Genomic DNA, 55854 nt, shown 5'->3' on the forward strand with positions numbered 1-55854 from the left:
AAGTTCATGACTAATGGTCGGACTCTTTCCAGCCACATACACCGATGAGCAAAAGCATCTTCCACTAAGATTCGAGCGGGAGAATCACATATCTACGCCTGCATTAGGGTATGTGCAAAGAGTAACCAATCCAACAGGGGCCATGTGGTATGAACCTCCACAATAGTTGGAGCATTGGTATCACTCGCCAAAATAGGTATGACATGAAAGGTCTTTTTTATCTTTTGCATTGCTTTATAACATTTCACTTTGTCTACAAGCCAATAATGGATAGGTCAGAAAGTGAAATACATAAAAGCTATTAAAGAAATAAAAATAGGTGATTCCACATGCTACTTGCCAAAAAAGATATGAATAACATAGTTTGAGTCGAGATCTACCAGCAAGTGTGTCTCTATGTACCGCTTCCTTTGCTTCTTCACCTCACATCAGAAGGGACCACGCCATCTATGTAACCAATACCCTCTAGGAAAGTACAAATTATAATTCCAGGTAAATCATTTCTTGAGATATATTGTCTATTTTATAAACATAAGATCTGGAATTCGCCAAGAAATGGCTTTGAAACCAGAACTTCTCTGAACATTGGTATGGTGACTCAGACTCTATGGTACATATGTTGGTATGAGTCACCTCATTGAGGGGAGTAACCTAAAATTATCGATCTTTGAAGTTTTCACACTCTTTAAGTATACCTTATACATCTTTGTACACTACATGTGAGATATTAGACCTTGACCCATGTCGAATCACCAGAGCTATGTTGGGCCTTAAATAGATGTAAAAAGAGAGGCGTGGTTGGCACACCTTTCTTGTATTCGCACCAATATTGAATGACCTTGATGTAGGCCTAACTCACGGGATGTAGTTGTAAATGGGCGATTATTAAATGATTAAAAACATCGACCTCAAAATTATTGAAAAGAAGTTAAAATCTTATCAAAAGAAATAAGCATTCATGAAGGGGAATTGACACACCTGTCGTATTTGTTGCAAAACCTCTTATATTTTTTCTTGGACATCAAAGTTTCTATGCTCTATAGAGTTTTGATTTTATTGTTTGTCCCATTTATTATCATTTATCATTTATATCTTTTGTAATTGGGTCTCCTCCAATTTAGATATTTGAGCATATCTTAGAGTTGGTTGCAATGTGTTGAATCGTGTTTTTGCATGCATAAATGAAACCCTTAGTTAAAAGTCAACACAATATGGTTCAAGTTAACTTAGTTAATTATTTTGTTCAATAAATGCATGAATGAATGGTTATTATCATACTAAATTTGTACTCAATATTACATTTCAATTTACATTAAAAATCAGTTTTTAGAAGTGTGATTCGAATCAAGGTTGGGCATGATTCAAATCAAACATGAATGTGAAAATTTAGATTTTGAATATGCCAGCTTGATTCAAATCACAAAATATGTAATTTGAGTAATGGCATTGTTGACTAGAATCACATAAAGCTTGACTCGAATCATGACATTGCTAACTCGAATCACAAGAAGCTTGACTCGAATCATGACATTGTTGACTCGAATCACAGAAAGCTTGACTCGAATCAAATGTGCAGAATTTGATTTTTAATTTCTTGATTCAAATAATTTCTCTCATTTGACTCAAATCATACCAAATGATTCAGCGTTAGATACTATGTACAAGCCAAAAAGGATTCGGATCGAAGACATTTATTTTGAGCATTATTCAAACAGTGATTGTACTAAATAACTTTGTGTATTTTGTCAAAATCATATTGAAAGAACAAACCAATTTCAAATGGGCAAGATTAATTGCAAAGCGAGAATGAATTCGCTGAACTAGTATAAAAACAGAGTTTGATGTATCTTGGTCCTCCCTCACCGATGAGTTATCCCTTGTGACCTTCGAAACTTCAGATTGAATGTCTTCCATTATAAGGAATCATGTTAACACACGAAAGAAGTGAAAACAACTAGCGAATTCAAAGCCAAGCCTATAGTGTTCCTGCTAAAATGTACATAAAATAAGCCACTAAATAGTAAATACAACAACAATCTCCTCTGTCAAGCCTCGTAACCTTCTTCCACACAAAACCTAATAAAGAAAGTAAGATTGAAAGAAAGGGAAATTAGGTGTTACATTAAAAGAAATAAATTTCAAAGATTCACGCAATTAAAGAAAGGGCGCAGAATAGTCAGGGATGGAAACTTGTACGAGAAAGCTAGCAGCAATGAAAGAAAACACAAATGAAGAAAAAGAAGAGTGTTCTCAAACCCAGAAACAACGAAAAAAGAGAATATTAGAAGTCCAAGAACTTCTTATATAATTTTTAACAACGAGGAACCATGTGATCTACCACATTGGGAAGTGCAATCGCACTTCCAACAGTCAATATCTCGTCAAGAACCACTCATAGTACTTGAGTATCCTAGGACAGAAAGACCTCTGTATGGTCAAACATAGGGACACGCATCAGGACTTCCATGCGAAACATTGTTGATAAAAAGATATACATTTAATGCATATGTTCCATGCTAATGATATCCCATCAAGACTTTTCACCTACTTATGCTAAACATTCGAACTAAAGTTTTACATTACAAAGCCTTTACTTTACATGGTAAGCATAAGAGCTAGGGGCAACTGTCTTGGGGTATCCGCAAGGCCTATAGCAAAAGTCTCAATAGATAACCTCCACCAGAAAAGCACACAAAATAGGTAGATCTTCGCTCAGACAATATCACACTTCAGCGCGTGAATCACCGTTCAATTCAATCATACGACTATACACACAATGCGTCGCACCTCATGTGAATAGTTTCAACTGCTCCTAGTATATAAGTTTAAAGCATGTCATTTCAAGTATTAAAATCCGTTCTCACTCTCACATTACTTCTCATTCTCTCATTCATTTGGATGTTGGAGTGTTAACCTTGCAGGTCAACTCCCTCTCAGCCACGCCAGAAACTTACTCCACCGATCCAATATCTCATTTCACTATTTCATCGAACATTTTAATTCTCTAAGAAAACAGATTCTAAGTGCAATATCAGTTTTATGATTGGCTAAATAAACATTTTGTTGTCTCAGTTATATTATATAAGTTTAATAATACTTGTGTTAAGTTGTATTTTGGTTAAAGTACCCTTTCTATCCCCCTTAATAATATATTTTCTTATAAAATAAATATAAATTATATATTATATGGGAGAATTTTGTGGATAAAATTTGTGTGTTTTTTCATGAATATATTATAAATTATTTTTTCAGTAATAAAATATTTTTGGATTCAATTGTTCTCTTGATTTTGTTTGGGAGTTTAGCAAAGAGGCACTACAAGAAAAACCTTATTTAGCCAGGGGTATTTTCCAGGGGATAAACTCCTCACTGAATTTATTACGTTGTCAGGCGATTAACCCCTCGCAACGCACAAAATAAAAAAATAAAAATTTAATAGTACATTGGCGTGGGGACTCCTGTAACAACCCGATTTTATTAGATATTTTATTTATTAGCTTATTTGTGTGTTTTATTAATTATTTGTTTATTTAATTATTATGTGGTATTACTAATTAATTGAAATATCTAATTATATGCATATTTGTGTTTAATGGTTTAATTAGGTTATTAGTAGTATACTATGTATTGGGCCTAATTAATAATTGGATGGGTGGGTAATACCATAACTAAGCCCATTAAGAGAAAGATAGTAAGAAGAGGAAAACTAGGGTTTTAGAGATAACACAATTTGGGGGAAAGGAAGAGAAAGAAGAGAATAGAGGAGAAAGAACATAGAAGAGAAGAAGAAGGAAATTGTAGATTTCTTGAAGAGGGTGGATTTAAGAGTTAGAGGTAAGGGTTTGAATACAAGTTCTTATAGACTATATGATTGGGTAATGTGTGTTGTTGTGATTATCTCTTCATCTTTGCAATTTCATGGAAACATAGAAAAGTTAGGGTTTATGAACAAATGTATGAATTGATGATTTGGAATGTGTTTTAATTGATGTTTGATGATGTTATGATGTTAGAAGACCCACAATAGGTGTTATAATTGAGTCTATAACATGTATTCTACTGATATTTGTGATGCTTGGTGTTTTCCAACTTGATTGGGTTGAGTTTAGGGGTTTTGGGATGGGTTTCGTATGCTGTTTTCTGTGTTTTGGGGGTTTCTGAAATCGCCAGTTCGCGCCGCGAACCTCTGTTAGCGCCGCGAACTGCTTGGCAGAAAGTTTGGAATTTTTGAATTCGCTCAGTTCGCGCCGCGAACCCTGTTGGCGCCGCGAACCCTGTTTTACAGAACTTTTTCCAAACTTTGAAAGGCCATAACTTTTGATCCGTAACTCTGTTTTATGCGCCGTTCGAAGCGTTAGGAAGCTAATGAGATTGTCTATATGATAGAATAGAATGGATTGACACTTGTTTTATTAATTATGATGATAATTGAGAATAACATTTACCTATATGTGTATGTTATGGATGAATTGTGCATGATCAATGTTCATGGACGTGTTATGTGATATGATAACCGTGAATTATGTGATTGAATTCTAAATGCTAGTTGATGTGGAATAGTTTAAATTGGATGTTAATATATGGATAACATGTGATTACTTATGTGTGTATTATGAATTAAGACTTGTGGTTAATATTCATATATGTGTTAAGTGATGTGATATCCATGATATGTTGGAATGAATATAAATATACATTTATATGTACTATTTGAATGTGTCTTGTTGATAATGATCATTTTAAGGTGTATGTATTGAGATGTGGATTGAATACATGTAAATGCTTTTATGTGTGTTACGTTTTGGTATGTAATGAATAACAACTATTGGTAAGATGTGTGGTAATATATTCATGATGATTGTGACTGGATATATGATGGTTGTTATGCCTTGTTGTAATTGTTAATTGTGTTGTGAATGTTGTGTACAATTGGCGGATAATTCATAGAGTTGGATTATTATGGTATGCGGTAAGTTAAGATTGATGAGATAATCTTAATTGCATAAATTGTTGGTAATTGTACATACATTCATAGCATGGTCGGCTTTATGGTGGAAGCGGTGAAACTTGGGTTCACATGGTAAGAGACGTTGATCCTTGAATGGAAATAGGCGTAGAAGACGTGATCCTTAATTGGAAATAGGCGTGTTGGCTTTGATCTTGTCCGGATCGGGAGCGTGGCTTGGATTCTAAACATTGAATCGGAAAGCGGTGAAACGTTGGGTTCACATTGGGTACCACATGCATAGAGTCACATGTCTTGCATTGAGTCACATTGGTGTTATGTGATGTTTGAATGTATGCAATTATGTGATTGTTATGTGTGTATGAGATGTGATAAGTGAATTTGGTGATTCATTTGATATGAATGATTGTTGTGTTATAATTGGGATATATGTGATTGAAACATATGTGATATAGATGTGAATTTACATGTATTAATGATATATGTATATATATATGTGAATATGTGAATCATGTTTGATCACTTAGAACTGAATGAGCTATGTTGTATGACATGAACATGTGAATCTTGATTAATGGCATATGATGCATGTTTATGTGAAGAGTGATGAATTCTTGAAATGTATTCTTATTGTGTTTTACATTTCCCATTATCATGTTTTCTATAAGAAGTTGAATTCTCACCCTTCTGTTTGAATGTTATCCTTTGTTGGTAACGTGCAGGTTTCATGGATAGTGATGCTTCGAAGGAGGCTTAGCGTCGAGATTTAGATCTCTAGTAGGGTGTCGTGACTAAGTAGTCACTTGTGCTCTGGTCATATGTAACACATGGGAGTTGGGTTTTATGTTTTTATGACTCGATGTTATGAGATATTTGTTTACTCATATTGTATTCGTATTTGAATATGTTATTCTGGTTAATGTGTGGCCTTGAGCCAAGATGTTGAGACATGGTGGATGATGTACGGGAATCATCCTATTTTACCATTTATTTGATGAGATGATTATTCCGCTGTGGTTTGCATGTTGTTTTAAATTCCCGTGTTAATTGGAAATGACCATTGCATGTTTTAAAGATAAAATATTTGTTCTATTTTTAAATATTTGTAACGCCCTCGTGAGATGCATGCTTCTTTACTCCGATTTATGCAAATGTATGCCTTATTTGTTTAGTATAGAAATGGGGGTGTTACAACTCCCCTCGCAAATGCATTGGGGGAATTTCAAAATTCAAATTTTTGTATTGCGAGGGGTTAAGAAAAAATGTGCCATAATACTTGAAAATTTGCCAGGGGCTAACCCCCTCGCAAAACTACATGACAATTTGCTAGGGGCTTCCCCTAGCTAAAAAGAGAATCTCTGCACGCAATCCCATCATCGTTCAGTGTGCCAGTTAGTGCACTTATTACTTGACAATTTGCTAGGGGCTAATCCCCTCGCAAAACTACATGACAATTTGCCAGGGGCTTTGTAAACTCGGTTTTTTGAGGCGAACTGACTCCTTGCTCTCTTTTTTTTATTTTTTTTTATGCAAGAGTCGCCACCGACTTTTATTTTATCCAACATTTAGGAAAGGCATAAAAGAACAGGAAAGACCTTTTGACAGATTTTGGGTCCGGGGGGTTGGTTATACAAAGGGAAGGTTTTAAGCACCCTTTGTATCCATGGTTATCCATGGGCTCTTAATTGCTTAGCTCACTTTTTTAAATGCTTTGTTGATTTGAAAATAGAAGAAGTGAAGATGGAAAATAGGTCACATAGGTCTCTGAAGAGTTTCACTGGGAATAATGCCCTTCAAATACCAAATGAAAGTTTTGAAAATAGATGAGAAGTTTTGAAAATACGTTGTTTGAAAATGAAAGTGTTTGAACAAGCAATTAGGAGTTATCTACTCTCAATTTATAAGATCTTTCCTATGCATTTAATACTTTTCTTAAATGATGGTATGATTAAAAAAGGTAATAAGAGGGAAAACCATAGAGGTGCAAGTGTGCAAAGTGTTTTTTTTTTAAGTTTTATCTTGATTATTAATGTTTTAGCTCAAAGGTAAAAATATGGTCCAAGTGGACAAAAGGAAGATGACGGAAGCATAAACAATGCGTCCAAATGGACAAAGAAAAAATAGCGGAAGCATAAATAATATGTCCAAATGGACAAAGAGAAAATAGCGGAAACATAAATAATGTGTCCAAATGGACAAAGAAAAATAGCGGAAACATAAATAATATGTCCAAATGGACAAAGAAAAATAGCGGAAACATAAATAATATGTCCAAATGAACAAAGAGAAAATAGCGGAAACATAAATAATATGTCCAAATGGACAAAGAAAAAATACCAGAAATATAAATAATATGTCCAAATGGACAAAGAAAAAATAGCAGAAATATAAATAATATGTCCAAATGGACAAAGAAAAAATAGCAGAAATATAAATAATATGTCCAAATGGACAAAGAAAAAATAGCAGAAATATAAATAATATGTCCAAATGGACAAAGAAAAAATAGCAGAAATATAAATAATATGTCCAAATGGACAAAGAAAAAATAGCAGAAATATAAATAATATGTCCAAATGGACAAAGAAAAATAGCAGAAATATAAATAATATGTCCAAATGGACAAAGAAAAAATAGCAGAAATATAAATAATATGTCCAAATGGACAAAGAAAAACTAGCAGAAATATAAATAATATGTCCAAATGGACAAAGAAAAAAATAACATAAACGTAAATATGATGAACGATAAAATAAAGTATAAAGCAAGAAATATAAAGAACAATATAATAAAATGCGGAATTTAAAGTTAATTGTTAGTATGTTAGCACGCGAATCATCTTGAAGCTAGTCAAGTATATCCACGATGTTAGTGAAGATCGATGGTGAGTGAATGATGATCTTGGATTTAAAGTTAATGAAAACTTATCAGAAGCTTGATAGAATCATAGCGACTACACGATAAATTTCCAAAAGTCTTAAATCAACTGCATACAATCTCTGCCATATTTGATCTTTTATTCTGATTCGGGACAAAGGAAAAAGATAAGAAATAATATCAAATAATATACAAAAATAAATATAAAACAAATTAAACTTAATTCATTCTTTTTGTGATTTTTTTTGGAATTGATTTTAAGTTAATTAACAAGCTAATTAAACAAATAATTATATAAATAATTAAACTTAACAAGAAAAATATTATTTTATATGTCAAAAATTAGATTATAAAAAATATAAACCTAAGTCTAAAAGGAAAATATTTTTGGAGTTTTTTTGATTGGTTGAAAATAATTAAAAAAAGCAATATTTACATAATTACTAATTAATTAAGCAAAATAAATTAATTATGAAAAGAAATAAAATATTTTTATGTTAAAAATTAAATAAACATTTTATCAACTTAAAACTAAAATTAAAACATTTTTTTTGAGAAATTGAAAATATGCATAAATATGGAGTTTTTATATCATGAACTCCTAACACTACTACATATTAAAAATTACATTGTACTTACTCTATGATGTCCCAAGAGTGGAATAGAGTGATTGAAATTGATTGAAAGTGGCTATTTGAATGAGCCTTGATTTTTACAAGTTTCTTAAAACTTTTGCAAAAATATAAACTTAAGCTATGACTTTGTGGTGATTGTTGTTGTTCTTTGTGTTCCTCCCCATTTTTTTCCTCCTCATGAATGAAGAAATGAAGCTCTATTTATAGGCAAATGATTTGATCTTGAACCCTTGCAAGTTGGAATTTTCATGATTGATTTTGTGGAAAAAATATAATAATGGAATATTTTCAATGAGTGCATTTCTTAACCATGGTTAAAACAATCAAGTGTTATTCTTTCCAATCTCAAATATTATCTTGAAGAATCTATGAATTGGTCTTGATTGGCAACCATAAGCATCTTTGATAATATCTTTGAATTATCTCACTTTAATTGAATTTTAAATGAATAAAATTTAATTAAAATGAAATAAAAGTGTCATGAATCATGGATAGGTCGTGGATGCCCTTTAGACATATGGGAATCAAGATTGAATCACAAAAGAATTGGCCTTTTTGAAAAAAAATCAAATTTTGGTCATTACTTGTTTCATGCATTTTTCCAAAAAAAGGTCAACTTCATCAAGGCATATCTCCCTCAATTTTGATCCTATGAAAGTGTTCTTTAACTTTTTGGAAATCCCAAGATGTCCTCTACAAGCCACTTTGGAAGCTTTTTTGCATTTGGAGAAGTTATTTTGATGATATGGGCTTTGACAAAAAACTGCTTTTTGTTGACTTTGAAAATGACCTGTAATGTTTTGGCTTATATCTCTTAGGCGGAAGCATTTCTTGACCTTGGTCCCAACATCAAAGTTGTAGAGAATTGAATTTCCTTGAGAATGAACATTGGTTGGAATTTTTCTGATAAATTATGAGAGAGTTATGGTCGGTCAAAGTTCGGTTGACTTTTAGGTAAAAAACTCTAATTTTGCAATTTTGAGTTTTGTCGATTTCTGAACTTTTCTTGATGAATTATGATCAACCATTGATCACATGATGAATCTTTTGACAAAATATGGATGTTGACAAAAAATTGCATTTTTGACTGTCTGTTGACTTTTTGGTCAAACTGGTCGTCTGTTGACTGTTTGAGCTGTTGACTGTGCGTCCGAGCGAATCGAAGTTTGAAAATTTGTCTGGTGGTACTTTGAGACATATGGAGATCCATGAAATCCATTTGAGGTCTCAAAAACTCGTTCTCCTGAAAAAAAACAAAAAACCTAGTTAGGGACTATTTGTGTAGGAGACAGTTAGGCGTACCTGATTTTTGTGCAGTGTTGAGTCTCTGTTGATCACGTGATTATCAGAAGACTTCTAGAACAAAATCTTGGAAATTTGAAGTGCGAAAAAAATTGATTTGACTGATGGTACAAACACGGAGAATTGCGCTGATAGCGGGTTTGACTGGTAACTAGTTGTCCGGGTATTAACGTAACAGTTAAATTGAAAACTTAACAGTTAAAGTCAATTTTTCCTTTTTGTTTTTTGTTGTGTTAATGGTGAAAAATTATTTACATGGTTTGATAGAAAAACAAAAAAAAAACATAAAAATATATACTGTACGCGAACGAAATTACCGATAATAACCTTGAAAAATATTTAATGCACAGAAAAATAAATATTTAACTAGCAGAAAACACACTTAATATTATCTTGATAATTAAACGACAGTACGATATATAGTACGACATTTAATACTGACAGTACAAATATTACATAATATAATGAACAGTACGACAAATAAAATAAACGGTACATTATTTGAAAGCGAAAGATACGACAAACTTTTAAAAATGACGATTAAAAACCCATGCTATAAATAACAACATATAGATGAACGGGAGTGTAAGTATCCCAGGTCCGCATTTTTCAGGACTATGCAGACAAAAAAAGGACATGATCACCACCAAAACAGTGATGACCATAAGAAAAAACGTATCCATCCACTTTGCCATTTTTGCCGGGGAAGAAGAGAAAATAATTATGAGATAGAAGTTTGAGAAATTTGGGAGATGAGTGAAATTTGATGTGAGAATTTATGGAAAAAATGAGGTGTATTTATAGAGTGAAAAGAGAGAGATAGAGACGTTGGGAATAGAATGGTACCGTTTGAATAGTAGTAGGATTTGAAAAAAAAGTATGGTAGGTTTTTGAAAAGAAAAGGGGTGTAGAATAAAGCTTGGATTTGATTTGAAAGAAAGAGATTTGAAAAGAAAGGAAGATATTTGAAAAGAAAGAAAGAGATTTTGAAAAAATAATATAGTATAAAAATAAAAATTAGTGGGAAATAAAACAATAACAATTTAATTGTTACCAGCATAATCTGAAACCCGGACTCCGCGCCTGCAAATTTTAATTCTGTACCAATTGCGTCACCATTATTTATCTGAAAATAAATCTCAAATAAACAGTGTATGAAGTGATAAACAGTATTTGGCGTTTATGTAAGAATAAATTTAACAGCGAACCAAAATATTGTATAAAAAATTCTAAAAATTGAGTATTCATAAAATCAGGATATGTATGAAATAAAAATCCAAGATTGTATAAAACTCCAAATTTTTAGACAGAAGTCTTTTGACTTCTCTTTGAAAAAAAAGACGCGGGCAAATTTTGGGGTATAACAATAATGATCATAACACTTAGAAAATGATGGGATCTTAGAGGTCAAAAATTGGGGTGCAACAGATGCCCCTATTTAAGTTTCTTCTATCCGGAGATGTGAAGATTGGAAATCTTCGTTTCGACGTGATTGAAGAGACGTAAATATAAATATAAACACAATTTTTGAACCTGAGATGCTATGTAATGCTTATGATTATGAATGCATATGATTTCCACGAGATGGAAACAGGACACCACAGGGGAGAAGTAAACAGACTCCGTTGGGGAAAAGGTATAAGTCATCCAGGAATAGAATCGGACTTCACAAAAGAAAGAAACAGTCGACAGAAGCTTTCAGGAATAAAACGTGAAAGGAACTCTGGACAGGAAATCAATAGAGACGTTCAGAAAGAAAAAATCTCTGGAACCCATATCAGAAATAATTCAAGAGTAAAACATGAATGAATTTGGAAAGGAGTATAAATTGACAGAGGCATTCAAGAGTAAAACATGATTGAACATCACCATAGGCAATCAAGACTAAAACATGATTGAATAATCATCAACGGACAATCAAGAGTAAACCATGATTGGATAACATCATAGGCAATCAAGACTAAAACATGATTGAATAGTATCAAAAGCAATCAAGAGTAAACCATGATTGGATAACATCAAAGGTCATCAAGAGTAAAACATGATTGAACAACATCAAGGGTAAAACATGATTGAGACACCAACCGAGAGTAAAGCACGATCAAACAACATCAAGAGTAAAACATGATTGAATATAAATAAAGATCAATCAAGAGTAAAGCGTGACTGAATAATATTAAAGGTCAATGCTAAATAAGTTGGACTTTGATCTCAAGGTAAGATGTTGATGACAACAGGACTTGGAAAAACGTAAATGAGCATGAGTTTGTTTCTATGCATGATGTTAAATTTTTCTATGCATGATGAATGCTCAATGCAATGTAGTTATTTATGACAACTAGGATTGACTCTTTTGTGAGGCAAGATTGGAGCTTTGATTCCTCAACACGGGAACTCTAAAAAATCCGCTTGTAAAGAAGATGCTTGAACAAACTTCTTGTCACACTGATAACTGTATTAAACAAATGATCCTTTGAGAAGGACTGATAAACTATGCTTGGGGATTGCTGAAGAAGATTGCCCCTGATTGAATAATTGTTACAAGTTAACTGATCATGGCTTCAGTTGAACTATGTTGGGGATGAACTGATCATGGATTCAACTCTTGAAATGAATGTTGGGAAGACTTGCCATAGTATACATCTTGAAGAGGATATTCTGATCAACAAATATTGATTAAACATATGAACAACTGGATCTTGAAGTAACGTGCCCCTGATAGGATCACTGACCAAGTTTCTCGACTGTTTGAACTTCTTAGAAGATGAGTGCTTACTTGCAAATAAAATGTTCATTCAAGAATGGTAATTTTAATGCAATGCTCAAAACATATTTTTTTTGAAATTAAAGTCACTTTTAGAATGATGTTATATATGTGTAAAGCAAATGGAATCACTGGTCAAAACACAAAGGTTAAGACAATCAAAGTAAAAGATAAAGCAAAGATATGGTATCAACATAAATGATTGGTAAATCTCTTGGGAGTCAGCTTACGCAACCTTGTTGTAGTATGCTTTCAAAATAAACCTTGCTTCAATTAGGGCTTTTGAAGGTTGTAACGTGGTCAGGTTCACGGTTTAAAAAACAAAAGATATAAGGCTAAAAAATTTTGTAACCCACCCCATCTTCGTGATGATCTTCAGTCCTAAACTCAGTTAATTCAAAATATGCATTCAGGTTCCAAGAGACTTCCGGAATTTTACCTGTTGTAATGATGATAGTTCACAAGCCAAAAAAACTTAGAGATGGCAGTCACTTCTTCCTTTTGATAGTCACAACATTTTGTGGTTCAAGAATTTATTGACTTATCTCTTCTTTTTTCCTTCTTTTGATATCCCTAACTTTTGCCTGAACTGTTAATTTTGAACTTATAGTCAGCAGGATGCCTTAATTTTTGCCTAAGTCATTTTTTGATTTTGACTTAGCAGGCTTTTCTTTGATTTTCTTTTTTGATACTTTTTTTGAAAGATAATGACTATCCTGCTTAATGATTATAATGACCCATCATTGGCTTTTGATTGGCATCTCCGACACTTCTTTGATGTATGTGGAGGAAAGCTTGTGATTAAAACACTTGTTGAAAGGTGTATTGAATGATTCTCTTGAAAATGAATGCACATCCAAATTAACTGAGAACTACTTTACCCCAGGTTAAAATGTGGGTTATTTCGTACAGAAAGAAACACCAACTTCTAGGCTCAAAGGGGTGAACAAGGGATTATCATCCTTATATCTCCAGTGTTTAGGAATTGAAGGAATGCCTGTACATCGTCAACAAATTTTTATTTGAAAGCATACTAATGCGACTTGGATATTTCGTTTTCATCACCATCCCTCCAATCTTTGCATAAAACACAAGTTTGATAGAGAAAGCAAAATAGGAGAAAAGTTTTATAAAAGAAGCATAAACATAGACATAGTAGATGAAAATGAATTCAAACATACGATGCTCATTTAATTAAAATTAACATTCAGGAATGAAAAAGGTTTAAAAAGCAAACAATACAACTGAGGAAATGCAAACAGTAGGGAAACATCTTTCTAAATCATGGCCCGCTGCCCCTTGATGGAAAGGACAATGAAAATCAGACCTAAAACCTTCTGGAAGCGGATTCCGAGGTGGAAGAATCAGCTCGATGGTAGACAGACAACTCTGAGGATGGAGACAGACAATGATAAGTTTCATGGATAACCTGGATGTATGTATGCAAATGATGCAATTGTTTTTTTTATTTTTTTATTTTTTTTTAGTTTCAAAGAACTTAAGATATTAATTTGCAAACATTCAAGCATTGGATTAAAGCATTGATCAAGTTATCATCAAAATCAATCATCCATTTTGGTGGATTAGAGTTTTCACCCCATCAACACCCAAGATCCATTGAGTTTGATGAAACTTACGATGTTTACAAAAAAAGACCTGTGAGTTCATTGGAAATCAAAGGAAAAGATTTTTATGAATCTATGAATGCATGAATGCCACATATATAGAAATGGTAACACAAACATGGTACACATAAGGTAGGTTCCAAAGTTCAACGTCACGAGCATGAGGTCAAAGAACCAAACATGGGATAGTACTAAGGGTTAATCACCTGCACAACATGTTCTACTGATACGTCAGAGTCCACATTCTTCTTTCGAATATTACCGGCTTGCACAACTGAAGTTGTGAGCTAGCAATATTCTCAAGAAAAACTCGTCTGAGTGTGGCTCTCCGCATGACAACTAATCCAAGTCTTCACCTGAATAGTTTCTGCGCCACAACCTAATAAGGCCAGGATGGGTCGGGGTTCTACGGCCAACTCAGCTTCTACAGTTCAATGAAAGCAATAATGTCTTCGCTACGAAACATGCTAAACATATATTACCAACAAGGAACCTCCACTGAGCGGAAGGATTCTCATGCCAGCTTTTTAAGGACTGAACTCCTTGCATGCCATACATGACTATACCCTCCACCTAATTCTTATGTGTACTTAATCCGGGTTAGGATTTGTCCATAATGTATCTCAAGTGACAGAACCACACATATATCAAGAATAGCATGAAATAACAAGTATGTACAAAATAACCAAGTATAAGCAAATATTAAAGTGATCAAAAACTCTAAGATAACCCCTCTTTAAAAAAAAATTTCAAGTCCCCAGCAGAGTCGCCAGTTCTGTAAACTCGGTTTTTTGAGGCGAACGGACTCCTTGCTCTCTTTTTTTTTTATGCAAGAGTCGCCACCGACTTTTATTTTATCCAACATTTAGGAAAGGCATAAAAGAACAGGTAAGACCTTTTGACAGATTTTGGGTTCGGGGGGTTGGTTATACAAAGGGAAGGTTTTAAGCACCCTTTGTATCCATGGTTATCCATGGGCTCTTAATTGCTTAGCTCACTTTTTTAAATGCTTTGTTGATTTGAAAATAGAAGAAGTGAAGATGGACAATAGGTCACATAGGTCTCTGAAGAGTTTCACTGGGAATAATGCCCTTCAAATACCAGATGAAAGTTTTGAAAATAGATGAGAAGTTTTGAAAATACGTTGTTTGAAAATGAAAGTGTTTGAACAAGCAATTAGGAGTTATCTACTCTCAATTTATAAGATCTTTCCTATGCATTTAATACTTTTCTTAAATGATGGTATGATTAAAAAAGGTAATAAGAGGGAAAACCATAGAGGTGCAAGTGTGCAAAGTGCTTTTTTTTAAGTTTTATCTTGATTATTAATGTTTTAGCTCAAAGGTAAAAATATGGTCCAAGTGGAAAAAAGGAAGATGACGGAAGCATAAACAATGCGTCCAAATGGACAAAGAAAAAATAGCGGAAGCATAAATAATATGTCCAAATGGACAAAGAGAAAATAGCGGAAACATAAATAATGTGTCCAAATGGACAAAGAAAAATAGCGGAAACATAAATAATATGTCCAAATGGACAAAGAAAAATAGCGGAAACATAAATAATATGTCCAAATGAACAAAGAGAAAATAGCGGAAACATAAATAATATGTCCAAATGGACAAAGAAAAAATACCAGAAATATAAATAATATGTCCAAATGGACAAAGAAAAAATAGCAGAAATATAAATAATATGTCCAAATGGACAAAGAAAAAATAGCAGAAATATAAATAATATGTCCAAATGGACAAAGAAAAAATAGCAGAAATATAAATAATATGTCCAAATTGAAAAAGAAAAAATAGCAGAAATATAAATAATATGTCCAAATGGACAAAGAAAAATAGCAGAAATATAATTAATATGTCCAAATGGACAAAGAAAAAATAGCAGAAATATAAATAATATGTCCAAATGGACAAAGAAAAAATAGCAGAAATATAAATAATATGTCCAAATGGACAAAGAAAAAAAAATAACATAAACGTAAATATGATGAACGATAAAATAAAGTATAAATCAAGAAATATAAAGAACAATATAATAAAATGCGAAATTTAAAGTTAATTGTTAGTATGTTAGCACGCGAATCATCTTGAAGCTAGTCAAGTATATCCACGATGTTAGTGAAGATCGATGGTGAGTGAATGATGATCTTGGATTTAAAGTTAATGAAAACTTATCAGAAGCTTGATAGAATCATAGCGACTACACGATAAATTTCCAAAAGTCTTAAATCAACTGCATACAATCTCTGCCATATTTGATCTTTTATTCTGATTCGGGACAAAGGAAAAAGATAAGAAATAATATCAAATAATATACAAAAATAAATATAAAACATATTAAACTTAATTCATTCTTTTTGTGATTTTTTTTGGAATTGATTTTAAGTTAATTAACAAGCTAATTAAACAAATAATTATACAAATAATTAAACTTAACAAGAAAAATATTATTTTATATGTCAAAAATTAGATTATAAAAAATAAAAACCTAAGTCTAAAAGGAAAATATTTTTGTAGTTTTTTTTATTGGTTGAAAATAATTAAAAAAAGCAATATTTACATAATTACTAATTAATTAAGCAAAATAAATTAATTATGAAAAGAAATAAAATATTTTTATGTTAAAAATTAAATAAACATTTTATCAACTTAAAACTAAAATTAAAACATTTTTTTTTTTGAGAAATTGAAAATATGCATAAATATGGAGTTTTTATATAATGAACTCCTAACACTACTACATATTAAAAATTACATTGTACTTACTCTATGATGTCCCAAGAGTGGAATAGAGTGATTGAAATTGATTGAAAGTGGCTATTTGAATGAGTCTTGATTTTTACAAGTTTCTTGAAACTTTTGCAAAAATATAAACTTAAGCTATGACTTTGTGGTGATTGTTGTTGTTCTTTGTGTTCCTCCCCATTTTTTTCCTCCTCATGAATGAAGAAATGAAGCTCTATTTATAGGCAAATAATTTGATCTTGAACCCTTGCAAGTTGGAATTTTCATGATTGATTTTGTGGAAAAAATATGATAATGGAATATTTTCAATGAGTGCATTTCTTAACCATGGTTAAAACAATCAAGTGTTATTCTTTCCAATCTCAAATATTATCTTGAAGAATCTATGAATTGGTCTTGATTGGCAACCATAAGCATCTTTGATAATATCTTTGAATTATCTCACTTTAATTGAATTTTAAATGAATAAAATTTAATTAAAATGAAATAAAAGTGTCATGAATCATGGATAGGTCGTGGATTCCCTTTAGACATATGGGAATCAAGATTGAATCACAAAAGAATTGGCCTTTTTGAAAAAAAATCAAATTTTGGTCATTACTTGTTTCATGCATTTTTCCAAAAAAGGTCAACTTCATCAAGGCATATCTCCCTCAATTTTGACCCTATGAAAGTGTTCTTTAACTTTTTGGAAAGCCCAAGATGTCCTCTACAAGCCACTTTGGAAGCGTTTTTGCATTTGGAGAAGTTATTTTGATGATATGGGCTTTGACAAAAAACTGCTTTTTGTTGACTTTGAAAATGACCTGTAATGTTTTGGCTTATATCTCTTAGGCGGAAGCATTTCTTGACCTTGGTCCCAACATCAAAGTTGTAGAGAATTGAATTTCCTTGAGAATGAGCTTTGGTTGGAATTTTTCTGATAAATTATGAGAGAGTTATGGTCGGTCAAAGTTCGGTTGACTTTTAGGTAAAAAACTCTAATTTTGCAATTTTGAGTTTTGTCGATTTCTGAACTTTTCTTGATGAATTATGATCAACCATTGATCACATGATGAATCTTTTGACAAAATATGGATGTTGACAAAAAATTGCATTTTTGACTGTCTGTTGACTTTTTGGTCAAACTGGTCGTCTGTTGACTGTTTGAGCTGTTGACTGTATGTCCGAGCGAATCGAAGTTTGAAAATTTGTCTGGTGGTACTTTGAGACATATGGAGATCCATGAAATCCATTTGAGGTCTCAAAAACTCGTTCTCCTGAAGAAAAAAAACAAAAAACCTAGTTAGGGACTGTTTGTGTAGGAGACAATTAGGCGTACCTGATTTTTGTGCAGTGTTGAGTCTTTGTTGATCACGTGATTATCAGAAGACTTCTAGAACAAAATCTTGGAAATTTGAAGTGCGAAAAATTGATTTGACTGATGGTACAAACACGGAGAATTGCGCTGATAGCGGGTTTGACTGGTAACTAGTTGTCCGGGTATTAACGTAACAGTTAAAGTGAAAACTTAACAGTTAAAGTCAATTTTTCCTTTTTGTTTTTTGTTGTGTTAATGGTGAAAAATTATTTACATGGTTTGTTAGAAAAACAAAAAAAACATAAAAATATATACTGTACGCGAACGAAATTACCGATAATAACCTTGAAAAATATTTAATGCACAGAAAAATAAATATTTAACTAGCAGAAAACACACATAATATTATCTTGATAATTAAACGACAGTACGACAGATAGTACGACATTTAATACTGACAGTACAAATATTACATAATATAATGAACAGTACGACAAATAAAATAAACGGTACATTATTTGAAAGCGAAAGATACGACAAACTTTTAAAAATGACGATTAAAAACCCATGCTATAAATAACAACATATAGATGAACGGGAGTGTAAGTATCCCAGGTCCGCATTTTTCAGGACTATACAGACAGAAAAAGGACATGATCACCACCAAAACAGTGATGACCATAAGAAAAAATGTATCCATCCACTTTGCCATTTTTGCCGGGGAAGAAGAGAAAATAATTATGAGATAGAAGTTTGAGAAATTTGGGAGATGAGTGAAATTTGATGTGAGAATTTATGGAAAAAATGAGGAGTATTTATAGAGTGAAAAGAGAGAGATAGAGACGTTGGGAATGGAATGGTACCGTTTGAATAGTAGTAGGATTTGAAAAAAAAGTATGGTAGGTTTTTGAAAAGAAAAGGGGTGTAGAATAAAGCTAGGATTTGATTTGAAAGAAAGAGATTTGAAAAGAAAGGAAGATATTTGAAAAGAAAGAAAGAGAATTTGAAAAAATAATATAGTATAAAAATATAAATTAGTGGGAAATAAAACCAATAACAATTTAATTGTTACCAGCATAATCTGAAACCCGGACTCCGCGCCTGCAAATTTTAATTCTGTACCAATTGCGTCAGCATTATTTATCTGAAAATAAATCTCAAATAAACAGTGTATGAAGTGATAAACAGTATTTGGCGTTTATGTAAGAATAAATTTAACAGCGAACCAAAATACTGTATAAAAAATTCTAAAAATTGAGTATTCATAAAATCAGGATATTTATGAAATAAAAATCCAAGATTGTATAAAACTCCAAATTTTTAGACAGAAGTCTTTTGACTTCTCTTTGAAAAAAAAGACGCAGGCAAATTTTGGGGTATAACAATAATGATCATAACACTTAAAAAATGATGGGATCTTAGAGGTCAAAAATTAGGGTGCAACAGGCTTCCCCTAGCTAAAAAGAGAATCTCTGCACGCAATCCCATCATCGTTCAGTGTGCCAGCTAGTGCACTTATTACTTGACAGTTTGCCAGGGGCTAACCCCCTCACAAAACATTACCATAAAATTTTCAATTACTCTTCAGCTTCCCCATTCTATAACTCTCTCCATTTTTCTTCTTCCATCCTCCTCTCTAACTCTCTTCTTCTTCTCCACTTCTTCACCAAGTCTACTTAAACATTACCATAAATATTTTTTTTTCTTTTTTATTAACAGCTTATTTAAAAATGAATATCTCTTCAAAAATTATTTTCAAACATCTTCTTCTTCCATGAATTTAAATTTTGTAAACATCTTCTTCTTCTTCCATGAATCTTCTTCTCCCACAAAATTACTTTTCAAACATATTCTTCTTCCATTATTTTGTAAACTGTTTCTAAAATTTTTCAAACATCTTCTTCTTCCATGAATCTTCTTTTTCCATAAAATTATTTTCAAACATCTTCTTCTTCTATTATTTTGTAAACTGTTTCTAATTTTCAAACATCTTCTTCTTCTATGAATCTTCTTCTTCCACAAAAAATATATTTACTAATTTTTTTCCGAAATTAATAGGTTAAATGTAGTGCATTAATATAAATATTATAATTTATGTTTAGTAATAAAAATAATTATATGTTTACTATATTTTTTTATGTGTTAGTAAATATTATAATATCTATTTAGAAAATAAAACAGTATTTATACATTAAAAAAACAGAATTTTTATATAATATAAAAATATAATATTTAAAAAATATTTAGCATTTTTATTTGTATTAATAAAAAATATAATTTTTATTTTAGAAAACAAGAAGTAAATATTAATTAAAAGTATATATGTATTATATTAATTTTGTTTTAATTTAAATTATATGATAAATATATTTGTATTTTAATTATTATTATTTTTAGATGGAAAACATTTTGCCAGGGGCTTAACCTCTAGCAAACTGAAAACTACTGCATTTTGCGAGGGGCTTTTCCCCAAGCAAAATGTCTGACGCACTTTGAACACCGGCTGTTACACGCTATTGTCTATGTCTGCATGTTGCAGACTTGAAAAGTGGAATTGCATTTAGTGAGGGGGTTTACCCCTGGCAAATTTCCGACATATTTAGCCCCTCGAAAATGTATTTGCGACCCCCTGTTTTCCTAGGGGAGTTGTCCCCTCGCAAATTATGTATTTGTGAGGGGTTTTTGCTACTTGTGAGGGGATTAGCCCCTGGCAAATTGCAAGTTTTCTTGTAGTGAGGGGAAGAGAAGGTTTTTAGAATGCAGTAATAAATGTTTATTATCAATATATTTTTAATTTTTAAAATATTATAATAATATAGATCATAATTAAAATTTTATGTAAGTCTTTCTAAATCTTACAAATCATGCATTTTTCTAGTACAATTTTTGAGTTTTCTAAATTATGAACTTTTGTATTTTGAATGAAATTAAATCTTTAAAATCATCTCACCTAAATCTCGTAATTTATTTTACTTCATTCTTCCTTCTTCTTTTTCTTTCAAATCTCTCTCCTCTTATCTCCTCTTTAATCCAATTTTTATTGAAAATAAAATAAAAGGTGACAACTTATCTATAAAAAAACTAAATACTTTATCTCCAATCAATAATTAATTAATAGTACCATTTATTTTACCATATTTAATTATTTATCAATAAGTTAAATATTACTCCCTCCGTTTTTTATTATAAGTCGTTTTGGAAAAATATTTGTATTTAAATATAAGTCGCTTTACAATTCCAATGAATAATTAATGCTATTTTTCCTATTATATCCTTAAATATTTATTATTCTCTCTCCTTTCAATTATATAAATTTATCTTCCACATGTCATTAATGAAGGATAATTTTGTAAAAACCTTCATAATTTCTCATTTTCATACAACAATTATTATTTTTCTTAATCTGTGTGAAAAGTCTAAAACGACTTATAATAAAAAACGGAGGGAGTACCATAGAGGTATTCTTTCTTCTTCTTCCAACCTTCTTTGTGCTTTTTGTAATGCTCATCCCGAATCTCCTTGTCACTCTTTCTTGGATTGTCAAAAAGTCGAAGGGATTTGGAAGGATATTGTCGGATGGTTGGATTTGCCTCATGTCATTAATGTGGGATTTGAAGAAAGTTTTCTTTCTTGGCGTGATTCATGTCGCTATTTGAAATTCAAAAGAGGTAAGGAGGGATGTGTTTGGCTAGCCGTTTTATGGTCTCTTTAGATTTGTAGGAACGATATTTTTTTCAAGGATGGCGAGTGAAATGCTAGAGATATCTGTTTCTTGGAATTGCAAAACTTTGCTTTGGAGGTGGTCCTATATAGGGAAAATTACTCATTCCAATTATAATTTCTATGATTTTAGCAAAAACCCTTTGCTATACTTATCTTAGAATCTATTTGATGTGTAATTTTCTTTTTTTGTGACTTGCGTTTCGACCCTCTTTTATAATTGTATTTTGAACTTTTGTTCTTTCTCATTACAACTTGATTACAAAAAAAATTCTATCAAACTTTTTGTGGTGGAGAGTCACAATACTATTCTTTTCACTAGATGATAAATTTATCAAGGAAAAAAGTGACCAATCCACTATTGGTATACATCTAATAAGGACGAAAACAATTAACACTCCCTTGACCTTTCTGCACCTCTATGGAAAACGTGCTCTTCCATGTCCTTTTTCTTTTGTGGACTATATTTTTTTTGTTCTATGATATTATAAATTTTTTTTTCTTTCTTATAAATGTTTTATCTTTGGTACATATGAATTTAAGTTAGATATCGGTACCTTTAGTATAATTTATATTAAAATTTTAATTTGTTTTTAAAATAAAATAAAATAAAAAAGTGAATTGGTTGAATCATAATATTTGATTGATTAAGGATGTCCAATTAAATTCAATGGTACCGGAATGTTACCTTATTAAAATGTGTTAACTATGATATTATTCTTGAATTTTCAAATGGCATTTTTCCATTTATTTCGGTTTCTTTCACATGTTTATTTTCCGTGGTATCAATTACACATGTTATCTTGCAGATTTTCTCCCATAACCCTATCCTTGACTATTACTCCAACTCTTCAAAGTTATATATATATATATATATATATATATATATATATATATATATATATATATATATATATATATATATATATATATATATATATATATATATATATATATATATATATATATATATATATATATATATATATATATCCTCTTTCAATCAAACATATAAACAATCCAATTTCTCTATTCTTTTTCCCTTGTTTAATTTTCAATCATGGATCCTAAACCTGATAAATTTTCTGCTACCAATTTTCTGTTCTTGCAACACGAAAATATAGGATTCTTTCAACTTTTTCAGGTCTATTTTGGCTCTAAGCGGTTACACACACAAAACTTTATCCAAAGCCATGATGTTGTTGAAGATGAATATCAGTGTCTCGTATTTTTATCGATATTGTTACAAAAGTTGCTGCATTTGGGTTACTATCCATTGAGATTTCTCGGTGGAACCATTGAGATATTTTTAAATGTTACTTGTGGAAACTGTAACATATTCGAGATGATATGGAACTTTCTCCAAGGTTTTGTTATCTTTTCTTTTGTTGTTGTTGTTATATATTATTAAGAAAATAACAAGAAATTAATAAAAGTGTTTTTAGTATTTGATGTTTATATATTGTGAATACTGAATAGGTAAGGAGCTGGTGGATGCAAATTGTGCAGATTTTGTGTCAATTATTGGTCATATAGACAAGAGAGTGGACTTGGACAAAAACATCAAACGTGATGACCCTAAATATAATGCTGCTTTGTCCATGATGGCTTCTAAAGTGTCTTATGAGAATGAAGCTTTTATACGAGAAACTGTTGAAAAACACTGGAAGGTATAGAGGTTTTGCGACTCAAAACAGCCTTAAACTTTTGAATATATATATATATATATATATATATATATATATATATATATATATATATATATATATATATATATATATATATATATATATATATATATATATATATATATATGACAAAACTGAAGTACAATTCTTTAGATGTGGTTCTTACTATTTTCCAATGAAAATATGACAAGTGTATAATTTCCTCTTACACGTATGCAAATTTCTCCTATTTTCACTCACTAAATCATATTTACATATATTTGTCATATTTTTATTGGAAAATAGTAAGAATCATACCTAAAGAATTGTACTTAAGTTTTTATATATATATATATATATATATATATATATATATATATATATATATATATATATATATATATATATATATGAGGAGGGATCAAATTACACTCGAAGAGTTACACCATGAGTTACACTCGTCCAATAACTACATTTCGGATAAATATTTTTTAAATTCAACCGTTTGATTGAAACATAATATCATATAGATCATACCTATAAAGTTTGAGCTTAATCTATAATGATTTGCTATACCATCAAGATATCCATAAATTAACGTCAAAATGAGCTTTCATATAACGTTAATTTTGATGTAATTCAATGACATAGTAAATCATTATAGATTAAGCCCAAACTTTATAGGTATGACCTATATGATATTAAGTTTCAATCCAACGGTTGAATTTAAAAAATATTTATTTGAAATGTAGTTATTAAACGAGTGTAACTCGTGGTGTAACTCTTCGGGTGTAATTTGATCCCTCCTATATATATATATATATATATATATATATATATATATATATATATATATATATATATATATATATATATATATATATATATATATATATATATTAGTTATATTTATAGATAATTAATTGTTTAGAGGTATGTATCTTAATTAATGTTACATTTTATGCCCTCTTGTATAGATGGAAGTTGCGGCAATTGGTAACTACTGGAATGGTAAGAGCATAAACTTTAACTTTTCTTTTAATGTCAAATACGAGTATACGACGAGGCACTTTTTAATCTATACAATAAGATAGAAAATAATTAGTAAATCTTAGAATAATAATGCAAATGTGAGAAAGAGATAAATAGTTTTACGTTAGATATAAATATACTGACTTGAACATTTATAAGTGGAAGAATCCACTCACCTATTATCTTAAAATTTTAAGTGAATAAATGGTCGTCTCTCATAAAGATGCTTAGTCCAATACTAAATATCAATAAAATTCTCTCAACAGTAAAAAAAAAAAAAAAACCAAACTAACAAAATAGTCCTAGGAGCAAAGAAAAATGCACTTATCTTCCCATTCCTATATTGTAATATTCATACTTTTAAAATAAAATATTATGGAATTTCCAAAGAGGCCAATCAACTCACTGTCAAATCATAGATAAATCACCCCTAATTCTATCTCTCTCACCACAACCAACTCTTTAATCCTATCTATCTCACCCCAAAAAATAATAAATTCGAAAAGTTCTCGACGAATAAATATACTCCATCTTAACCAACTAAAAGCTATATACCACAGAGAAGTCGTCAAGTTACAAATAACGAGAAAATAAGAAACTGACTCAATTAACACCCTACACGAAGCGCACAAAAGACCCTCAAGATCGACTATAATATATTCCTCTTGAAAAGGTTAAAACTCTAGTGAAAATCATTCACGCAAAATCTTCCAAAATAACATTATAACTTTAGAAGGAGTCTAACTACTCTAGATGAGCCGTAAAGTCATATCCACTCTAGAAGGAAATGAGGTAGAAGGAAGATTCTTCTTCCAGAGCATAGTATTAGCCGGCGCAATTGAAAAACACCATCTCTAGCATGTCCCCCCACCAAATATCAGCATCCTGAGATGATGCCACATACTGAATAAGGAGGAGCATATTGGAGAACATCTAACGCTCATAGACAAAGAGAGACATCCTTCATTGTAGGTCATAAACAAACACTCTCTCCACCTAAATCATCATTTTAGTGATATAAGTACCAAGCTGGCTAGAGATACTAAAAAGCTTAAGTAATAAAACACGGGGTCAAGGACCACCAACCAGCGAAAACTTATACTTGTTTTCTTATTAATATGACAATTGGAATCATATTTATCATGTATCAAAAAATTATTTTTTTAATGACATGTAATATATATTAATAAGAGTAGACAACAAAAATTCCAAGAAAATATAAAGAACGGGAGATGGCCACGGGCACAAAGGGTACCATGTCAATTCTGCTTTAAATTCAAAATAATAAGAGTAGAAGGAAACCAACAAAAATAAATAAAAAAACCATCATCCATCAAAAGTGTAAAAGTCACAACCACGTCCACCACACAGCTCTAAGAAAAATAAGCAAGATCTCTGCATCAATAAAACCACCATCAACAGAAAAGAGTCCTCCGAAAAGACCTCAAAAACACTATACCATGAGAAGTAGTTAGAGACTCTCAAACTGCTATTATCTTAAGTAGAGAATATGATTTTAAAGCCATCCAAAGAAAGTAAAAGAGTTGACTTCTACCTTACCAATATATTATTTCCAAGTAACAAAAGTTTTCATTTCTTTCACACTTTTCACATTAATAGATGTACATGTAAAAATAACATTGTTTGTGATTTCCAAATCAACCACATGGCAAAATTTCTAATCATAGAAAGCCAATCTTTACTCCTAGACACCTCATCCAATGAAATGAATATCTCAATAAGAAACAAAATATCATATACCACCGTGACAAAACCACTTCACATGTCACAAACAAATGAGAAATCGACTCTACTTAATCTCGACAAAAACCACAAGAAACCTCTAAATAAACTATGGTCTCTAATAGGGATCTTGTCTCGAAGGAGTTTTCAAGATGACACAGTCACTTTAGCAAGAGTCCAACTAGCCCAAATCATGGGTTCAATAAAGTCCATATGGCAAATTGGTCTCCAAAAGGGTAGACTAAGCTAGTGCTAATGAATAAACATCACCATTATCGTGTTGCATCCACCCCTAGTCTTTATCCATTAAGAGGGTCGATCATCGAATATTCAGAAGGAGATTAACAACTAGCTTAAGCTCATAAGCAAACAAAGATCTTTTTCAGTGCAGATTCCAAGAAAAGAACCCTTACATCACAAACTAGCTTCTCTGAAAAATAATTCTTATTTGTTAGAGATACTGAAGAGCCTAGGAAATCTAAGTCTAAGGGGGATATTCCCTGCTTCGAAGGTCATCCCTAAAAGAGGTAAAAAAGTTAGCTCTCACTTTATTCCTTAGGCTATCAATAAATCTACCAGATACATCGCACACGTTAAAAGACACATTTCCACCAAGTAAAAGCAAAACAAAAAAATTGAAGACCTACCACCCAAGAAGGAGGAACAATATGAGCCCCATATCTAGAGGATATAATATGACACCAAAGACCAAACACACCAAGTTCAACCTCCACTGCCATTTACCTAACAAGGATAAGTTCACCAAGTGAAGGTCACGAACACCCACACCACCTCTCCTCTTAAGTTTACATGCATTAGACAACTTGATCCAAGAAATTGTATACTCACTCTTCACTCCCACCCCACTCAAACCTTCTCTAGATCCTCACGATTCTCTTTGAACCCTTAATCAATATTCTAGAAAAAGACAAGAAAATGATATAGATAACATTTAAAACTAAATTTAGTAAAGTTACCTTTCCCTAAAAAAAACACGTAGGCACACATCCAAGAACTTGCTTATATTAAACCCAAATCTCAAAACTCTAAATAATATAATCCTACTCTTTCTCAAAATTTCCCTTAATAACTATACATGTTTATTGTTTTTCTTGGTAAAATCAGCCAACAAGTCATTGACAAAAACCACCTCCGGCAACCAACAACCTTCCAATGAGGAATGTCGATTGATTAGAGAGAGAAAAAGCTTATCTAAAACCTCATTTAGTAGGACCACCAGAACTTTAGCGACAAGCCTGTATAGAGAATCTATCACAGAGGTAGGCTCAAAATTACTCAATTGGAAAGGAGACTCAACTTTAAAGATCAAAGTAATTAAATAAAAGAGAAATTATGAGGCAGAGATACAAAGAGATGGAACTAATCAAACATAGCACCCAACTTATATCATGGATAAAAAAAAGTACTTATACATGTAACACAAATGTTTGAATTTGTTTTCATATCTTTGATTACAATAACAAGATATTGCAATTAATGTATCTAAGATTATTATTTTAATGTATGTCATAGTATTTACTTATTTGAAGTGTTTATAGTCATAGATATAAGTTTTTTGAATACCTTAGTTTCACATTTTCATAATTTAATTTTAAAGAATTTTGAATATTTTTTGTTATGGTAAATCAACTATGCATATATTGTGTGTAATTTTTTAAAACTAAGGATATGGATTAGGGACTAGTAAGGTTGATCATCATATTATTAATTCTTAAACTTTATAGATTATGAAGGAGAACCTTCAACTCAAGCCTTCATCCTCCTAGATAAAAGTGACAACCAAGACACCTACATTGTAACTTTCAGAGGAACCGAATTATTCGACGCTGATCAATGGTCTAGTGATTTCGATATCTCATGGTTGGAGTTTCCTTGTGTTGGAAAAACTCATGCTGGTTTCATGAAAGCACTAGGTTTACAAAAAAGCAACATGGGGTGGCCTAAAGAAATTGAAACAAATCATAGCCATGCACCTGAAGCCTACTACTTCATTAGAGATTTCCTGAAGAAAAAGTTGGCAGGAAATGATAAAGCAAAGTTTATTGTGACTGGTCACAGTTTAGGTGGGGCTCTTGCCACTCTCTTTCCAGCAATATTGATGTTCCATGATGAGACATTTCTTTTGGAGAGGCTTGAAGGTGTGTATACATTTGGACAACCAAGAGTTGGAGATGGAGTATTTGCTAAGTACATGGATAAGAATTTAAAAGAAAATGGTGTTCAGTTTTATAGGATGGTTTATAGCTATGATATTGTTCCTAGGTTGCCTCCTGATCTCAATGACATCTTGTTTAGGCACTTTGGGACATGTCTTTATTTTGATAGGAGCTTTAATGGCAAGGTATGTCTTAGCAATTTATTTTGAGTAGTAGATAGGGTCTTAAAACTATTCATGAGAGATTTTTTAAGATGATAATAATAACTTTTTTTACATGAAACTTTCAGAAAATGTTGGAGGAGCCAAACAAGAACTACTTCTCTTTGTCAGCAATAATTCCTATGACAACAAATGCTTTTTGTGAGCTTATGAGGAGCTTCACTATGGTGTCTAAATATGGATCTGAGTATGAAGAAGGATGGGTTTTAAGAGTTTTTCGACTTATAGGCTTAGTGATTCCTGGAGTATCTAATCACATTCCCCAAGATTATGTTAATTCTACTCGGTTGGGATCAATACTCTCGAAGGTGGACTGATGCATATATTTTGTTGGTTGAGCTAAGAAAATACTCGTGCATATGCACGATAGCATGAAGTTAGTTATTGAATTAATGTAACAATATTAAGTCTAAAATATTTTTAAGTTTGTAATAAAATATGGATTCATTTCATTTACATTGTCTCTGCAATTTTTTATTTTGTTAGTAAAGAAATAGTCTTTAAATTATGATTATTCTTTTTACTTCTATCACAAATATTTATATAATTACACATTTTATTGTTTGTGATCAATATTGTTAAAATCAAGTTTTAACTCGTTTGGTTTCACATTTTGGAGTATGTATTTCAAGTTAAATTCTCTGTAATTAGGGGTGGAAATAGTTTGGGCAAAGTTAGACTTTACCAAATATAAATCTAATCTGCTAAAAATTTAAAGTTTAAGTTTGACATGCGATTTATTATAGGTTTATTTTTCAATATGAGTCTAACATTTTCGAATGTCTGATTGATTTATATTAGTCTATTTAAAAAGTTTATGTCATTTGAGCACAAAAATTCAATTAATGATTAGAGAATCAAAGTATAATAGAGACTAAATATTTATTTGCATCGACATATTTGAGTTTATATAGTAAGATAAGTTTTGTGATATTATTTGTTTAACAGAACTTATAAAAACTAACTTATGACATTATTCATAAGATTTTTTCAACCTATTTTTCACAAGTTCTTCAAAGTAATTAAGTTTTACCTTTGTATTTTATAAAATAAAGTACAAAATCAATATAGGGTTGATAAATATGTTCATTTTTATTAAAATAGACCGGATTAATAGATTTAAAATGTTTTTTTATAGTCTATGGCCTGACCTATTTAACTAAATAAACTTATAAAAAACATGAGTTTTTTCTACTTAAAAAAAATCTGTTATGATATTGGTCTTTGTAGGTCTTAAGTCCATGTTAGTTGATTTGGTTTATTCTCATCCTCACTTATAATATCAAAGAACCCGAACCAAACACATATTAAACTCTATAAATAAAAACAAAATTATATTTGAATCATAATCTATAATATAGATGCCTCTTATTTTACTTTTTTTTTAGAATATTTGGTTACTATTTTTTAGAATATTTGGTTACTATGAATACAATATATCTAGAAATATGTTTTTTTCTAAATCTGAAACCTGCCTACATACTCCAATAGATTGTTTGTCCCTAGAAGTGAGTCCATGTTAGTTGATTTGGTTTATTGTCACCCTCACTTATAATATCAAAGAACCCGAATCAAACACATATTAAACTCTATAAATAAAAACAAAATTATATTTGAATCATAATATATAATATATATGCGTCTTATTTTACTTTTTTTTTAGAACATTTGGTTCCTATGAATACAATATATCTAGAAATATGTTTTTTTTAAAATCTAGGCTCTTTTTTTTATCACCACCGGTTTAGTCTGGTTCAGAAGTTAGTTCTAGCATCAAGTGGTTTCAGTTTTCTCCCATCCCAATTTTGGGGGATCGAACCGTGATTCTCACTACCAAGTATAGCGTCAATCACCACTAAACCAACTAACAATTGGTAATATAGTAAGGCTCTTGGACCTTTTCAAAACAAACCGTATTTTTCATCTGTGTTTAAATTAGTTGAAAACATTTTAAATTGGGATCTTGTGTATAAAAATCACTAATTATTGTTTAAACTTTAAATGTATCATGTAATGAAAATAAAATTTTAATTTTATCACGCAATTTCACTTTTATACAAATTTAAAATATAAAACGGCATAATTTTTTTATATATCAATATATATTTTGTTTCTTAAGACAATATAAAAGTGAAATTTTTACTAAAAATAAAAAATTGTGAGGAAAATAGCAACATATTAAAAAGGATTAAAAAAAAAAATTAGTGACCAAAATTTCGGTCTCTGACTTTTTTTATATAAATTAAGTTTTATATAAACATTTTTTCGAGACCAAATATGTGGTCACAAAATTTTAATCGTTATTCGCTAGCTGATTTAATTTAGTGACCGATTTTGTGACCTTTAAAAATTTAATCTTGGATATCAAATTTTGGTGGCTACTTTTGTGGCTATAGTGACCACAATTTTTTTGTCACTAAAAGCGAATTTTTTAGTAGTGATTCTTACTAATTATGAAGAAGATTTGAGTCAAGCCATCAATTTTCAAAAATCAGAAATTTTCTGTAGTAGGAATGTTGCTTCTAATGTTAAGAATGATATGGCTAATATTTTAGGAGTCCAACAAGTGTTGGGTACATGCAAGTATCTCGGGTTACCTTCTATGATTGACAGAAGTAGAAAAGGTACCTTCAAATACATAAAAGATAGAATTTGGAAAAAAAAATAAATAAATTCTTGGAGTAGTAGGAGTCTTTCTCAAGCAGTGAGGGAGACTTTTATTAAATTAGTTATCCAATCTATTCTGACTTATGTTATGAGTGTTTTCTTATTGACATCCTCCTTAAGTGATGAAATTGAGAAAATGATGAATTCCTTTTTATGGCGGCATAATCGAGATCATGCCAAAGGTATTCATTGGCTATCTTGGGACCGTTTGTCTATGCCCAAGAATGATAGAGGCATGGGTTTCAAAAATCTAAGTGCCTTTAATCATGCTATGCTTAGTAAACAAGCTTGGAGCTTCATGGCAAACCCATGTAACTTGGTCTCTCGTCTTTTCAAGGCTAAGTATTTTCCTAAGTGTGATTTTTTTGATCTAGTCTTCAGACACAACCCAAGTAATGTGTGGAGGAGTATTGGATCGGGAGAAAACATCCCGGTTTGGGGTCAAAATTGGATACATGATAACATTTCGTTGAATGATCGTTGGACAAATAATTCGATAGTGGATAATCATAAAGTTTCAGATCTATTGAATAATGATACTAAATAGTGGAACTCAAACTTGATTTATACTCTAGTTGGGGAAGATGAAGTGACAAAGGTTCTTAATACGCCATTTTTTGAAGCGATTCACGAGGATAAGTTAGTTTGGAGGTTTGAAAATAATGGAAGTTTTTAGTTCGTAGTGCTTATCGCTATTGTATTTAAGATGCTATTGATACCTCATATCTTAGGATTAGTGAGAAGTGGGAACTTCTTTGGAAAATCAAGGCCCCTCTGAGGGTTAGAAATTTCCTTTGGTGATTGTGCATGAATTGTGTGCCTATCAGATTGCGCTTAATAGACAAAGGCATCCATTTTACTTTTCTTTGTGTATTTATTGAGAAAGTCTTAAAGATGTTAAACACTCATTTTTACATTTCCCAAAGAGTATCAAGCGCTAGGAAAAGTGGGTTTGTGGCCCATGTTGCAATAGCTAATGAATGCTAACATCTCTTTTGCTATAATAGCGTTTTCTTATTTGCAGGTCGCAAATCAAGATCAACAAGCAATTTTCTTAATTATTTTGTGGAGTATATGAAAATGTAGAAATAATCAAATTTGGAACCTGATAGAAGACGCTTCGGATACTAATTGTAGTCGAGCTACTTATTTGTTAACAAGATGGAGGAATGCCCAACATCTCCGATCGAGCAATAATAATCAATCTCAGAGGTCTTCGAATATTAAGTTGAGGAAATTGTCATTTGGCCATCTCAAATGCAACATTGATGCATCATTCGCTAATAACAAGGTAGGAATATATGCTTGCATTTGAGATGATGAGGGTCAGTTTGTTGCAGATCGGATTGAGTGGTTCTCTCATATTACCGTTGTAGATTTAGGGTAATCTCTAGGCCTAGTGATATCTATTAAATGGATTCATGAGCTTGAGTTTGATTTGGTGGGTTTTGAGCTGAATGCTAAAAGCGTTGCGGATAATGTGATAAATCAGTAACCAAACGACTCGGATTTGGGCGCTATTACGTTTGAATGTAATTGCTTATTAGCACTTTTCTTTAGTAACTCTCATATTAAGTGCGTTAGGAGAAAAACTAACGAGGTTGCTCATGCTTTGGCATGGGTGGCTCCATCTCTTGCTAGTTTTCACAATTTTATTGATGTACCGACATGTATTCAAAATATTATCAGTAATGAAATGAGTTAAGTCTTTTCCCGTGAAAAACAAAGTAGTGCTTTTATTTTTGAGTGAACATACAACTTTTTCTTTGAATTTGTAGTCTTTTTTCAAAAATTTATTAGGCGTCAATCAATTTCACCCATTCGATTAACTTAAAACGTTACTTATAATGACAAAAATTTTAAACAATTATATGGTAGTGCACGTAAGTTTCACATCAAATACATGTCAAATCTTTAGAAAATAAGTTAAACTTATAAGGTTAATAAGTATTTTCCCCTGACAAATAAATGAGTTCTGATTTTTCCTCCTGTAAATTCTTTTTTGGATTTCAACCTTGCCATATGAAGATTATGATCCTTTAAACCTTTAAGTGATCTGAGTCAGTCTTGGTGCCTACATGTCTTGCTGAATGACAATTTTCCTTTGTTTTTCAATTTTTCTTATTACACATGGTACAATTTATTTTATTATTGAATTATTTATTAAATATAAATAAATAGAATTGGAAGACAACATATATAGCTATGTTAAAACCAACCTTCTTTGAATTACTGCCTTTATCCTCATGGGACTTTAGCAGATGATCCTCCTTAGCACCAGCATCTTTGGAAGATTTACTCATTGTGGAAACACAGTTTGTGAGAATAGTGAGGTTGTAAATCCTTTAAATACAAGAAGAGTTACCTATAGTGTAACGAAAACCTTGTATGTAACGATGTTTCAGTCAAAAACTTTTTTTTGGAAGAAGATAAAATCATTCTTAGTAACAATGCATCATTCAATATAGGAAAGATACACGTTTTTTATCAGCTTTTTCTCTTTTCCAAGATTTAACTGTTGAAAGATGTTACAACATTAGAAATGACATCCAATGCCATTGAAAATGTTGTTTTAAAGTTGCACATATCACAAGATGAAGGCATATAGGTGACAAATCGACCAAGTAGTTATTACTATAATTCTTCAGCAGTGTAATTCCAAAATTACCCCTCATGTTTCTCAATGTAACTTGCACCTCAAGTTCTCATGAAAATGCTTCCTTCAGATTCTCAGACATACCATTTTTAGGAGAGTAAATTATTTTGCTATAGCAAAACTCCTGATACAATGGTGACTTGAACTAAAGACTTGTATCTGCAGACAGAGTTAAATCCTTGAGTACCTTGATTTCAGTAGCTTGTCACACAACAATGTCATGACATTTAGTTTGACATTGTACACTTATAGAAGTCAATCCAAATAGAAAACTCGTCACACTTCAGCCAAGTAGTTAATCTTAATGAAATACCAGGATTCAATTAATTCTAATCCAGTGACCAGAATATCCTCCAATAATACTATCTTCTTAGACATTGCCAAGAGCTTTTACTCCATAATTTACCATCATTAGTTCTTTGATCTCTTAAAACTACTGATGAGTCCAGACTAAAACAACTCTAAATAGTGAACTCTCAAATAATCCTTTCTTGAGAGCTTTCTTGTTTAGTGTCTGTTAGCCTTTCAAAATTAATGGAATATCCACTTGCTGAGATGATGCTTCAACATGAGGTTGAACATTTCTAAGGGTATTTCTCTCAATAGAATAACTCAGAAGTATATCTTGTTATCCTTTTAGGAAGAGATAATAATCTTTGAAGACTTCTAAGCTAATATATTTTTCCTCATAGAACACGCAAGAAAAAGAATATACTTGTTTCTGTCCACCAAGATATTTACCTTGCATTAGACTTGGTCAGATCCATTAGAGTAGATCTTGTAGTTTTGTAATAGTCCGATGTTGCACCTTATAGTGTGACATCTTGATTTCATCTTCCTTGAACACCAAGTAAGAGAATAAACAACTAAATACTTTTGTTAAACACAAATAACAATTGTTCTTAAATCCTACGAAGAGCTTCATATATCTCATTAGAGATAAAACATCCTTTTCTTGATGGCAATACCTTCATACTTTACATGATTGACTTATGTTTATCAAAAAATCCATGAGTCATTTAGTGAGAAGATCATTACTAAGACTTACATACTCCATTCAGTAATCTTCAGTCATCCAATGCCCTTAATTCCCCATTTTTAGTATCACCAAAACAAACAACAACTGATAGAATGAGACTAGACAACCATCAGTTAAACACTTTTAATGCAGTCAAGTATCTGGAGTAGACAGAGTCAAAATACCAATTATCTTAGTTGAAGATTCAAGATAGGTATGAGGAACTTCTTAGAGTATTAACCACTGCTTGGTTAAAAAATGCTGATTTTGACCTTAGAGAAGTTTAAAAAAAAAAAACGGTTGCACTCCACTTACCACATATGACATTTCTTCAGTGCAAGTATCTGTATATAGGCAGAAAAGCCAGATATTTAGCACAATGTTGCAAAATTTTGATAACATCCTTGACTCAACTTGCCTTTGATGAGGACAACCTTTTATCACATGAGTTCTTCTTATTAATAATAGCTTGAATGAATCAGTTATCTTGTAAAGAAAGAAATCTTTAAAATAGAAATCCTTGTTAGAAATCCATCTTTCAGTCAGACCAGTAACATCCTCGGTAGATATAAAGTCATGAACACATCCTTCATTTAAACCAAGAAATAATTAACACATACAATTGTTCTTTGAGATAGGTAGGGCATTCTGCTCCAAAAAGAATCCAAAGTCTTTACACTCACTTCGATGAATGTTTGACATTAATTGGATTTCACCTCCAGCTCCAGCTTCACCTAGAGTAACATAGACATAATAATGTCAGAACAAATGTTCAGGACATTTGTCCAATCCTCTCCTTAAAAACATAACTAGAAGGATTGCCTTCAAAGGAACATAAAAGCAATAAGAAGTCCTTCACGATAGATCAGAATACAAGTTCCTTCAGAGTTGGAAACAAGAAGAATGCTTTTTTTTTTTTATCAAAAACTTGTCACTTTTATGTCAAATTTTTAATTTGAGAATAAAGTACTCCTTCTTGGATCAACCTCACATATGAACACTTTTCTTCCAAACACACTTAGATGTGCCTTTATGAATGGAACAAAAACATCAAGGTTAAAGAGACCCTCTTCAGAGTCTTCACTCCTGTCTTTCTCAGTATCAGGATTCTTCCAACCTAACAAACTTCAAAATTCTACTGGCCATTGATTTACAGAATGCTATCACCATAGCTTTCCAAAAGACAAATAGTACCAGAAAAATATCTCCCTAAAGCTCACCCAATAAATACATAGAGTGCCTGCTCTGATACCAGCTAAAATTTTTGGTACATGCATAACACATGCTAACATAATTGTCTTACATGATGTCAAGACAGATTTTTATGACATATCAAAATAAACCATATTCATCAGATTGAGTTTGATACTTAATTAAAATTGCAGAATGATAAATAACACATAAAGATGTTAACTTAGTTCGGTGCAAACAACACCTACTATGGGGCCACCAAGCCACAAAGGAAGTCGACTATCGGTAGTATTAGTTCAAAGCTAAACTCCCTCATTTACAACTTATCGCCTAATCACTACCCAACGCTACTTATTCCTAGAAGTCGATATCTAAACTTGAGAAATCGCCATCCCACTTTCAATAACTGTAGTGATATCTAACAGCCCCAATCCCAGTGAATGTATAAAAAATAAACCAATTTAGAAGATAACACTTCCAATACAAGAACTCAACTCTTTTGCTTAAAAGCTTTAAGAGTGGGAACAAAGAACTCAACTCATTACCTAAAGGCTTCTGAGTGAGAACAAACAGCTTGACAAATAGACAAGCAACATACATTCTACTACACAGTATCTAAAGATACGTGGGAGACTTAAAACACAAAAGACTCTCAAAACCTAAACTTTCTAACTTTTCCCTAATTTTACAATTTTGAAAAACTTGGTTACATTAGGTCTAAAGAACTCTTTAAATAGTCTTCAGTAGTCCATGGGCTTCGTGACACTTTACTTGATCCACAAGCTGAGATTTGCAACAAATATGTAGAGAAATATTTTTGAATCTTGAAAACAAATATTGTTTCAATCTTCTAATTTTAGAAACTTTAATTTTGGTGGATATTTGATTCCTTTGTTCCAGATTAAATATTATTGACCCGTGTAAATCACTGAAATATATCCCAAGGAAATATCACAGAATAAATTTAAAATAAATCAACTCTGTCAAGATTCCAAACAGCGTGTGCTGATCTTCTGATAGAGGATGTCACGACATTAGTCAGGACATCTGGTTTTTCCAGTAAGTTTACACTCAATTGTAACAAGAGATCAAGATGTTATGACATCTTAATTAACATCATTCAATTACAATGTTTTAGCAAAATTATGTCAACCCCAAAAGCAAGGAGCTAACAAAGCATACCTAGAAGACATCTTAGAATCAGTCAGGAAGTATAACACATGCTTAAAACCCGCTAAGTGCTCTTTTGGCATGTGTGCGGGTAAGTTCCCAGGGTTTATGCTAACAGGTATAAGGATAGAGGCAAATCCTTACAAGTGTTAATTTATCATTAACATGAGAAGCTCATCTAGCATTAAGTATGTTTAACAACTAACATGGCGTTTGACCGCCCTAGCCTTTTTTCCTTCTTGTGTAGGAGACAATGCATTTCATTTATTTGTCACTTTGAAGAAGAAGAAGAAGAAGGAGAAATTCAAATGGACAAGCATGTGCGGGGAGGCTTTCTCCAATCTGAACTTCTTCCTGGCGCTGTTGTCCATCTTAACATGCCCCGAGGCGGGGCACCCTTTTATTTATATATGTCTTTTAGTGACCAAGTGATGAGATTTGTGCATATCCAAGAGAAAAAACAAAGTTGTGAAGCCTGTCTACTTTGTGAAAAAGGTATTCAAAGGTGCCCATGCTAGGTAACAGAAGATCAAAAGATTCACCTTGGTTGTTGTGATAACAACAAGGAAGCTGAAAGCTTACTTAGAAAGGCACGGTGTCATGGTGAAAACCAATTACCTCATTCACCAAGTTTTGAAGAAGCCAAATCTCATAGGAAGGATGATGTCTTGGGCAGTGAAATTATCTGAGTATGATATCCAATACATTCCCATAGGAAGCACCAAGTCTCAAGTGCTAGCTAATTTCTTGGAGAAGTTTAGTTCACTGGTACACAGGGAGACTCCCCACATCTGGATAATATCCATAGACAACCCCTTGAACCTGAAAGGAAATGGATTTGGAATAGTACTATAGGGGCCATATGACTTCCTGATAGAGAAACCCCTAAAGTTTGAGTTTAAAGGCAATAAAAAACGGGTCAATTACGAAGCCTTCATCACTTGGATGATTCTCGTCCTAGAGATGGGCACCTCAAGTCTTAAGACCAGGAGAGATTCCTAATTGGTTGAAAATCATGTTGCTGAAGAATATCAGACGAAGGAGCCACAATTGATCAAGCATTTAAAAAAGGTATGCGAATTGTCTAAATGTTTCAAAGTTTTTAAGATAACATATATGCCCAGGGAACAAAACTGTAGGGAAAATCTTCTTTTCAAGCTCATAAGCACACAAAGATTAGGTTAAAATTGGACTATAATTCAAGAAACTCTAGGTGCCCTCAATATTGAGGCGGAGGAAACCAATACCTTGAAATCACCCAGACCACTAGTTGGACGACTCCTATAGTACACTATTTACTATCAAATGATCTCCAATCAGATGAGCTGAACGAAAAAAGATTTGAAAATATGCAACAAAATACACATCATGTTAGGGAAGCTTTATAAGATAGGAAAGCCCCCCTTTCATGCTGCGATGTCTAGGAAAAATGAAATTGCCTTGGTCCTCACAGAGTTCCATCAAGGAACATGTGGTAGTCTTATTGTTCAAGAAGAGCTATTATTAGCCCATTTGGATGAAGGATAATGCATAATTTGTCAGGAAATAGGACAAATGCTAGAAGGACGCCAACCTACATCATTCATCAGTCAAAATCCTTCACTCAATAATGTCATCATGATCATTTTACCAATGGGATATGGACATCCTCGGCCATTTCCCACTGGCACCTGGGCAATTGAAGTTCCTGATCGTTTGAGTATACTACTTCAAGAAATAGATAGAAGTTAAAGTCATCTCCAAAATCACAGCAGAAATGGTTTATCCTTTATATTGGCAATGAATCATATGTAGGTTTTATTTACCATGTGTTATCATCTCAGAGAATGATATTCAATTTTCCAACTCCACTGTGGTCGATTTCTGTTAAGACTTAGGAGTATAGATGAAGTTTATTTCAGTTGTCCACCCATAGGCAAACGGGTTAGTCGAGTCTTCAAACAAGGTAATATTGGGCGGGATAAAGAAAAAGCTAGACGAGGCCAAGGGGCTTTGGGCCGAACAACTCCATAGAATACTACGATCTTATCACACCATCCCCATTTAACTACCAAATAAATTCCATCCCTAATAGTATATGGCGCTAACACCATGATGCCTATCAAAATTGGTACACCCACACGAAGGCGCTCTCAATTCAGTAAAGAAGAAAAAAAGGAAGTATTTAGATGTGCATTCAATCTGATCGGCAAAACTCGAGATGTCACCCATATAAGAGAATTTGTTGCCAAATAGAGGGTTTTCATGAGGTATAACCCCAAAGTTGTCCCAAGGGAAACACGTGAGAGTGACCTCGTAATAACACAGGTTATCCTACCAACTCGCTTTGGAAAACTACAACCTAAATGAGAAGGTTCATACCACATATGTTAGAAGTTACCTCATGGAGCTTACAAACTCGAAGAGTTGAATGTAAGACTCATCCCTAGGATATAAAACTCTGTTAGCCTAAGGTATTATTGAAGTTAGTAGGGCTGGACATCGGTTCGGACCAGTTCGGTTTCGGGCCCAAACCATCAATCCGAGCAAACCCACGGGTGAAAACTTCTGGCTCAATTTCGACCATTTGAATTAACGGTTTTAACCGGGTTCGGTTCATGTCGGTTCGGTTAACATAATCGGTTTTTTCGATTATGTATTAAACTGGTCGGGTTCGGTTGAAAACGTGAGAGGAAGCAAAGAGGAAGCAGATTGCAGCAACAACTAGGGTTTTTGATTCTCTTCCCTTGGGTGTTAGGTTTATATAGTACAATATGGGATATCTTTTGGGCTTCAGAAACAACCCAGTCTAGCCCAGTAGAATATCAAACAAAATAATAAAAGTAACACTATTAATCTGGTCGGGTTTGGTTTTTTTTGGATTCAATTTCATAAACCGAACCGTCATTATCCACTCCAAACCGGATGCTTCACCCGTTTGACCCGAAAAACCGACTTTGACCCGACCGAGATGCTTCAGATTGAATGGGCCGGTCAGATTGCAACGGTTGGTGGATTTTTGTCCACCCCTAGAAGTTAGTCATTCATTATTTATTATTCAATAAGGCGAGAGGCATTTAGTCCACAAATATATGAACTTCCTTAAAATTGTTTTGTTAAGCATCTTCCCTCAAAGTGCAACCTTTAAAAGGAGGCACATTATTAAAATTGATAAATGATTAATGTTGAATCCTTAGAGATGAATCCTTGCCACCCTTAAAGGCAATATGAATGTTGGATCCTCAAAGAAGAATTCTTGTTGCATTTAGAGGCAAGACAAATGTTGGATCCTCAAAGAGGAGTCCTTATCGATCTTAGAGGCAATATGAATGTTGGATCCTCAAAGAGGAAATCTTATCGCCTTTAGAGGAAACATGAATACCAGATCCTCAAGGAGGGACCCTTGTATCCCTTAGGGGTAACACAAATGCTAGACCCCATGGGAGGATCCTCTGGAAGAAACTTAAACAACACTTGAGGGGCTCTCCCCCAAGAAATGCACTAGGTATAAGCGAAGCGAAAAACCCATAGAGGATGAAAAAACGAGTAGCAAACAAAAATGCATATAAAGATCTAATACTACAACTCTAAAGGGACTCACCCTTTAAAGTAGCGCTTGAGGGAATCGATTACAAACAAGGTCCCAAAGTTTTACCTGCAGGAATCAAATATCTAAATCTTTCCCACTGATAGATTACCTCCTGTTTGGGATAAATCACTTTATCCTCTCCAAGACCTCATACTTTAGAGAATGTGTACTAAAATAATTTTGTTATGCATGAGAGAAGGTAATACAAGGGTAAACAAGACAAGGTAGACACACTAGTTCCAGGAGAGTGCAAAGTTAACACCACAAAACACCCAAAATTGTGCTTTTATTTGCTCATTTGTCGCAACATCCGTTCTTATTTGGCTTGGGTAAATCCGTCCATCATCCACTCATATAACTTGGAGAATGACATGCTATTGCATACTAACAGAATGGAAAGATCAGTCAAATGGGGAAACCATGTTCTCCATGATAATTAGGAGAATAACGACTTCCACATCCCCCATTCCTGAAAGAATGGTTCAATAACTGCTCCCTGAGTCTAAAGATCCAGACCCAAAAGGTCTCTATAAATACCTCAACCATATAATTGGGAAGAGAAAATCATTATTCACATGAAAATCACTTATACAAAGCTTTTCACCACTCTGCCTGATCCAACTCTAAACACCATCAACAACTCTAACATCACATATAATCCTCCACATACAAGACAATTTTTATTGTAGGTTTTTAGCAAGTACATGTTCTTTTACACCTTATTTGATAGTTGAAGGAAAATTAAAATAAAAAGTTGAAAATAATAAAGATTATTTAATAATTTGTTTGGAGAGAAAATGAAAAAAATAACCATGATAAAAAATAAATAAGTGTATTAAAAGACATAAAATATATTTGTTTAGAATTCGAAGTTTTTTTTTCAAATGATAAATTACAAATATTTTAAGGTATTTATATGACTTAATTTAAATAATAAATAATAAAATAATAAAAAATAAATAAAAATGACAATATTAATAAATATAAATGAGATAAAAATTAAAATCATATATTATAAAAATAATTAAAAATTAAAATCATATATTATAAAAATAATTAAAATTTAAAATCACTTTTCGTCTCTATAAAATCAACTTTTTTTCTTAGATTAAAGTGTGTCTTACAAAATTTTTTAAGAGTATATTTGGATTGGAAGTAAAAGATGTAACCGAATGAAATTGCAAGGTAAATTATAAGATTCCATTGTTTAAATTTAAATAAAAGATAGAACAGAATTTTTCCATCCAATCCTTTAATTTTCATTCAATATGATTTATGAATTTTACTCAGCCCCATTCCATTACGTTGGTTTCCTTTCCCATGGTCTTTTTTTACAAACGCAAACTCAATTCATTTCACGCAATAATTGTTGTTCAATACAGAGAGGAATCGAATGAAGAACCTTACACCTAGTCTAAGAATTAGCCGTCCTAACTAACAAGTGAGCAATCGAATTCGCTTGACGCTTAACAAACTTAACCTCAAAGTTGGAATGTAATTTAACATATTCTTAATACTAGATATAATCACACTAAATTTTGAATTACCAACATAATTAGCGTGAACAACTTGCACCCACAATTTGAGAATCACTTTCAAAGGTAATGCGTTCCATTTGCACCTGAATGCCTCCTTGGACCGCTTTCTTCAAAGCCATAGCCCCCGCTTCAATAACCATGTAAAGCCCAAAATCCCACAAAGTATCCGCCATGATGAATCTACCATTGTAGTCTCTAAAACACCATCCTATGTTAGTTGTTCCTAAGTGTTTATTGAAACCAACATCCACATTACACTTCACCCACCCAACACCAGGTGGCTACCATATAGGTTATTGTTGGATATGATAGTCGTCATTAACACTCATATCTTGATAATTTTGAGTCATAAATCAGTCCTTCCAAATATGATAATCTTGCATCCCGAACTGATTCACATCTTTCTTCTCATTATTCCATATCCAATAATTCCTATTATTCCCAATCCCCCATAACATATCCACCACTCTACCTACGACCCACTTATCCTCTTTAGTACAAATGTCTTAAAAAACCATTTTAACCTCATTAAACTTTTGAAGACACGGTATAATAACATCACTTAAACCTGCCACATTCCAACATTGAGACGTTAGTGCACAACTAAAGAACACATGCCACTCATTCTCCACCCCTCCTTTACATAATTGACATATAGTAGGGTGAAACATAATATTGTCGAAGTCTATTTCTTGTAAGAAGGCAACTACGACAAATCCGTTAAATCAAGTGCTTAGTTTTTGGAGGAATCTTATCTTCCACAATCAATGCCGATCGCCTTCTACACTACGCCCTTTATGCTTACACAGACTCTCCATCCAAAATTTATAATCTGTTTTAACATTATAAATACCGTTTTGCTCCTCTTTTCAAACCAAACAATCCTCTTTAACTTCCTTCAATAAGGATACTGCATAATATAATTTCATTAGCCACCTCAAAGAGAAACAATTGACCAATTTTGTGGGACTATTGTGCTAGGTCAAAAATTAATGACTACATTAGAAAATGGTTACAAATTCATGGAACAAATCTCCATTTTTTTTATAAAACAAAGCGGAGTCTTAATTTGGTGGCTTCCTTCAATTTATAAATAAGTAAAAAATCTTGAACGCCGACGGAAAAGGAAAAAGTAAGAACTAAAGAACTTCCATTCAGTTTTCACTATTTATCAATATCAACGTGTTAACAAGGAAAACAAAACTCCAACACAGGGGAGAAAGAACACTTGTAGCATAAGCGAACAACAATAAGTGCTTATTTCGCCGGTAACAAACGCGGTTGCAACCATCTCAACTCAACTCTTCAACCCCATTCACAGCTTAAACGCCAATTTTGACCCAAAAAGTACCAAACTCCAACACGCTAGCTCCATTTTCCAGAAACGCGTGGCGCGCCAAGAGGTGGTTGCTGGTGCGAGCGCGTAAACAATTTCCACCTCGTGTCTGCGATTCCAATTTCGCAAATTTGCAATCGATTGTTCGATCTATGATCTGTCTCGCCGATCAGTGTTGCTGATATCGTAAAGTGCGTTTGTGTGTGAGGAAGGCAGCGAGATGTGGGTGTTTTACCTGATCTCGCTTCCTCTAACAACGGGGATGGTGCTTTTCACGTTGAGGTACTTTGCCGGTCCAGATGTTCCTCGATATGTGCTTTTCACCGTTGGATATACTTGGTTTTGTTCACTCTCCATCATCATTCTCGTCCCTGCTGACATTTGGGCGGTACCGTTTCTTTTCGTCTTCCTTCATTTTCATTTCACATGAGCGGATTTCTTTTTATTGGAAACTTTAGTTTCAGTTATGATGCTGTGTATTTTGTGGTGGTGTTAGTACTGTAGATTGTCTTAACTCAGTATTTTAGGTTTATGATTGTGTAATGGAATTTTAGGAATGTTTTGCCTAGCTTTCTTCTTGAAGGTTGCTGCCAGAAAAACAATGTTGAATTGCATGTTTGATTAGTGTGGAGGGTTATATGGGGGAGGTTTGTATGCCCATAGGTAATCTAGAATCTAGATGCTGGTAAAGGCTGCTAGAGTTTGATAATCATTGAGTAGAGAGAGATTGTTAGAGAAAATGAAAAATGTTTGATTACACATTTCAGTTTACAGTGTAGTTATTTATAGTTGGTTGTAGAGTGCTACTCATAACTGAGTTCTTAACCGAATTCATAACAGAATTCTGACAGAGGGGAAGGAGAGGGGAAGGAGAGAGAATTGGACCAAGGCCCAATTCTCATTACAAGTGAATCCAATCCATATTCCTAATAAAGGCGTACATAAGCGAATGGCAAAAACATGGATTATAGTTAACATTCAAATTTCATGAATAACAAGTATTCATCTTAGAGGAAGCCTAAACTTTCAAACGGGACTTGAAATTTTGGACATGGGGAAGTTTTTAAATTAGAAACTAGGAGAAAAATTTAGTTATTTATAACACTGGAAAATTTGGATTAGTGTAATTACTCCAAAATTTGGACAAAAATTATGCTGTTTTCTTATTATGGACCAGGAAGCTTCGTGCCTTTTTATTTCAGTTAAGCTTGTGTCATTTAAATCTTTTTTTTTTCTGCTGCATTGCCTCTTCTTTGGTGTTCAGCTCAATTTACATTGTGGCCAATAATGGGGGTTTCCCCTTCGAACAGTAGATTTTTGAAACTGTATATTGTTATAAGGTGCAAAATGTTGTGGTTAATTGAAGAACTGTATGTGTATTATTTCATTCATTAATGGTGTTTCTATGACACTTTCAGACAATAGCTTCTCACACTGAGAATGGAGGCATTTCTTTCTTTTGGAGCTGGTCATATTGGAGTACATTTTTGCTTACTTGGTACGCCAATTTAAAGCTTGTGATTATATTTACATCACTTTCATAGCCTTGTATTCCGCGCACTTCAAACGAGGTGGCTCGTTTAGAAAGGCAGGCTGATTCCTAGCTCCACATGTAGTTGATGATCCAAGATTTAAAGTTTTTTGACCTAGCTTGGTTTATCATGTGATAGTTACTTTGTTTTCCAATGCCCTAAGCTCAAACATTCATCCTGGGTCCTTGTTTTTAGTCTGTGGACTGCACAACTTCTCATGTATCTTATCTAATTTGTCATTTGTATTGCCATCAAGCTGAAGTAACTCTTTAATGTAAATCATCAACAAATTTGAAATTTTGAAAAATTAATACTGTTTTCTGTTGGTATCTCTAATATTAAACGTTCTTATATGCAAGGCTTAGATGTGTGTTAACATTTTTGTAGTACAAATTGATTGTTTCTATATAGCTTTTATGTATAATTGCAAAATTTAGTTGATTTTGTGTATGCAGTGTATTGTTAAATTGTTTTATATGCTTGTCTACATATTAATCATGATATTGCAAGGCGATACTGTATTAGTTTTTACAGATTAGAGATGGAACTTCCTCATTTAAATTATTTATCCTAAGCAGGGCTGTGGTGCCCCTTATTCAGGGTTTTGAAGATGCAGGGGATTTCACTGTATCAGAAAGATTGAAGACTAGTGTACATGTTAATTTGGTTTTCTATCTAATTGTGGGATCCATTGGCCTTTTCGGAATTATTCTTCTAATTATGATGCACAGGAGCTGGTTAGTTCTCATCTTCTTAGCCTTATTTATTTTTGTTACCTGTTGATGTTAGCGTCGTGTTAGCTTCATATCGTTGCTTCTTGGAGTTTCTCTCTCTATCATCAAGATAGTTGTTTTCGCTTTGTAACTTCCTACAGTTTCCTCAACAATACAAATGACAACTGATTTCTTTCTATTATTTACTATTATATGCAGACATGCTTTGTTTTGACGCTTAACTGCATACTTAGTTATGATATGAGAAACTGATATATTGAAAATTGATTTGAGCTTGTGCAGATTAGAGACTTATGTAAAATAGTTATCTGTCTGTCTCTGATAAAGCTCTGGATTTGCAAGTGCAGATTTCAATCTAACTTGTATAGTCTTTTGGCATCTATGCATTTACTCTGCAAGGCTAACACAGTTTATGTGATAACAATTTTAGAAAATCTCAATATAACAACATCTTGAGTATAGAATAATAAAGATAAATGCATACCAAAAAAATGCGAGGTCATTTGAAATAAAGTATAGTTGTTTTTTTGGTTACTAAGACCGTGCTAGGGATAGGGGAGGCCACATCATTAGAGTGGTGTCCAGCTGTCTTTGGATCTAAATTAGGAGACTTGGGAAGGGAGGGGGACGCGGTAAGGATGTTCCAGTAGTGTTGAATCTTGTACCAGGAAGGAACTTCTAGATTGAATATCTAACAGAGATATTAAAATGAAAAGCAATGAGGTAGAACAAAATAAAGTGGAACGGGCTATTTGAAAATTTTAATGATTGAATGAAGAAAAATGTTTCCACCCCAATGACCTCAAGTTGGAGAGCAAGACAAATTAGGGTATTGAATGGAACGGGATGAAATGCACTTCATCCATCATGTTCCATTCTATTCAACCATGTTTAAAAAAATCCAAACAATAGTACCTATTATGTTTTCATTCCGTTCTATTCCATTGCTTTCCCTTGCATATAATATAACCATAAGCATGTATCTCAATTATATGTGAATTAGACTCATGGAATAAGGAAATTACAGGTCTAACCCTAAATTGCATATGTAAGTCACGGCTTTTCATTAATCTGTGACTTGTATGATTTTTCATGTCATGAACACATAAATATCTTATCTTCTCATTACCCAACTATTTGTCTTTTTTTTTTCATGGTTGACACGACAAGTTAGCATAAAATAGTGTTTTTTTCCACTTGTATTTGTGTGTTTATTTCAATTTTAAATAGGGCTATACTTTTTTTAGGAATGATTTTTGTAGTTGGTTGATACTTTTGTACGCAGGAGTGGGAGTCTTTTGGGATTTGCTATGACTTGCTCAAATACATTTGGACTTGTTACGGGTGCATTTCTTCTTGGCTTTGGTTTAAGTGAAATTCCTAAAAGCATTTGGAGAAATGCCGATTGGGCAACCCGTCAGAAAGTTCTTTCCCACAAAATTGCCCAAATGGCTGTCAAACTTGATGATGCTCACCAAGAACTTTCAAACGCTATTGTTGTAAGTCATACATTCAAGTTGAATGTAAAATATATTTTGCAATTTTACTGTTAAGAAGACATTACTGTGAATTGATTTATTAAAGGTTTTAGTTTTTAATAGAGTCAACTTAGTCATTTAGTCTATGTAACCAAACCATCTAAAGAGACAAGGCTTGGTTGTGGCTGTTTTCCTGGTGTACATATACTGTTCAGAATTATAAAACCAACTTTTCTTGTTTATGGTTTATGTCCTACGTTAATTAAAAAGTTACTAAAAGAACCATACTCCCAGTTGTATTTCTCCAGTTGGCTTCATTTCAAGTTCTGTATGAGTTGAAAATCTATTTTTTTGATACTCATGCTGGGTAGAAAATATGCATCATCATTGAGTATTTCTTTGTAAAATAGCTTTACAACCTACCCCTCAACACACAGACACACATAATTCATGGAGCTTAATGATTGTTCATTTGTGTAGGTTGCCCAAGCAACCTCCAAGCAGATGTCTAAGCGGGATCCTTTGAGACCTTATATGAATGTCATTGATGATATGCTTACTCAAATGGTATTGAACACTTGAGCTTAACTCATTTGATGAAGAGTTTTGATCCATAAACTGTATTGGCAGTTTTGCTATCTTTGTTAGGCATAACATTCAATTTTTCAGTTTAGAGAAGACCCATCCTTCAAACCACAAGGTGGACAATTAGGGGAAAATGATATGGATTATGATACAGATGAGAAGTCAATGGCAAAACTAAGGCGTCATCTTCGAAATGCTCGCGAAGAATATTATAGATACAAAAGGTAAGCCTGTTATCAATTTCATGTGTTCTTGAATCCTTTACAGCATTTATGGTAAATTCAATTGTTATGATTTTACAATGAGGAAAACATTTATTAGATCTATAGCTATTTATTTTTGTTCTGCATGTCAATGATAATGCCTACAACTTATTAATTTGATTAGTGAAAATCAAATTTTTGATCTGTTTCCTCACATGTCCTACTTGGAGAGTCGAAGTAGAGGTGAAGGTTGGTGACCATATCATACCACAAGTCACGTGGTTTAAATATCTAGGGTCCGTAATCCCAAATGATGTAGAAATAGAAGGAGATGTAAACCATTGAATTCAAGTTGAGTGGCTGAATTGAGGAGGGTCTCAAGGGTTTTATGCGACACAAATATGCTCAAGCTGAAGGAAATTTTTTATCGGACAACAGTAATAACTGTGATGTTGTACGAGACAACATGTTGGGCGGCTAAGAATATCAACACTAGAGTAATGTTAGTGTAGCAGAGACGAGGATGTTGCATTGGATGTGTTGTAAGACTAGATGAGATAAGATTAGAAATGACAATATTAAAGAGAGTGTTGGGGTAGCACCTATAGTAGAAAAGATGGCAACATATGCTTAGGTGGTCTGGACATGTAGAGAGAACGCCTGTAGATTTGTTGTACGGAGAATAGATCAGATGGAGAGGAGGCAAACAACTAAAGGTAGAGGAACACCTAGAAAATCTATAGGAGAATCTATTAAGAAAGATCTTGAATTAACAAATTTGATAGAAACATGGTCTTTATAGAAAGTTATGGCGTGATTTGATCCATGTAGTGGGATAAGGCTCGGTTGTTGTTGTAGTCTCCTCGCATGTCCCACACATTTCTTTTGTAGGTATTTTTCTGATAAATTTTCTGTACTTCTACTCTACTGAATCTTACTATTGGTGTAATTAGTAATTATGCTCATTAGTTTCTTACTTTTGGCTTTACTTGGGCAGTGAAGAAGAGTCCCATCTTTGCTTCCTAGTATCTATTAACATGAAGACACCTTGTAAATCTATGGCAGTTTTATTGCTTCTCTTACATAATGATTGATATATGGTGATATGATATATATAGCAGTTTTATTGTTTGTTGTAGCTCTTACTTCTGTCAAATCTTTACAACAAAGGCACTTTAGATTTCCTTCAGCCATAGTCAAAATTTATTTGATATTATTGCTTTTGCAGTGAGTATATAACTTATGTACTGGAAGCCCTTGAGTTGGAAGATACAATAAAGAATTATGAACGTCGCAACTCAACTGGATGGTTTGCTTCTACCTTAGTTTTTCTGCTTTGTTGGTTTAGGACGATACTTCAAACTCGTTTAATATATTGCAGTTCTAGAACCCTCACCTTACCCATTATTTCATGCTATATTTTCAGGGAATATAATTCAACCATCAGACCTGATCGGACTGGCAAGTTGGGGTCTTTACTTGATACTTTGGGTAACTACAAGACTTATTATTAATCCCGTTTTTTTCTAACTTCTTGGAATATTTTTTTACTACATCTGGAATAGCATGGACTATTTTTTTAATTATTATTTGATTGATGTTCTTTTGATTGGATGTTTGTGATGCTATGTCAACATTGCCTTTTTTGTCAAGTAAGATATTAAGAAAAAAGTAATGCTTCGTATCTGACTTGCTCAGTTACTATGTAAATGAGACATCTGTAGTAATTCTACTGATATATTTTACATATTTTTTTCATTTTGTGTGCATGATTGCAATATTGCTTAGGAGCAAAATAATGTGTTGACTACTCTGATATGTTTATGTATTTATGAGCAAGTGGCTATACGATCTTCATAAACATTGTGGACTTTTACATATACATATATACAAATAAATTATTCTTAACATGTCTTGACCGTGCCATATCGTATCCATATCGTACTATGTATCCGGGCTTCTTAGGTTTTATCTCACTTTTGTCTTGCCTTTTTTGAATTAGATTTCTCAGTACATGTTATGTTGCGTTATTTAATCATGCAAGATTAAGTCCCCATTCTCTTTTTGAATAAGGAATATTTTGGTTAGAGGCATTGAAATTGTGGTTCTGAATTAATGGCTATTCTTTGCAGAGTTTTTTTGGAAATGCGTTTTAAGGAAACAAGTTGAAAAAGGCTTTGCTGTTTTACTTGGTATCATGTCTGTTGCGATTCTTTTAGCAGAGGCAACTCTGCTGCCTAGCATCGATCTATCGCTTTTCTCCATTCTTATAAAATCCGTGCGAACACAGGAGCTGCTTGTGCAGGTAGATCGGTTCTGTTAAAAGATTTTTTCCGTATAGTGGACATTTATATATGCTATATGTATGTTTGTATTTAAAATGTGATTCTCGATCGATTTAAAATCTGCAGGTAGACCGAATCTATTAGAATTATTTGTTTTTCGTATGTTGGACATTGAGTGCTGTTTATGTATGTAAAATATTTCCCTTCTTGTTAAAAGAGTTTTGGGTGAAGATTTAATGGTGAAATTGTTTAAACTTAAATTGTGAATTTTAGATAAAAAGAGGAAAGAATAATAAGAATTTTTGTATATTATTGATAATAACTTGGTACAAAAGACAAAATCATTAACCCCTATTTATAGGGGTTGCAATACAAGGCCTCTCCCAATCCTAAATAAATAGGAAAATTAGGAAGGAGATCATAATAAAATCTAAGTAATATAGAAAACTAATCTTAGGAGATAACATAATATACTCTAGGATTATATACTAATTCTAGGAGGTAGAGTAATATATTCTATCATAATATCAAGATATTGTGAGATATTATCTTTTAGAGGGCGTTTGTTTCATGGATTTAATTTTTTTTTCCAAGAATAACTTACTTGGGAATACAATGATGGGAATTTAATTCCAGGGTGTTTTCTAAAAAATGTGTTGGGGAACATAATTTAATATTCCCAGGAAAATTCCCTCTCTTTTTTATAAATAAAATCCATCAAATTTCATGGCAGTATACATTTCCACTTCCTCATATGGGAGTAAAGTCATGGGAATTATGGAAGTTATGGGAAGATATTCCATTCCTAGGAATCTTTATACCTTAGAATAGTTTTCTTTTCTTTTCTTTTCTAAATCTTATAACAAACATGGGTATAGTCATTTTCAAATCATTTTTATTTCCTAATCATTTTTATTTCAGGGAATCTGATTCATAGACTTGGAAATCATATAACATTCTATATGACGGCTGCCCTATCTCTTATAACTTCTTTGTGATTTAGACGACCTTCGTTAGTGTATTGGCATGTGATTTTCTTTTAATATGGGCATGTCTTTGTCTCTCTTGTTAATGAAATAAGCTTTCAGTCCTTTAGGTTTAGGTTCAGGGATGTACATATTGCAAACAAATTGCTAATGGAATCTCACGTATCTTTGCTTCAATAAAATGCTTTTGATTCTACACTGCTGCTTATTTGAAATGAAGACAAACTTCATTTTGAGTCCCATGTCAATGTCGTGGTCAACTAACTTTTGTAGCATTTATGCATTCATGGCAATTTAGAGTTCAGTGTCCTTGTATTGTAAATTATAACAATCTATTTTTAATAATATTGTAAATTATAACAATCTATTTTTAATGATGTGAATCGTGTACTGTGATGTATTTTTCTGTTCACTCTGTTCTTTGTAAAAGATTGTATGAAGTAACTTACTTACCTTCAACTTATTATACAGGCATTTGCTTTTGTTCCACTCATGTACATGTGCATCTGCACATACTATTCTCTATTCAAAATTGGAATGTTGATGTTTTACTCACTGACGCCCAGGCAGACCAGCTCAGTTAACTTGCTTATGATATGCTCGTATGTATTTTTTATTTGATATATTGCCACCACTCATATTTGTTTTTTTAATTCCCTATGATGCAATGACTACCAATTATATTATATCCTATTTTTTTCCAGGATGGTGGCTCGTTATGCTCCCCCTATATCATACAACTTCCTCAATCTCATTCGCCTCGGTCCTCATAAAGAAACTATATTTGAAAAGGTATTCTTATGAATCCATTTTTATCATTCATTAGATAACTTTTTTTTTTTTAGTTTTGTTCTCCTTACAAATTACACTAGTTTGTGTGGTTTTGTTGACTTCGATTTAGTTTTACACGTCTTTTCTATTTTTGTTTCATGATAACTTTTCTCATTTGTGCTTGACTTAGCTAGCAACTGATAAACTATCTGAACTTTTTCCCCAGAACATTTTTGCTCCCTTTGCTAATTTTCTTAATCTAGTGCACAATTTATCTATGATTGCAGCGAATGGGGAACATTGACAATGCTGTCCCTTTATTTGGGGATAGGTTTAACAAAATCTATCCACTTATTATGGTTACATACACCCTTTTGGTTGCAAGCGACTTCTTTGACAAAGTATTTGATTTTCTGGGGAGCTGGAAGAGATATATTTTCAAAACTGAAGCTGAGGATATGGATGGTTTGGATCCATCTGGAGTAATTATTTTACAAAAAGGTATCAAATGAAAATTCCCGTAGTTAAAACTTTATCTCAATTTGGTCAATGACAAATCTGATGTGAGTTATTGAATGCTGACTTTATAATACATATGCCTGATTAGTTCTGTTTTATTTGTAGAACGGTCTTGGCTTGAACAAGGGCGCAAAATCGGGGAAGAGCAAGTTGTTCCGCTCGCAAGGAATTTCAATGGAATTGATATTGAATCAGGCAGCAATTATAGGGTATGTAGTAGACGTATACTTTCAAAAAGTGGAGGCAATATGATCTCCATTGTTTTCTGTCATGTATCATATGATCTTATCCAATTTAATCTAATGGATTTTTTAGCTGCCATGTATGACATTTGGAACTACTACTTTCTTTTGGTATTATAGTTTACTCGTCTTATACCTTGTTCTTCTTCAGCAGAGGAACGGTGTTGAAATGAAGACAACTGATTTAATTACTGAAGAAGGGAACGGAGGTCTGACAAAAACTTTGGACGAAGAGACAAGAAGATATGGCTCGAGCAGAGAAGCCATAAGCAACAAGTATGCGGCAATTAGAGGGCAGGGTGGGCCATTATCTAAATTCAAGGCAGAAGAGAAAAATACAGCCTCTGGTTATTCTGCGCTTGATGAAGGTAGTACTAACCCTAAAAGTTCAGCTGGAGCACCGTCTTCAGGTTTGGCTTCGACGTGGCACACAATGAAGACAGGCTTTCAGAGTTTCAAGTCCAACATAGGGGCCAAAAAGTTTTTACCTATACGACAAATACAGGAAAATGCAGTCTCTCGAGTGTCCTCGTCAGAGTCACTCGATGATATATTTCAAAGGCTCAAACGGCCATCTTTAGACCAAGTTACTTACAATGACGAGGACTAAGATGGAAATCGTTACTTGCAGTCCTTCTAGGTGATATTCATTTGGCAAGAACTTACAAGTGTAAAATGTTATTGGATTGACAATGCAGGTTCATATTATCATGTACAGTGATGGGAAAATTATAAATGTTCTGCTTAGGAAAACACTACTAAAACTCCCATTGCCACCTAAAGATGAAAATATAGGCCACTACAGAGATAATCATATACATTACAAATCAATGTCACAAAAGCTATAGCTGATCTTAGAATTTAGAAACACTTCAAAATTGTACCAGGAAATAGCTTAACCAATGTTTTGCCTGCTTAGGATTCCTAGTTTGATTATATAACCTCTCAATCTGCACTCGCTACTAAAAAAATCTCTAATAAATTTGGAGTAAAATTTGAATGATATAAATTGTTGAGAAAAGGGGTGATGCATTGACAGTATCACGACCATGTATCCTGCCTAGTTATTGTAATTTTTAAATTACTGATATGACACGACTAAGTGATATATTTCTATTGAATAACAATGTAAAACTATTTCATTTAGAAGTTACAAATATAATTTCTGACATCTTAAAATTAGTATTGTTTTGGTAATGTAAATACAAACTCATTGGTGTTGGAGAGCGTTATTCAATTTAATTCCACTCATAATATCTTTGTAGATTGCATTCTATCCGTTGGATGCCTATTTTGCTCATTTTTCATCACCAGATATAAAACATTTGGACTGCCGCATTCTTCTGTAAAAATAAAATAAAGCATAGATCTACATCTTATAATACCAATACACACCTCTGAATAAAAAGGTGTATGATGTTTGACATAGGTAACTATTCGACATTGTAACAATACCGACACATTATTTATTCTTTAAAACTATTACGCATGGAGGAGAATTCAAAGAATGCAATATTTTGCCATTTATGTTGATGGAATTAAATAATAATGACAATAATAAAATCATATAATTAAAATCTAAAGAAATTTCTGATACAATCCAAATTTAATATGTAACACATCATGTATCAACCTTCAAGTCCTGGATTTCACAACAGATTCCTCTGTCTCCTTTCTTCTCAGTTTAAGTACCTTGGACCAAAAGCCATCTTTCTTCCTTCCCCGCCCCCCACCAACATCCCTCTCCCTGACTCTGCTCCTCGTAGCAACGGCAAGCGACTTGCTCTTCTTCAAATTCAAAGCATTATTAAAGCTTATCATACAAGAAACCGAACCAGCCGCATGCGAAGCATTCCGGTTAAAGCGTCTATTACGATGCCCCAAAGACCCATGATTTGTTGAATCCTCATCAGTAGGTTGAGGAGAAGAAGGTGACAAAGGAGAACAATAGTAGAGAGAACAATCATTAGAGTTCTTAGTATAAAGCTGCGAGAGTTTGTCTCTTAAACAAGAGGAACAAACACCTGGTAATTGTTTATCATTTGGATGCTCTTTGCACCTTACTCTCGTTGCTTCTAATTCACACAACAACTTCATTTGATTCATTATTGCTAACTTTTAAGATTTGATACAAATGTGCTCGTGTGTAATGTTTATTTATACATCGTTGGTCAAAGAAATAATGTGTTGAAAATTGAAATACAACAATAATACAATGGACGACGACCCCGAAGGTTCCTGTTCCTGTTTTTCTATATTATTGCATTTAATTTTATTAAACTAAATTATTTTTTCATTATTATAATCATCAGGATAAGGAAATGTGTTAATAATTATTATTGTATACCAGAACGAGATTATTGTGTTCTGACTGCGTTCAATGTAATCCATGTTTTTTATTTTGTTTTTTAGAAGGTAATCTTCGATGATATCTGTAATTGAAAGTGACAGGCAAATAAATCTATGAATATTTAGAACTACTAGCGTTTTATTTTGAATTAGTTGTAATAGCGTTTATATATGATCATAATATCGTTGTATTTTTGTCTTAATGCTTAAAGTTTTTTTTTTCTTTGAAAAGAAGAGTAAG

At 32.6% G+C, this 55854-nt stretch overlaps 3 protein-coding genes across 5 annotated transcripts; 2 read left to right on the forward strand and 1 right to left on the reverse strand.

Annotated features, from left to right (window-relative positions):
* Positions 1-22964: 22964 nt before the first annotated feature.
* On the forward strand, positions 22965-29247 carry LOC131661473 (triacylglycerol lipase OBL1-like). Its single transcript, XM_058931024.1, has 5 exons — positions 22965-23312; positions 23425-23615; positions 24590-24623; positions 28133-28749; positions 28854-29247. Exons 1-5 carry the CDS (start codon positions 23006-23008, stop codon positions 29100-29102), a joined length of 1398 nt encoding a protein of 465 aa, XP_058787007.1. The 5' UTR covers positions 22965-23005; the 3' UTR covers positions 29103-29247.
* A 14452-nt stretch (positions 29248-43699) lies between these two features.
* LOC131661474 (uncharacterized) lies at positions 43700-54183 on the forward strand. Of its 3 annotated transcripts, none has more exons than XM_058931026.1 (14): positions 43700-44317; positions 45348-45427; positions 46040-46198; positions 47481-47694; positions 48154-48240; positions 48343-48482; positions 49690-49770; positions 49888-49952; positions 50594-50766; positions 52204-52334; positions 52437-52524; positions 52791-53004; positions 53128-53231; positions 53419-54183. In XM_058931026.1, exons 1-14 carry the CDS (start codon positions 44150-44152, stop codon positions 53872-53874), a joined length of 2160 nt encoding a protein of 719 aa, XP_058787009.1. In that variant the 5' UTR covers positions 43700-44149; the 3' UTR covers positions 53875-54183. The 3 variants fall into 3 exon arrangements, with proteins under 3 accessions (XP_058787009.1, XP_058787008.1, XP_058787010.1); XM_058931025.1 differs by having other exon boundaries at positions 43701-44317; positions 53416-54183; XM_058931027.1 differs by having other exon boundaries at positions 44299-44317; positions 46062-46198; positions 53416-54183.
* Positions 54180-55422, reverse strand: LOC131661475 (uncharacterized). Its single transcript, XM_058931028.1, has one exon. The coding sequence runs from the start codon at positions 55368-55370 to the stop codon at positions 54900-54902; it is 471 nt and encodes a 156-aa protein (XP_058787011.1). The 5' UTR covers positions 55371-55422; the 3' UTR covers positions 54180-54899.
* Positions 55423-55854: the final 432 nt, after the last annotated feature.

Source organism: Vicia villosa, linkage group LG3 (genome assembly GCF_029867415.1).
Source record: "Vicia villosa cultivar HV-30 ecotype Madison, WI linkage group LG3, Vvil1.0, whole genome shotgun sequence".
In the NCBI taxonomy this organism is placed as follows: Eukaryota; Viridiplantae; Streptophyta; class Magnoliopsida; order Fabales; family Fabaceae; genus Vicia; species Vicia villosa.

Excerpts from the sequence above, each read along its gene's own strand:
- LOC131661475 (XM_058931028.1), bottom strand. The coding sequence starts at position 55,370 with ATGAATCAAATGAAGTTGTTGTGTGAATTAGAAGCAACGAGAGTAAGG.
- LOC131661473 (XM_058931024.1), top strand. The coding sequence starts at position 23,006 with ATGGATCCTAAACCTGATAAATTTTCTGCTACCAATTTTCTGTTCTTG. Across the intron at positions 23,313-23,424 it reads GATATGGAACTTTCTCCAAG|GTAAGGAGCTGGTGGATGCA; the intron begins GTTTTGTTATCT and ends AATACTGAATAG. Across the intron at positions 23,616-24,589 it reads CTGTTGAAAAACACTGGAAG|ATGGAAGTTGCGGCAATTGG; the intron begins GTATAGAGGTTT and ends CCTCTTGTATAG.
- LOC131661474 (XM_058931025.1), top strand. The coding sequence starts at position 44,150 with ATGTGGGTGTTTTACCTGATCTCGCTTCCTCTAACAACGGGGATGGTG. Across the intron at positions 47,695-48,153 it reads AACTTTCAAACGCTATTGTT|GTTGCCCAAGCAACCTCCAA; the intron begins GTAAGTCATACA and ends TCATTTGTGTAG. Across the intron at positions 48,483-49,689 it reads GAATATTATAGATACAAAAG|TGAGTATATAACTTATGTAC; the intron begins GTAAGCCTGTTA and ends TTGCTTTTGCAG.